Source organism: Bos mutus, chromosome 2 (genome assembly GCF_027580195.1).
Source record: "Bos mutus isolate GX-2022 chromosome 2, NWIPB_WYAK_1.1, whole genome shotgun sequence".
Taxonomy (NCBI): domain Eukaryota; kingdom Metazoa; phylum Chordata; class Mammalia; order Artiodactyla; family Bovidae; genus Bos; species Bos mutus.
Genome location: NC_091618.1, coordinates 77911673 through 77983761, shown reverse-complemented (window position 1 = coordinate 77983761; position 72089 = coordinate 77911673).

Below are 72089 nucleotides of genomic sequence, written 5' to 3'. Positions count from 1 at the left end.
CATAACCTTGGGCAGGTTATTAACTTCTTTGAAACTCAGTTGCTTTATTTATAAAGTGTTGGCAATAATGCTTCCTTCAGAAAAATTCCTGCAATGAATAAATGAATTCATTCCTATAGCTATTACAACACAGGGACTGCCCCCAGACAGCTCTTTTCATTTTATCATTAATAACAATTAAGAGCCATATGGTTGTAAATCAAGCAATTTTGCCAGTACTTATTACTGTCACTTCATCTTCTTGGAGAAAATAACCAAAATTCTGAAATATTATCAACTAGTGAAAATCCCTCAGTCATGTCCAACTCTTTGTGACCCCATGGACTATATAGTCCTTGGAATTCTCCAGGCCAGAATACTGGAGTGGATAATGATTCCCTTCTCCAGGGGATCTTCCCAGCCCAGGGATCAAACCCAGGTCTCCCACACTGCAGGCAGATTCTTTACCAGGTGAGCCACCAGGGAAGCTACTCTTAATTAATTACCTACTTACGTTTGGTTACTGACATAAATATGCATATGTATGAGAATGTTAGTCACTCAGTCATGTCTGACTCTTTGCGACCTCATGGACTGTACTCCATCAGGCTCCTCTGTCCATGGGATTTCCCAGACAAGAATACTGGAGTTTGTAGTCACTTCCTTCTCCTGTGGATGTTTCAGAGCCAGGGATTGAACCTGGGTTTCCCCCATTGTGGGCACTCTTTATCATCTGAGCCACCAGGGAAGTCCATGCATACGTATATGTGTGTATATATATTCATCTATCAATGGACATAACTATAAATTGATACAGAGTCTAAACACATCGTCTATCTTCTCTAAAACCTCTCGTCCTCTACCCTGATAAGCATATCGCAGTCATAAGTGACCCATGATGATTCTTTTTGCCATTGGTTACAGTCTAAGCTCAAGTTAGGGCCACTTTTCCCTTATACCTCAATCTTGTGGTAGGCCTCGCATCCTACCTTCCATTTACAAGGGGAAGAAAAGCAGAATTCCTTTTCTTAAGAGGTAGAGCAGAACTATCCTTATTTGGCCTTTTACTTAGGTACAGAGTCCTGCCAGGAAATAACTTTAGGTCTGAAAGTGAAGGGCTGGAAAAAGATTTTCCATGCAAATAGGGACCAAAAGAAAGCAGGAGTAGCAATACTCATATCAGATAAAATAGACTTTAAAACAAAGGCTGTGAAAAGAGACAAAGAAGGTCACTACATAATGATCAAAGGATCAATCCAAGAAGAAGATATAACAATTATAAATATATATGCACCCAACACGGGAGCACCGCAATATGTAAGACAAATGCTAACAAGTATGAAAGGAGAAATTAACAATAACACAATAATAGTGGGAGACTTTAATACCCCACTCACACCTATGGATAGATCAACTAAACAGAAAATTAACAAGGAAACACAAACTTTAAATGATACAATAGACCAGCTAGACCTAATTGATATCTATAGGACATTTCATCCCAAAACAATGAATTTCACCTTTTTCTCAAGCGCACATGGAACTTTCTCCAGGATAGATCACATCCTGGGCCATAAAGCTAGCCTTGGTAAATTCAAAAAAATAGAAATCATTCCAAGCATCTTTTCTGACCACAATGCAGTAAGATTAGATCTCAACTACAGGAGAAAAACGATTAAAAATTCCAACATATGGAGGCTGAACAACACACTGCTGAATAACCAACAAATCACAGAAGAAATCAAAAAAGAAATCAAAATTTGCATAGAAATGAATGAAAATGAAAACACAACAACCCAAAACCTGTGGGACACGGTAAAAGCAGTCCTAAGGGGAAAGTTCATAGCAATACAGGCACACCTCAAGAAACAAGAAAAAAGTCAAATAAATAACCTAACTCTACACCTAAAGCAACTAGAAAAGGAAGAAATGAAGAACCCCAGGGTTAGTAGAAGGAAAGAAATCTTAAAAATTAGAGCAGAAATAAATGCAAAAGAAACAAAAGAGACCATAGTAAAAATCAACAAAACCAAAAGCTGGTTCTTTGAAACGATAAATAAAATTGACAAACCATTAGCCAGACTCATCAAGAAACAAAGGGAGAAAAATCAAATCAATAAAATTAGAAATGAAAATGGAGAGATCACAACAGACAACACAGAAATACAAAGGATCATAAGAGACTACTATCAACAATTAAATGCCAATAAAATGGACAACGTGGAAGAAATGGACAAATTCTTAGAAAAGTACAACTTTCCAAAACTCGACCAGGAAGAAATAGAAAATCTTAACAGACCCATCACAAGCACGGAAATTGAAACTGTAATCAAAAATCTTCCAGCAAACAAAAGCCCAGGTCCAGACGGCTTCAAAGCTGAATTCTACCAAAAATTTAGAGAAGAGCTAACACCTATCCTGCTCAAACTCTTCCAGAAAATTGCAGAGGAAGGTAAACTTCCAAACTCATTCTATGAGGCCACCATCACCCTAATACCAAAACCTGACAAAGATCCCACAAAAAAAGAAAACTACAGGCCAATATCACTGATGAACATAGATGCAAAAATCCTTAACAAAATTCTAGCAATCAGAATCCAACAACACATTAAAAGATCATACACCATGACCAAGTGGGCTTTATCCCAGGGATGCAAGGATTTGTCAATATCGCAAATCAATCAATGTAATACACCACATTAACAAATTGAAAAATAAAACCATATGATTATCTCAATAGATGCAGAGAAAGCCTTTGACAAAATTCAACACCCATTTATGATAAAACTCTCCAGAAAGCAGGAATAGAAGGAACATACCTCAACATAATAAAAGCTATATATGACAAACCCACAGCAAACATTATCCTCAATGGTGAAAAATTAAAAGCATTTCCTCTAAAGTCAGGAACAAGACAAGGGTGCCCACTTTCACCATTACTATTCAACATAGTTTTGGAAGTTTTGGCCACAGCAATCAGAGCAGAAAAAGAAATAAAAGGAATCCAAATTGGAAAAGAAGAAGTAAAACTCTCACTATTTGCAGATGACATGATCCTCTACAGAAAACCCTAAAGACTCCACCAGAAAATTACTAGAACTAATCAATGACTATAGTAAAGTTGCAGGATATAAAATCAACACACAGAAATCCCTGGCATTCCTATACACTAATAATGAGAAAACAGAAAGAGAAATTAAGGAAACAATTCCATTCACCATTGCAACGGAAAGAATAAAATACTTAGGAATATATCTACCTAAAGAAACTAAAGACCTATATATAGAAAACTATAAAACACTGGTGAAAGAAATCAAAGAGGACACTAATAGATGGAGAAATATACTATGTTCATGGATTGGAAGAATCAATACAGTGAAAATTAGTATGCTACCCAAAGCAATTTATAGATTCAATGCAATCCCTATCAAGCTACCAACAGTATTCTTCACAGAGCTAGAACAAATAATTTCACAATTTGTATGGAAATACAAAAAACCTCGAATAGCCAAAGCGATCTTGAGAAAGAAGAATGGAACTGGAGGAATCAACCTACCTGACTTCAGGCTCTACTACAAAGCCACAGTTATCAAGACAGTATGGTACTGGCACAAAGACAGAAATATAGATCAATGGAACAAAATGGAAAGCCCAGAGATAAATCCACGCACATATGGACACCTTATCTTTGACAAAGGAAGCAAGAATATACAATGGATTAAAGACAATCTCTTTAACAAGTGGTGCTGGGAAATCTGGTCAACCACTTGTAAAAGAATGAAACTAGAACACTTTCTAACACCATACACAAAAATAAACTCAAAATGGATTAAAGATCTAAATGTAAGACCAGAAACTATAAAACTCCTAGAGGAGAACATAGGCAAAACACTCTCTGACATACATCACAGCAGGATCCTCTATGACCCACCTCCCAGAATATTGGAAGTAAAAGCAAAAATAAACAAATGGGACCTAATTAACCTTAAAAGCTTCTGCACAACAAAGGAAACTATTAGCAAGGTGAAAAGACAGCCTTCAGAATGGGAGAAAATAATAGCAAATGAAGCAACTGACAAACAACTAATCTCAAAAATATACAAGCAACTCCTACAGCTCAACTCCAGAAAAATAAATGACCCAATCAAAAAATGGGCCAAAGAACTAAATAGACATTTCTCCAAAGAAGACATACAGATGGCTAACAAACACATGAAAAGATGCTCAACATCACTCATTATCAGAGAAATGCAAATCAAAACCACTATGAGGTACCATTTCACACCAGTCAGAATGGCTGCGATCCAAAAGTCTACAAGCAATAAATGCTGGAGAGGGTGTGGAGAAAAGAGAACCCTCTTACACTGTTGGTGGGAATGCAAACTAGTACAGCCACTATGGAGAACAGTGTGGAGATTCCTTAAAAAACTGGAAATAGAACTGCCTTATGATCCAGCAATCCCACTGCTGGGCATACACACTGAGGAAACCAGAAGGGAAAGAGACACGGGTACCCCAATGTTCATCACAGCACTGTTTATAATAGCCAGGACATGGAAGCAACCTAGATGTCCATCAGCAGATGAATGGATAAGAAAGCTGTGGTACATATACACAATGGAATATTACTCAGCCATTAAAAAGAATACATTTGAATCAGTTCTAATGAGGTGGACAAACCTGGAGCCTATTATACAGAGTGAAGTAAGCCAGAAGGAAAAACACCAATACAGTATACTAACGCATATATATGGAATTTAGAAAGATGGTAACAATAACCCTGTGTACGAGACACCAAAAGAGACACTGATGTATAGAACAGTCTTATGGACTCTGTGGGAGAGGGAGAGGGTGGGAAGATTTGGGAGAATGGCATTGAAACATGTAAAATATCATGTATGAAATGAGATGCCAGTCCAGGTTCGATGCACGATACTGGAAGCTTGGGGCTAGTGCACTGGGACGACCCAGAGGGATGGTATGGGGAGGGAGGAGGGAGGAGGGTTCAGGATGGGGAACACATGTATACCTGTGGTGGATTCATTTTGATATTTGGCAAAACTAATACAATTATGTAAAGTTTAAAAATAAAATAAAATTTAAAAAAATAAAATAAAATAAAATACACTAAATTTAAAAAATAAATAAATAAAAGTGCAAAAAAATCATCTGTGAGAACTAATTAGAATGCATGCATATCAATGTAAAAACTCTATATTTCTGACCATATATAGATAATTTGTGTATTAGTCAGTGTTCTCCGGAGAAACAGAACCAATATGGTGTGTGTGTATGGGGGGCAGTCTATGGGAGAGAATTTATTTTTAGGAATTGGCTCACATGATTGTAGAGACTGGCAAGTCCAAAATCTGTAGATAAGCCACAGGCTAGAAACACAGGGAAGAGTTTCAGTTCAAGTCCAAAGGCAGTCTACTGACAGAACCGCCTCTTCTTTAGGGAACAGTCTTTTTCTGAAGGCCTTAGCTGATTGCATGAGGTTCACCTGTAATATGGGGACTAATCTGCTTTACACAAAGTTTACTGATGTGAATGTTAATCACATCCAAAAGTAAAAACAAAACAAAACAAAAATAGTTCAGAGAAACATCTAGAATAATATTTGACAAAATATCCAAAATATGCCATGGTCTAGCCAAGTTTACACATAAAACTAAGCATCACGGTTTGTTTAAGATATGCAGATCAAAAACCTAGTAATATCCCAAAGCAGATAAGTAAAGCAATAAAATGTAGAAAAAAGAAGCGCTTGACTATTATCTATTTCTAGCATACTACAGTAAATTATATATTCAGTTGACCAAAAGATTCATTTGGATTTTCCCATAAAATCAGTCCAAAAGAACCTTTTGGCCAACTCAATACAACAGGGGCCAATAAGCTATTTCCTCAGACAAGTGATCCTGAGAAGGTAATAAGAATAACTGGATTCCAAAACTCTTGAGTACACTCTCAAGGAAAAAAAAACTAAGTGTCTTGAAAGTGAAAATGTAGTCACTTAGTCTGCCTGATGCTTTGCGATGCTATGGACTGATCCCACCAGGCTCCTCCATCCATGGGATTTTCCAGCAAGAATACTGAAGTGGATTGCCATTTCCTTCTCCAGGGGATCTTCCAGACTCAGGGATCAAATTCAGGCCTCCTGCACTGAGGGCAGACTTTACCGTCTGAGCCATCAGGGAAGTGTCTTGGGATGACTCTAAAAACTGGTTTGTGGCATTAAGAGGACTAGCCTGGTCAACTCCACTAGACTCTGGAGATAATAAGAGCAGCACTAGTGAGCAGTATCAGACTTGATATATTTCACAGTGCATACAACTTATTAAACTCTACCTACCTGATTAATTATGAATCAATTTGTATAGTAATTAAATCACCATACTATTAATATGTGGTGTGAATGATTGCAGTCATCCTCACTGCAAATTTGAGATAGTGTTTATGTGCAGAATAAACCGCAGTGCAGCAGACCATGGCATTGATGTAAATGCATTGAAAGAACTGAGCTCTTGCATCGCCAAGCTAAAATTAAACAACAATTTAGAACAGTCAGTCTCCACTTAAGACACAACTTCATAGAGTAGGCGTACCCTTGAGCAGGTGCAGGAGTAATGTAGCTCAAATAAAATTAGACCTTAGCCTCCAGGATATGGTCTAAATTGCTCCTGACATTTTCTTAAGTATAACAAATCAGAGATTTTTCTTTCTCTTGTGTTCCAAGCTGTGATTTCATATTTCCATTATACTCCAAAAGGAAAGTCAAGTCCTTACTTTATTTCCATTGCCAGAGTACAGGTAATATATAGGATTCACCAGATAATAATGAATCTAATGAACCAATTAATTGAGGCTATATCTACATGATCTCTTTGGAGTTTAAAAAAATGAGGAAACTGGCAGAAGTGGGGCACATTTGTGAATCTCTTCCAGTCTCCAGATAAAGACAGACTAAGTAACGAGACACCAATTACATACATATATAGGATTTCTCAAAAGGCTCAGTGGGTAAATAATTCTTCTGCAATGCAGGAGACACAGAAGACACAGGGTTTGACCTCTGGGTTAGGAAGATCCCCTCAAGAAGGAAATGGCAACCCACTCCAGTATTCTTGCCTGGGAAATCCCATGGACGGAGGAGCCTGGTGGGCTACAGTCCAAAGGGTTGCAAAAAGCTGCACACAACTAAGTGACTAAGCACATATACATACATAAAATCTATGGACAGTAAGTACCACGAAAGGCATTCTCACAAACCACAATATTTAAGCAGGGGAGAGGACTCCACCAGCAGCCACAAGACTGGCATCTTATCAGTATCATGTGAGGATGAAAGAAGAGAGAAATAAAGGGTGAGTGATATACCCGAGAACAGAAGAACCTTAAATTAGGTAACAGGCAGTCGTTGGAAATCATGCTGGGTCAATTTAAAAACAACAGTTGAAATTAGATAAGGTTTTGCCCAATTCGTTCTCCAGTGAGTACAATGGTCCCAACATAAAACCTTAAAGAGAGAGAAGAAAGTCTAGATTTTACGACTTGTTGAAACTGACTAGCCAAGGTTTTCCTCCAGAACAAGGATCTACACTGAAAAGAAACTGGTGGTGTAACATTAAAATCAGGCAGAAAACGGGCAGATAGAGGAGAAGGAAAGAAAATGCAGATAAACATGCCTGGTTGGGGAGAGAAGAGAGAACCAAAAACCTGAGAAAGCAAGCCATCATCATTATTTTGAACACTACACACACACACAAAAACAGAAGGGCTCTGTGAAGTGATCAAAGCTATCTTGAGTCATATTTTCCTCTAAAATTTTGTCAAGATTTATTTCAAATAAAAATGAACAACATGAAAGTATTGAAGTCAATCTGAACAGTGTTGCCCTAAAAAGGAGAGAAAGAATAAGGAGCAGAATACAATCCTTACAGATCATGAACTGCATGCCAGAAAGTCATGTCTAAGGAACAGAACAAAACGAATCCTTTGTGGCTCAGGTGGTAAAGAATCTGCCTGTGATGCAGGAGACTCGGGTTCAAGCCCTTGGTTGGGAAGATCCCCTGGAGAAAGGAATGGGGGCAACCCACTCCAACCCAATGCCTGGAGAATCCCATGGACAGAGGAGTCGGATATGACTGAGCGACCAACACTTTCACTTTTAAATGAACAAGAGATAGTAATAAATGATACAATACATTAAAGAACAATATAAATCAAAAGTAGAAAAATTCATAAGCAATATAATATAAAGATGAGAATTTGAACTAAAGGAAAACATAAATTTAAATTAATAATAAATTAGAAGAACAGAATACGAAGAATTAACACAGAAAATGATGTCTTAAGAGAAATATAAAATGAAAGTTTTATATTTCAATAAAAAGAAATGAAAAATTATATAAGAGATCTGAAAAAAAAGTGAAAAATGTTAACAATATGCCAGATCTTACATATGGAAATAGTAATCCCTAAAGAATACTGAAGCAAAGGAACAGAACAAAAGCTAAAATCATGAAAGCATTCCTGAAAGTTTTTTTTTAATTGAAAGTTCATACTAAAAAATCACATCACATATCTGAGACTAATACAGAGACCTATTAAATTTTCTAAAAAATTTTTTAAGACAGAAGAATCCCTTTCTCTGGCAAAAATAGTGAGATACTTATACTGTGGTAGAAAAAAATAGATTATCATTAGGCTATTCAACAGCAATACTTTGTTAAAAAGAATTACAAAACTAAAATATTCAGAAAAAGAAAATCTGAACTAATGATTTCATATCCAGCAAAACTAATGTCAACATAGCAGACACAAACTATATGAACAGGCAAAAACTCACAGAGTATTGCTTCCAAAGTCTTTCTGGAGAATTCTTAGAGATCAGATTCCATATAACTCAAATGACAAGAGAATAGATGGTGATGTAGCTACTTACAGAAGTAAGACTAACTTTAATGTGTTAGTTGCTCAGTCATGTCTGACTCTTTGAGACCCCAACTACTGTAGCCCACCAGGCTCCTCTGTCCATAGGATTTCTCAGGCAAGAATATTGGAGTAGGTAGCCACTCCCTTCTCATCTGGTAAGACTAGACTTCTCGTCTAGTAAGACTGATGCTGCTGCTAAGTCGCTTCAGTCGTGTCCGACTCTGTGCGACCCCATAGACGGCAGCCCACCAGGCTCCCCTGTCCCCAGGATTCTCCAGGCAAGAACACTGGAGTGGGTTGCCATTTCCTTCTCCAATGCATGAAAGTGAAAAGTGAAAGGGAAGTCGCTCAGTCGTGTCCGACTCTCAGCAACCCCATGGACTGCAGCCTTCCAGGCTCCTCCATTCATGGGAGATGAAGTTTAATACGAATGCATAATATGAAATGGCTATATGCTCAGCCAGAGTGGCTATGGTAAAACTATAAAAATAAGGAAAGAGTGGAGAATGAATAAGTAAGAATGTAATATTGATGGTAATGATATTAGTATAGTTATTCTGAACCTAATGTATATAACATGGAAAAAAATAAAAGAATAATTATGGGATAGACTAATTCTACCACTCCCTGTGTCCTTAAAAAGCAGTTTTCTTAGTGTGGAAAAAAGGAGGAATAGAGATTCATTAAAATATATATATATATAGTTTTAAATTTGACTTAAAAGGACATAGTATAAACTCATATAAACTCATGAAAATGTTTATAATATATGCATGCATGCTATGCACGCATAGTCAGTAGTGTCTGACTATGTGTGACCCTATGGACTATGGTACTCCAGGCTCCTCTGTCCATGGGATCCTCCAGGCAAGTATACTGGAGTGGGTTGCCATTTCCTATTCCAGGGGATCTTCCTGACCCAGGAATCTAACTCATGTCTCCCACATTGCAGGCAGATTCCTGACTACTGAGCCATGGGGTAAGCCCATAATATATGCATATACATGCCCATAATATATGCACATATGCATATAAATGTATGTATGGGCTTCCCTGATAGCTCAGTTGGTAAAGAATCCACTGGCAGTTCAAGAGATCCCGGTTTGATTCCTAGGTTGGGAATATCCCCTGGAGAAGGGATCAGCTACCCACACTAGTATCCTTGGGCTTCCCTTGTGGCTCAGCTGATAAAGAATTCACCTGCAACATGAGAGACCTGGGTTTGATCCCTGGGTTGGGACGATCCCCTGGAGAAGGGAAAGACTACCCACTCCAGTATTCTGGCCTGGAGAATTCCATGGACTGTATAGACCATGGGGTCCCAAAGAGTTGGACAGGAGTGAGTGACTTTCACTTTCATATACTTGTATATATGTATGAATAGATTGATGATATTCATCATTGATGAATAGATTGGATATTCATTGGATTTGAATAGAATACTTTCTAGCTTTAGTCATCGAAAAAGCATAAAACAATGACCAAGCACAATACGAATAAGAATCCCTTTTGTTCAGATATCTTCAGCCTTAAAATATTGTTTTTTCAAGATTTTTCACAACGGTGTTTTCTTCTTTAGGAAATAATTAATTGCGTACTCAAAGCAAGGAAGTACAAGATGAGCTTGAAACTTCTCATAACTGCTAAAGAGAAACTGTCCAACACTGCTAGTGTTGTGTCAAAAGCACTCAAGAACAAAGCTGAAGAGGTTCTTAGAGGATCAATTTGAGCTTCAAAATAAAGTACAATTCATTGCAATTAATCAAATATGTTTAAATCATTAGACTAATAAGGATTTAAAAAGCAGATAATTAATGGGCACCCTTGAGAGATGACAGCAAACTAGTAAATGTAGTTAAAGAATCAAGTATTTATCTGACCTTCCCCATATGAACTTCACTACTGAGTTATCAAATTATAGATTGGGTAAGCATCTCTTTATAAACTAGTCTGAATAGTGTATGAAAAATAACAGAACTGAAATATCACCATTTTGCAATTTTATTGCAATTGTTCTCCCAAAGAATAAACATTAGATCATTAGCCGTAAGTAGCATCCTACCTATATAAAAAGAGGGAAAACCCTGATGAAAACACATGCACTACCTATAATCTTGCCTGTGGTATCAAACCTAAGTCTGATGAGACTTTTTGTTCCAGGTGTCAAACCTCAAGATATACAGGGCACTGAGAAACATAGCAAATTTTACCATGGAATGGGTAGCACCTGGACTAAAAATGTGAATGAGCGTGACTAAGCAACTGTGTTTAGAAACGCACATTTATAAGACAAATACAAAAAGTGATTGCTGAAAGTCAGGATAATGGTTACTTCTTGGTGAGAGGACAGGACATGACATGAGGGCACGCACATGGAAGGGCTTCTGGAGTCACTGATAATATTATATATTTATCTGGGTAATAAGTGTAAAGGTGCTTGCCTCATAACAACTCATAAGATGGTGCTAGAGGTAAAGAACTTGCCTGCCAATGCAGGAAACATGATAGACACGGGTTATATCCCTGTGTTGGGAAAATCCCCTGGCGAAGGGGATGGCAACCCACCTCAATATTCTTGCCAGGGACCAGGGAAAATTCCATGGGCAGAGGAACCTGGCAGGCTGCAGTCCAGTTCAGTTCAGTTGCTCAGTCGTGTCTGACTCTTTGCAACCCCAAGGACTGCAGCACACCACGCTTCCCTGTCCATCACCAAGTCCTGGAGTTCATTTAAATTTATGTCCAATGAGTTGGTGATGCCATCCAACCATCTCACCCTCTGTTGTCCCCTTCTCCTCCTGCCTTCAATTTTTTCCATCATCAGGGTCTTTTCAAATGAGTCAGTCCTTCACATCAGGTGGCCAAAGTATTGGAGTATCAGCTTTAGCATCAGTCCTTCCTATGAATATTCAGGACTGGTTTCCTTTAGGACTGACTGGTTGGATCTCCTTGCAGTCCAAGGAACTCTCGAGAGTCTTCTCCACATCACAGTTCAAAAGCATCAGTTCTTCATCCCTCAGCTTTTTTTATAGTCCAACTCTCACATCCATACATGACTACTGGAAAAAACCATAGCTTTGACTAGATGGACCTTTGTTGGCAAAGTAATGTCTCTGTTTTTTAATATGCTGTCTAGACAGCTCATAACTTTTCTTCCAAGGAGCAAGCATCTTTTAATTTCATGGCTGCAGTCACCATCTGCAGTGATTTTGGAGCCCAGAAAAATAAAGTCTGTCACTATTTCCATTGTTTCCCCATCTACTTGCCATGAAGTGATGGGACCAGATGCCAAGATCTTAATTTTATGAATGTTGAGTTTTAAGCCAACTGTTTCACTCTCCACTTTCACTTTCATCAAGAGATTCTTTAGTTCTTCTTCACTTTCGGCCATAAGGGTGGTGTCATCTGCATATCTGAGGTTATTGATATTTCTCCTGGCAATCTTGATTCCAACTTATGCTTCATCCAGCCCAGCATTTCTCATGATGTATTCTGCATATAAGTTAAATAAGCAGGGTGACAATATACAGCCTTGATGTACTCCTTTCCTATGGGCAGAGGAGCCCATGGGCAGAGGAGCCTGGAAGGCTACAGTCATGGGGCCACAAGAGTAGGACATGACTGAGCAAACACACACACACATATATTATGTGTGATTTTCTATATCTATATTTTATTTTACCACAAAAGGATTAAATTTTTAGGATAAAATTTGTGCTCTGCCTTCCATAAAGTTTTTAAAAAACCACAAAACCTAATTATTCTACTGAATGAATCCAGAGTTTCAGATTATGGCTATAAACCATCTTAATTCACTTGTAATAAGATTTTTAAATTAGGCTGGTTAAATATGTATGGAAAAATAGGAACCAATTATAAACACAATAAAGAAAATTAAAAACACTAGACTTTTTTCTGTGTGTATGATTTAATATCAATTTTTTAATAAGTGGGATTAAATAGTATATTCTGTTTTACAATCTGTTCTTATTACTTTAAATCATAAGTAGATCATCATTTTATTACACATAACTTACAGTATTATTAAATGACCATGTATCTATTGATTTTTAATAAGACAAACTTAACAAATCTCCTATAATTAAACATTTGCATAGATTTTTCCCCAATTTTATTACATATACCCTGGAATAAACATGCTAGTAGCTAATATTTGTGCATATTCTTATTTTCTGAAGATAAATTCATAGAAGTAGAATTACACATGATTTTTTTTTGGAATAATTGTAAAAAAGCAAAATGACTGTCTGAGGAGGCCTTACAAATAGCTATGAAAAGAAAGGAAGCAAAAAGCAAAGGAGAAAAGGAGGGATATACCCATTTGAATGTAGACTTCCAAAGAATAGCAAGGAGAGATAAGAAAGCCTTCCTCAGTGATCAATGCAAAGAAATAGAGGAAAACAATAGAATGGGAAAGACTAGAGATCTCTTCAAGAAAATTAGGGTTCTCAAGGCAAGAATACTGAAGTGGTTTGCCATGCCTTTCTCCAGTGGACCACATTCTGTCAGACCTCTCCACCATGACCCCACCCCCCAACCCCCATCTTGGGTGGTCCCACAGGGCATGGCTTAGTTTCATTGAGTGAGACAAGGCTGTGGTCCATGTGATCAGATTGGCTAGTTGTCTGTGATTGTGGTTTCAGTCTGTCTGCCCTCTGATTCCCTCTCTCAGTGCCTACTGTCTTACTTGGGTTTCTCTTACCTTCTCCTGTCTTACTTGGGTTTATCTTACCTTGGACGTGGGATATCTCTTCACGGCTGCTCCAGCGAAGCGCAGCAGCTGCTCCTTACCTTGGATGTGGGGTATCTCCTCTCAGCCACTGCCCCTGACCTTGTACATGGGGTAGCTCCTCTCAGCCACACTTCCACACTGTTACAGCCGCCCCGCTTCTGTGCCAAGCCAGGCTTCAGCAATATGTGAACCGTGAACTTCCTGATGTTCAAGCTGGTTTTAGAAAAGGCAGAGGAACCAGAGATCAAATTGCCAACATCTAATACATCATCAAAAAAGCAAGAGAGTTCCAGAAAAACATCTATTTCTGCTTTATTGACTATGCCAAAGCCTTTGACTGTGTGGATCACAATAAACTGTGGAAAATTCTGAAAAAGATGGAAATACCAGACCACCTGACCTGCCTCTTGAGAAACCTGTATGCAGGTCAGGAAGCAACAGCTAGAACTGGACATGGAACAACAGACTGGTTCCAAATAGGAAAAGGAGTACTTCGAGGCTGTATATTGTCACCCTGCTTAATTAACTTATATGCAGAGTACATCATGAGAAATGCTGGGCTGTAGGAAGCACAAGCTGGAATCAAGATTGCCAGGAGAAATACCAGTAACCTCAGATATGCAAATGACACCACCCTTATAGCAGAAAGCGAAGAACTAAAGAGCCTCTTGATGAAAGTGAAAGAGGAGAGTGAAAAAGTTGGCTTAAAGCTCAACATTCAGAAAACTAAGATCATGGCATCCGGTCCCATCACTTCATGGCAAGTAGATGGGGAAACAATGGAAATAGTGACAGACTTTATTTTTCTGGGCTCCAAAATCACTGTAGATGGTGATTGCAGCCATGAAATTAAAAGACACTTGCTCCTTGGAAGGAAAGTTATGACCAATCTAGACAGCTTATTGAAAAGCAGAGACATTACTTTGTCAACAAAGGTCTGTCTAGTCAAAGCTATTGTTTTTCCACTGGTCATGTATGGATGTGAGAGTTGGACTATACAGAAAACTGAGCACCGAATAATTGAGACTTTTGAACTTTGGTGTTGGAGAAGACTCTTGAGAGTCCCTTGGACTGCAAGGAGATCCAACCAGTCCATCCTAAAGGAGATCAGTCCTGGGTGTTCATTGGAAGGACTGATGTTGAAGCTGAAACTCCAATACTTTGGCCATCTGATGTGAAGACCTGACTCATTGGAAAAAACCCTGATGCTGGGAAAGATTGAGGGCAGGAGGAGAAGGGGACAACAGAGGATGAGATGGTTGGATGGCATCACCAACTCAATGGACATGGGTTTGGTTGAACTCTGGGAGCTGATGATGGACAGGGAGGCCTGGTGTGCTGCTGTTCATGGGGTCTCAAAGAGTTGGACACGACTGAGAAACTGAACTGAAGACTGGGCTATCTTATAGGAATTTTATAAAGTGCAATAAAGTTGATTTTTAATATCAGGGCCTTAGGCAAAAATCATATACAACCAAATCACTGTAGGAACTTTAATCTTTCATAATATATAGCATGCATTTAGTTTAGTTTAGTCGCTAAGTTATGTCTGATTCTTTTGTGACCCCATGGACTGTAGCCCACAAGGCTCCTCTGTCCATGAGATTTCCCATGGTTTTTTGTAAATAAATTGAAAATAGTACATAAACCAGTGCAGTTTTCTTGGAGAACACATCCAAGATGTTGTCCTCACAGTAGATTCAGAGGTGATTATGAATAGCATTCAGATTCTGATCTCCTATCTCTTGCTCTTTCCAAATTGTTACCAAATTGAACTTGGGTCTGTTCAACTGATATGCTGCAAAACCAATCTACAGACCCTGGGTTGTGGTGTAGGATATTACAGCATTTAAGGAGTACGGAGAACAGCTCATGATCAAAAGATCTGAATTCCCCAATGGCTTTTAGAAAAAAAAAGTTTAAAGGCAATATTAAGGGTATGGGTTCCAGGGTACCAGACTAGTCATGCACAAGTCTGTAATTGGTTAATGGTTAACAGGATGATAGTTCTGGAATCTTAATAGTCAACTTTCTGTTTCCAACTACTCTGAGGTCTACTACAGGCAGTTAGCCAGCATGCAGTTAAAACTACTTCCCTCTGGTGGGGATTTCAGTATCTGCAAAACAACTCAAGGATGAAGCTCAAGATATTATCTATAGCACTTAAGGAGGAACTAAAATCCTTGACTTTGTTTTATGGCTAAACTGTTATTATTTTGTCTTGCCTGACTGTTTTTCTTTGTTTCTACATTTTCTCACTTCTCTTATTAAATTTGCTCTTTGGAACTAGGGAAGGCTTAGGAGGCTAAAGCTTGTCTACAAACGAGAGATAGGTGGGAGAACACAGGGGCCTGTCCCCAAGATGATCCTGCAGGATCCTGTCTGGTTTCAAACTTTTAGGAAATAAGGTATTTCCAGACTCTGCCCTCATATTTTATTTTTTTTAGCCATATTTGCCCTCATTTTTACTTTGATGACTTTTAAAACTAATTATGAGTTTTCCCACTTGAATTAAGAGATCCTTGAAGTTCGGAATAATGTCTGATGAATTTCTTAATTACCTCAAGATATGGCATGAAGCAACTTGGAAAAATTTATGTTTTAAACAAATATTCATTGAGTGAATAGTTATTTTCCTGTAAATACTTTACTAATAATTTGAAAATTTATTTTTGGACTCAATCTTCTTCTTAAATTATTCTATTTAATACCTGGTGATAATTATGTCATTATTATGCCCATTTTATATATGGGGATTTGTCTTAGTAAGTACTACTACTAAGATTAATATATACACATAGCCTGTTCAACTCCAGAGTCACTTCTTAACCGATACTTACTTTACAGAGAACCTTAGATTTATTTCAGTGCCTTGAAAGACTAAAAGTGGATCTGTCTATAGCTTCTTTTCCATATAAATTAGTGAGATTTTACCCTATCTTTTCAAGATTTATTGAATGTAAAGCTGCCTAAAATCAAAGGAGGGAAACCAGTTAAATTCAGGAAAGTTATTTCTTTTAAAGTGACTTGAAATTAATTTGGACTAATTTTTTTTTCTGTATAATTACATATCATATTAAACACAATTGTGATTGAGATAGCCTTAATCATTATTCCTTCTACTGTCAGCTTGGATGTAGAGAGAGCAAATGTTAACAGAAGAACTAAAAATCTAAGGACATGTCAAGAATAAAGTGGTTATTATTCTAGTAGCTTCTCTGGGACTCTCTAGTTACAGCTGAATATTTAAGAAAATATGATTTAGAATTCTCAGCACATAAGAATCAATACTTCTTATTGGAAAAGAAACAACATAAGATAAAATACCTTTTATTTTACAAACAGTGTGAAATATTTCTGACACCTTTACATTTATGTTCCATAGAGTCATATCCTAAGTGGGAACTCAGGTCTAAAGTTGGTACAGAAGGGGAAAAAATTCAAAATTAACCATAACACCCTGTCTTGGGTCGAATTGTAGCTTTCCTCCACTCCAAAAAAATGTTTGTCCTAATCCCTGATATCTGGGAATGTGATTATATTTGGAACTATGGTCTTTGCAGATGTAATCAAGTTAAGATGAGATCATTAGGATAGGCTGTAGTCAAATATGGCTTGTGTCTTCATAAGAAGAGAAGACACACAGACACAGAGAGAACACCAACTGACCATGAAAGAAGTGATTGAAGACTGGAGTAATGTCAAAGACTGTTGAAGACTGCCAGCAACACCAGAAGCTAAGAGAAAGACATGGAACTGACTGGCCCTTCTAGAGCCATTAGAGGGAGCATGGCCCTGCTGATACCTTGACTTCAGACGTCTAGCCTCTGCCTATATGAGAATACATTTCTGTTGTTTAAAGCCACTCAGTTTGTGATTTAGAAGTTGGATTTAGAAAAGGAGAAGAACCAGAGATCAAATTGCCAATATTCATTGGATCATAGAAAAAGCAAGGAAATTCCAGAAAAACATATTTCTGCTTCATTGACTACTAGAAAGCCTACTTCAAAGACTGCTAAAGCCTTTAACTGTGTGGATCACAACAAACTGTGGAAAATTCTTAAAGATATGGGAATATCAGACCACTTTACCTGCCTCTTGAAAAACCTGTATACAGGTCAAGAAGCAACAGCTAAGAACCGGACATGGAACAATGGACTGGTTCAAAATTGGGAAAGGAATATGAAGGCTGTATATTGTCACTCTGCTTATTTAACTTCTATGCAGAGCACATCATGTGAAATGCCAGGCTGGATGAAGCACAAGCTGGAATCAAGATTGCCGGGAAAAATATCAATAACCTCAGATACGCAGATGATACCACCCTAATGATGGAAAGTGAAGAAGAACTAAAGAGCCTCTTAATGAGGGGGAAAAAGAAGAGTGAAAAAGCTGGCCTAAAACTCAATATACCAAAAACTAAGATCATGGCATCCAGTCCTATCACTTCCTGGCAAATAGATGGGGAAAATGGAAACAGTGACAGACTATCTTCTTGGGCACCAAAATCATGGTGGACTGTGACTGAAACCATGAAATTAAAAGATGCTTGCCCCTCGGAAGAAAAGCTATGAGCAACCTAGACAGCATATTAAAAAGCAGACATCACTTTGACAACTGAGTGACTGAACAACAAGTTTGTAAGGTTTTGTTACAACAGCCCAAGCAAATTAACACAGACAGATCCCTTCCAGAAACACTCCATTGAGGATTAAGTGCCATGCCACAATTAAAGGGTCCAACACAGCCATTTGTTTTTCCTCTAGATCTGGGATATGCTGCTAAGTCGGACTCTTTGTGACCCCATGGACTGTAGCCCACCAGGCTCCTTTGTTCATGGAATTCTCTAGGCAAGAATACTAGACTGCGTTGCCATTTCCTTCTCCAGGGGATCTTCCTGACCCAGGGATCGAACCAGTGTCTCTTATGTCTCCTACACTGGCAGGTGGGTTCTTTACCACTAGCACCACCTGGGAAATCCTGACCCTGTGGGCAGGCTTAAAGCAGGAGTTTGTAAGAGAGCAGTTTGAAGAGTATTAAAAGCCTTTTGAGTCTCTGGTGACAAAAGCAGCTTATCAGTCTTGGCCTGTTGAGTTTCAGTTATAAGTTTATATAAAGGCTGGGCAAGTTTCCCGTAACCTGGAATTTAAATGCAGCAATAGCCGATAATGTCTAAGAATGCCCTCAATTGTCTTAAAGTCATAGGTAGAGGATGATTTAGTATATGTTTAACTTTAGAAAGCATCCTTCAAATCCATGACTAAAAATATTTGGCTCAGGATAGATCTGGGATAGATAACTGCTTTTTCCTTGAGCACTGGATCTGGTAGTTGATTTTTGTTTAGAAGTCAAGATGAAGAAAAAATAGGTAGATATTTTGAAGCATTAAAATCACTCTTCGTACAGTGAGCCTTACACCTTCTGAGAGAAATCAGAGGGAGGAGGACATTGATTCATGTCTCTTCTCGCACTTGTTCCTGGTGATTAGAGAAAGGACAAACTTAAAGACTGTATTCAAAATGTGCTCTCTCTCTCTCTCAGTTACCCTCTCTAATTCTCTCTCTTCTTTCTCTAGCCTGTATATCTGAGTTGGCACAGGTGAGATCCACTATCCTTAAATGTGCACAATCCCTCGGAGAAGGAAATGGCAACCCACTTCAGTATTCTAGCCTGGGAAATCCCAGGGACAGAGGAGCTTGGCAGGCTATGGTCCATGGGATCACAAACAGTTGGATACCACTGAGCAACTAAACGGCAACAACAACATTTTATACTTTACACTTCCTTTATTTTGTTGTTTCTGAACAATGTGATTTACCATACTTGTTTCAGTTTCCTGAGAGGTTTCAAATTTACCCATTTTATTGCTCTTTAATATTGGCTCAGATGGTAAAGCGTCTGCCTGCAATGCGGGAGACCCGAGTTCGATTCCTGGGTCAGGAAGATCCCCTGGAGAAGGAAATGGCAATCCATTCCAGCACTCTTGCCTGGAAAATCCCATGGATGGAGGAGCCTGAGAGGCTACAATCCATGGGGTCGCAAAGAGTCAGACACAACTGAGCGATTTCACTCACTCACTCACTCATGCCAAAATTAAATTTTAAATTGATTTAAAGCATATTATATTCAGTATATAAATATATATAGCACATACATATTTTTGCTTGTAAAACTATGATGCTTGCTTTATTGAGTACAGACACATGGTACATTTGGGACAATAATACATACTAATTTAATTTACTCATAGCTATTTAAATTTAGTTATAAATGGAGCTATGAGTTGCTTATTTTTAGGAACTTTCATCATATTTTTATCTCATTTTTAAAAATGCCAAACTTGGAACAAAAATATCCTCAATATAAAAAGACACATTTTTTAAAATAGTTGTTGAACTGAATGACTCTACTATATCAAGGATTTATGGAAATTTGCTCATTTTACAAAAGGAAGGAAATGTCCTGGAAATATTTTTTAAAGAAACTATATTTTAACTGCTTAAATCACATGATTCTTCATTTCCTTATGAAACAGGACCCCACAGAAGCAAAAATGAATGCCCTTTAAAATACAGACCAGAGGTTCACCTGATCTTCTTTGTGTATCGCTTGTAATGTCCTGATATTGTTTTTACACAAAAACTGTGTACTTGTGCTCTTATAATTAAATTCTATTTAAAATGGAAGCAATAAAAGAGCATTGTTTAAATATTTTATTCATTTTCCCAAACACAAGTTTGAAATATAAACCCTGTTTTTCAGCCAAAAAAAAAAAATGTGGAATAATTATTTTGTTTATTTATTTCTTTATTTTTAGGCACTCTTACATATTGGGGTTTGCTGCCATCATGTTTAAACTTTCACAGAAACACTTGAATGATTATTTTACAACAATTTTACAATAATGCCTTTCCTGAATGCCTTTTTTCTTTCTCTGACAAGGTACATAGAAAAAGCTAAAGAAAAATGTGTGATTTTATTATTCAATTACATCTTCCACATTTTTACTTGCAAATTATGTCAGCCCAATTCAACTTTCCAACAAGGTGGAATTTAATTTACCACTTTGTTTATTCTGTTCTAAAGACTCTTCTCATGCAGTTCATAATTAACAGATTAATTTCAGATGTCCCCAAATTACCAGTCTCTGAATTACACTTAATTTAATTGTTTAATAATCTGTCCACTCATGCATGGAAGTTAATATTCAACTTCATTAGCAGAAAATGTATGTGTACTTTATAGTGCAACTTATGTTCAGAGGAAAGCTGTTCTCATCATCTAAACATTAAATGCTTTTATCAACTGACCATACTTGTTATCATGTGAATATTACCTATACTTTATCTTATTTTACCATAAGACTCCTGGATGCATATATACAAAGGGATTTACCAGGGAGTGGTCATAGAAGGTACATATATAACTGCTTCATCCTTTCAAGTTTTTATGAATTTCTGCAGAAATTAATTTTTAATGGACTGTTGCTGGGTGGAGTACTCTCCACTTTTCATAGCACAGCACCTCCTAGAAAGCCATAAAGCATAGAACAAGTTCTCTTCCTCCATCGTTATACTAAGAATTTTAATTAACAGGAAATACTACATAACATATATATCCAGTACTAAGTGTCCAGGTCTTTATTACCTCTTCTCTGAAAGCCTATAAAAACCCCCTAATGTTCCATCCACCTCTGGTGACTCTGATCTCCACACCCTGACACAGCAATTATATTCATTTTTCGATATACTATGCCTCCCCATTGTTGAAAGGATTAAATAAAATTCTAATTAACTGTTTGGATGATGAGAAATCTTGTGAAAATTTTGCTCCACAAAATCTATTCCTCTCACCACCTGGAGGTTTTTCTTCTACTATTTGCTGTTAGATTTTCATTTTTATCTTTTTTTAAAATTTGCCCTCCTATGGTAGAACTCCACTGAAGTAGACAACTTCATCTCTCTCCAAGGCCCAGCTGGATTCACCCTTGTTAGGAAAAGTTCTTTTACTCCTTACTTCATACACCAAGGTCATGGAGCCCTGGAGGGAAGCAGAGAACCTGACCCACCTCCCATCACCTGTCCTAAGGATGCAGTGGTCATCAGTTACAGTGGCTGCTGCCTCCAAGTGCCTTTGGGTCAGACCACCATGCAGACTCTCATTTATTTTCTACCCTTCACAATTAAGCTGGTGCACACAGGTCAATTTTACAAGTATGCTTGGGTAGACTTTTTCCTGGAGGTTACCTCATGTCTCTACTTTTCAATTCATGATCTTATGTTTTTCAAGGAGAAGTTTCCATCCCCCTTGGTTTATGTTTTACTTGCGGAGACTTAGCCATGCCTTGATTCTCTTTCTCTCTATCCTTGCACATGTGTGTGTGTGTATGTGTGTGAGTAGAGACAGATGTAGACAGCACATACACAAATGCATATAAAAGGGCTTCCCTGGTAGTCCAGTGGCTAAGACTCTGCCCTCCTAATGCAGGACACTTGGGTTCCATCCCTGGTCAGCAAACTAAATTCCTAGTGCCACAATTAAAACTGTGCATGATGCAACTAAAGATTCCATGTACCTCATCTGACTCAGCACAGCCAAGTATATAAATAAATTTCAAAAAATACATATAAATATACAGTACTAGGCAATGAGTCTGCTAATTCATTAGCAGAAACATAAAGTAGGCAAAGGGACTTCCCAGGTGGCACTAGTGGTAAAAGCCCGCCCACCAGTACAGGAGGCAAAAGAAACAATGGTTCAGTCCCTGAGGCAGGAATATCTCCTGAAGGAGGGCATGGCAAGTCACTCCAGGATTCTTGCCTGGAGAATCCCATTGACAGAGGAACCTCGTGGGCTACAGTCCATAAAATCACAACGAGTGGAAATGACTGAGGCAGCTTAGCATGCGCACAAGCAAAGTAGACAAAGACTGTTTTCACCGCATCTCTCATTTCCTTATGTCTCTATATACCAGGGGATCCTGGTTAAAATTTATAGCCATTCTCACTCCTAGGACTCACAATGAGGCCTCACATGTAGACGTGTTTCTTAATAGTAGTATCTCTTGTCACCCTTTACCTTAATTCAACTGAGCAATGCTTTACGGAGATTCTATCTTGAAAGACAGGTGTGTGTCCTTAAACAGAGAATAATAAGCACAGCAGTCCTGTGAGGGAGACCTTTCTTGTAGAAGGGAATCTGAAGTCCTAGCATGCCCAACAGAAGTTGAATTAGCAAATACTCAACACAACTTCATGTCAATACAACAAATGTGGGCTGGGCACAATATACAAATGATCAGAGAACAAAACAGGCAGTGTCTTCTTTATTTACAGGGAAAAAAAGATGGGAGAGGCTAAATTAGCGATCTAGGTGCTATTCAGAGGACTCAAATAATAGCTTCAATAAGTACTACTCAAACCACTGAAAAGAATTGATATCATAGTCTTAGATTGAAGCCCCAACTTTTCTACTCTTGGCAGATTATTTTTCAGCAAGTTGCTTAACTGAGATTTAATTCCTCTTTTATAAAAAGTTTATACATTTATAAAATTTGTTTAGACTGTATTTAAGAAAATGTTTATGGCATTGGTTTTCCAACTAGATTCCGCTGAACTCTTGGATTCAACAGGAATGCATTAGGGATCCTGCAAATATTAGATTCACTTTTTTTTATGTTTTGTACTAGAACAACAATAATGATGATGGTAATTATAAACAACGTATATATAAACTGCTGACATCAGAAGCAAAGTCATATGAATAATGAGATACTCCTTTCTCAGTGAATACAACAAAAAACTGTATCAGCTGAGCACAACTATTTATTAGAGATGGTATCAAAATGACATAGTTTTATTTCTTACTACTTTCATAAAACCAAGTTTGAGTTTGCTTTGAGATAGGAGGAAACAAAATCTCTTAGAGTCCTCTTTTTTTTCTCTTCTATTATTTCACAATGATTCAACCATCATTTATAAGCAGTCTGCCACATATTTCCAAGAGTGCCATCCCCAATACATTCTAAATAAGACATTTCATTCTCTGGTTATAGTTACTTACCTTCATCAAGAGATTTTCTAATACTTCAATCTTGCAGCTTCTTTATTTTCTCAATACTTTATCCTTTGTTTTTCCTTAAAGTCAGCTGCCTGCAATCCTGGCTTTATACTCTGAATCTTGCCATCTCTTAGCAATGACCCACTGCCAAAATCTTCCATTTTGAAATGATAATCATTGACTGCATTTCTGTTATTTATATGGATCCTTCTCTTTGAATGTCCTCAATGCATCCTATATTATCTCAGTACTTTAATGCCCTTAGAGTATTATATTTGAATTCTTAAATTATTTGCACCTTTACTCTGCATCTTTTCCATGTTTAACAATTTCATCTATGTTCTGGCACTTCACTGAATTTATTCCTTCACTGTGTGACTCTTCTGTATGATTACTTTGCCAATCTAAAACTCTAAGACCTCACCATTTTCATTGTTTACTTCTGCATGTGGTCAGACAAATACACTAGGAGAAAGTGACGAACTTAGTTAAGCTATTTATCTTAAAAATCATGATATAGATCAGGGGTTATAGATACAATTTCCTACATGGCTAAGATAATATAAATAATAAAGTATCTTTATTTAACATAATATTATGAAAGTGAAAGTGTAATCTGGTGATAAACAATTATCAGCTATCTGCCTAAGTGTGAGAGGACTTGAACTTTACTGTAAGGATGAAAATTATTCACTTCTTTTATTCCTATCTTTTCTACCTCAAAGGCCTGTATATCACCTTTGTCCTAGAAGGGTGAGAAAAAACACACCTACTACTCTCCAATTCTATAATTTTCATTGCTAACCCAATTCTAATTTTAGTATATCATGATATTAATTATGTGTACTGTGCTGTGCTAAGTTGCTTCATTCGTGTTCAACTTTTTATAACCCTATGGACCATAGCCTGTCAGGCTTCTCTGTCCGTGGGATTCTTCAGGCAAGAATACTGGAGTGGGTTGGCATTTTCTACTCCAAGGGGTCTTCCCAATCCCAGGATCGATCCTGCATCTCTTTTGTCTCCTGCATTGGTAGGTGGGTTCCTAACCACTAATACCACCTGGGAAGCCCATTATTGATTATACTTTCTCACTATTTTATAATCATTTGTTATTATCTGATATAGCCTTTCTCTTTGACTATTACTTTTTTCCTGAAAGAGTCATGTTATCTAACAACTCATCCCTTTTGTTGACTTGGCATTGAAAAATGGCAAAAGAATAATTCCCATTCCCATGATAAAGATACCATAGTTTGTACAGAGCATTGTATCTGATTAAGTCTCTGGTAGTTGATTGATACCATGATCTATCTCACTTTATCAAGAATATAAAGACTATTAAATGGGGATATGATGGGAATTGTTAATTTGAATCCTTTTATATTTGAGGATATCATTTATGTCTACTTTTTTACCCAGGACTGTGATGTTTCTGAATTACTCTTTTGAATAGAAGTGTGGGTTGTTTCAGAATGTTCCACTTTGCTTTTCCTAACATAATAGCTCTTATGCCACAGGTCAAGAAATCAATATGAGTGCTTTGCTAAATGCTAAATAGATCCATCTCTATAATGCATTTGAAACTCTGAGGAGAATTACTATGGAGGGGGGACTGTATAAGCCTTGAAATCAATATGAAATGTATTCACCCTGAACACTGTATATTTTCTACATCTCTTAAGACCTATGGGTTATGATAGAACTTTTTATCTTCTAGTTTCAGCCTCAGCTGAGACCCTATATTCAAGAGTACTTTAAAAATCTAAACATTCTCCTTTCTTCAGTTTATAGTGATTCTGATAAATGGCCCCAGGTCTATTTGAGAAAAGATTAAGTATATATCTTTGTATACACTAATGTGCAGCTTCCCAGGTGGCTTAGTGGGTAAAGAAAAAGCCTGCAATGCAGAAGGCATGAGTCCAATCCCTGGGTCAGCAAGATCCCCTGGAGGAGGACATGGCAACCCACTCCAGTATTCATGCCTGGAGAATCCCATGGACAGAGGAGTCTGGTGAGCTACAGTCCATAGAGTTGCAAAGAGCTGGACAGGATTGAAGTGGTTTTGCACACACACATGCATACGCTAATATAGAGCAGAGTCCCTTCTCCAGGGGATGTAGTCTCCCCTTCAGTTGATGAGCTTTAAGTCTGAGACTGGCAAAAACTAAGAAATTAGCCAGATAATCATGATTATTTAATCATAGACTGACAAGCTTCCAACTCAATACACCTAGATTTTTTCTTCTAGTTATACAAAGCAAAGTGAAAGTGAAGTCGCTCAGTCATGTCCGACTCTTTGCAACCCCATGGACTGTAGCCTACCAGGTTCCTCTGTCCATGGGATTTTCCAGGCAAGAATACTGGAGTGGGTTGCTATTTTCTTCCCCAGGAGGTCTTTCTGACCCAGGGATTGAACCCAGGTCTCCTGCATTTTAGGCAGATGCTTTACCATCTGAGCCAGCAGTATCCAAATTGACCGTCCATCTAACACATTTAGAAACACCATTGTCTATTGGTCTTTGTACAGATGCCTATCAATCAAGGTAGCCTATTTTTCCACTCAAGCTTAGGACTCATTATGGCAACCACACCAGTCTTGCCTCTGATTTTTAGCTGCTTTCACCTGCTTTGCTATTTTGGCCTCCTAGAAGTTTCAGTAGCTCTAGAGAGTACAGGTCTATAGCAGCATCTCCAAAGTTAACTCTGGCTAGTAGAGAATCCCTGGTGGTTCAGTGTCTAAGACTCCATGCTCCCAATGCGGGGGCCCTCAGTTGGATCTCTGGTTGGGGAACTATATCCCATATGCCACAACTAAGACCTGGCACAGCCATATAAGTAAACAAAAATTCAGCTTCCTAGGTAGTGCAGTGGTAAGGAATCTGCCTGCCAATGCAGGAATAGCAAGAAGTGCAGGCTGGACCCTTAGGTGGGAAAGATCTCCTTTAGGAGGAGATTGCAATCCACTCCAGTATTCCTGCCTGGAAAACAACAGAGGAGCCTATCAGGCTATAGTCTGTGGGATTGCAAAGAGTCAGACACGACCAAGTAACTGAGCATGGCACAGTAGTAGAGAACCACCACTACTATTATTTTCAATATTGTTGGTACTCCTTAACTAGTGCATAATATATTAATACAATGAAGGGAATTGGGGGTTTCCTGGTAAAAGAGTCAATGACAGATTCTTTGGTCTCCCATAATAAATTGATTTTAACCTGACCACTACTAGCTTTCTGACACCTTCCTCAATACCTGGCCAAGATAGTGATGGTGTATCTCCATATATCCAACACAATGTTGGCCATCACTGTGTCCAAGTTTCAAGAATCCATCCTTTGCTGTTCAGTTGCTAAGTCATGTCCAACTCTTTGCAACCCATGGACTGCAGTGCACCAGGCTCCCTTGTCCTTCACTATCCCCCTGAGTTTGCTCAAGTCCATTGAGTCAGTGATATTATCTAACCATCTTATCCTCTGCCACCCCCTTCTCCTTTTGTTTTCCATCTTTCCCAGCATCAAAGTCTTTTCCAGTAAGTTGGCTCTTTGCATGAGTGGGCTAATTATTGGAGCTACAGCGTCAGGAATATTCATTCCTTCCAATGAATGTTCAGGATTGATTTCCTTTAGGATTGACTGGTTTGATCTCCTTGCCCACCAAGCGACTCTCAAGAATCTTCTCCAGCACTATAACTTAAAAGCATCAATTATTTGGGTCTCAGCCTTGTTTATGGTCCAACTCTCACATCTTTACATGACTGCTAGAAAAATCATGTATGTGTTTAGTCACTCAGTCGTGTCCAACTCTTTGCAACTCCATGAACTCCAGCTTGCCAAACTCCTCTGTCCATAGGATTTTCCAGGCAATAATACTGGAGTGGGTTGTCATTTCCTTCTCCAGGGAGATCTTCCCAGCTCAGGAATCAAACCCATATCTCCTGCATCTCCTGCATTGACATGTAGATTCTTTACCACTGATCCATCTGGGAAGCCCCAGGTATACTCACCAAGATGTTAATTCTGCTTTGTGGGAGAACACCATGGATAAATTAGGTCCTCTCTAGCATTATATTTCACTGACTTAATATAGTACCACCTATAAAATGGTCCCCTGGTTTTGGAAGGTTTGTTTTAGTCAGAACATGTAATTCTTCCTGGACTACAGTGTTTTCTTCCATATAAGACAGAGCATTTTCCTAATTGGGTTGCACTGAGAACTGAATCAATGAAGGGGGAGTGATCCTAGTAATGATAAGCACTATTCTGGGAGGCATCCATTCAGATGAGGTCTTTTATTATCTTCAGGCCAAGGAAGGCCAATCTCATCTAGTGAGTGGGGAGGGAGATCTGGATCTTCAGGCCTGGAAAGTTCATCAGTATCTAAAAATTCACAGTTCTCAGGGGCAGTAATTCATATACCCCCAACCCAGGGCATAGGTGCCTACTTCTTCCTTACTAGGGACCTTAACTTTAACACAGAGGAGCTGTTAAGGGTAAGAGTTTGCATTTTTTTTTTTTCCTTTGCATTCTTATGATGAAATCCTAAGCTTTACTTTCAGCACAGTCTGCAATCTCCCTGTAGAGGATAGGGACAGTTCTAAATATTGCCATGAGACTTTCTGAGCATGCCCTGAGTAAATATTTGGCTGAACTAAATTTGTCACAGTATTCTTCAAGACCCTAGGGCAGTTAACAAAAGCAAGGCAACTACACAATTCTAATAATTATCTTTGCACCCTTAGACATCATGGGCTAAAAACTGGCCCAAGTCAATTATTTTCCTTCAGGTGAATGACTAAAGGAAATGTTACACACACATCTGCACACACAATAGAATATTATTCAGCCATAAAAAAGAAGGAAATATTGCCATTTGCAACAACATGAATGAAACTGGAGGAGATTTTGCAAAGCGAAATAAGCCAGACACAGAAAGACAACTATTGTATGGTCTCCTTTATTATGTGAAATCTAAAAATGTCAGACACACAGAACCAGATAGTAGAACTATGTTTGCTAAGCTTTTGGGGTGGGGAAAATGGGGAAATGTTGATAAAAAGGTATAAACTTTCAGTTATAAGATGAATACGTTTGGGATTCAATGTGCACTATTGTAGCTATAATGAATAATTCTGTATTTTATACTTAAAATTTACTAAGAGAGTAACTCATAATTTTTCCCCCTACACACATAAACAAAATGGTAACTGTGAAGTGATAGATGTGTTAACTTGAGGTGGTAATCATTTCACGATGTATACATGTATCAAATTATCACACTGTACACCTTAAATATATACAATTTTTGTCAATTACACTTCAATACAGCTAGAAAAACATTTTTAAAACAGGAGGCTTTAGGTTCCTGTTATCCTGTCCTGCTGTACCTTACATTTCCCTCACTCCTGCTAGATACATGTTTCATGTATAACGCCTCATAGCCTTGCTGTGTCTCTAACCTCTCTTCCTTGTTTATTCTCAAACTTCAGCTATCATCTATTAATCTATATTTTAACACTAGAGCCTCTAGGCCTTCATTTTTACCTCCTAGAATCTCCAGTGAAAAGTCCCCAAGGCAACACAAGTACAAAAAATCCAAAATGCATCCATCTCAGATCTACTTATTTTCCCAATTTCTTATTTCTGTCTGTGGCATCATCTCTCAGCCTTCAGACAAGAATCTCAACACTGACATCCATAACTCACTAATCATTTTCCAGATCCCAACAAGTTTCCAATGACTCTCTATTGTAAGGTTTATTTTTTAAATCTTCCGCAAATCTCATTTCTCATTAGTTCTATTCTTGTTCATACCCTCACTTCCTCCAATTAAGAGAACTGTAAAAGCTCCCTAATGTGTCTCTTTTTCTAATTCATCTTAAGGCTAGCACATAATTTTCTCCATGAGCACATCTCAGATTCAGATGCATTCTTCTAAAATGCTTTTGATGATTAACCAGTAGTAACCACTAACAGTAAAATACTTTCTACATACATACATAAGACTTCCAAGTACTTCCTTATAGTCATTGCATTATTAACTTATCTGATTTTCATAAGAATTATTATTTCCATTTTATATATGAGGAGGCAAGGCACACAAAGGGTAAGTAAATTGCCTAAAATTGTTGATCTAGGATCGTGACTCAGAAGGTGACAAATCTGCCTGCAATGTAGGAGAGCCAGGTTCAATCCCTGGGTCAGAAAGATCCCTTGGAGAAGGGATTGGCTACCCACTCCAGTATTCTTGCCTGGAGAATTCCATGGACAGAGGAACCTGGTGGACTATAGTCCATAGGGTCACAAAGAGTCATGACTCAGCAACACACACAAATCAGTATTTAAATACATAGGATAGTTAAAAAGTCTGTGCCCTCAACAATTAAACTGATTCATGGAGGCAACACAGACCCAGTGACTACAGAATGAAGCCATAAACATTTAAGATACTATATAATTTTGTTCCAAAATACTTTTCAGAACCAACACTCTGTTTGTTTTAGGATTTATTGTCCTAAATTAAATTTTTAAAAAACATTTTTTCATTTACTCCACCCAATGACCCCCCAGAAATTCTTATATTATTGCCCTAATTTTTCTCGGTTAGAGAAACTGAGGCTTAGTGAGGAGGTTTCCTTTTTTCTTTTTGGCAGATGATGTTTTAAAAGATTTTTTTTTAATGAGGATCATTTTTTAAGTTTTTATATAATTTGTTACAATATTGCTTTGTTTTATGTTTTGATTTATTTGGTCATGAAGCATGTGGCATCTTAGCTCCCTGACCAAGGATCAAACCCACATCCCCTGCATTATAAGGTGAATTCTTAAACATGGACTGCTGATATTATTTGTGTACAGTCCAATGACCACTAGATCACAAGGCTAAGAATGTAAATCATCACTACCAGCCTTCTAAATCTACATTTGGGCAACTTTACCATATTTCATTCATCCACCCTTTACTTTAGGGAAATGCTGAACTATTCACCATTCTTATAGGTGTCTCAACACTAATAGTTTCCATGCAATTGCTTATACATTTTTCAAAGAAAATTAATTTCTTTGTTCAGTTCAGTTCAGTCGCTCAGTCGTGTCCGACTCTTTATGACTCCATGAATTGCAGCATGCCAGGCCTCCCTGTCCATCACCAACTCCCAGAGTTCACTCAGACTCACTTCCATCGAGTCAGTTATGCCATTCAGCCATCTCATCCTCTGTCGTCCCCTTTTCCTCCTGCCCCCAATCCCTCCCAGCATCAGAGTCTTTTCCAGTGAGTCAACTCTTCGCATGAGGTGGCCAAAGTATTGGAGTTTCAGCTTCAGCATCATTCCTTCCAAAGAAATCCCAGGGCTGATCTCCTTCAGAATGGACTGGTTGGATCTCCTTGCAGTCCAAGGGACTCTCAAGAGTCTTCTCCAACACCACAGTTCAAAAGCATGAATTCTTCGGCGCTCAGCCTTCTTCACAGTCCAACTCTCACATCCATACATGACCACAACTCTCACATCCATACATGACCACAAGTCATAGCCTTGACTAGACGGACCTTTGTTGGCAAAGTAATGTCTCTGCTTTTGAATATGCTATTTAGGTTGGTCATACTTTCCTTCCAAGGAGTAAGCGTCTTTTAATTTCATGGCTGCAGTCACCATCAGCAGTCATCATCTGTTTTTTGGAGCCCCAAAAAATAAAGCCTGACACTGTTTCCACTGTTTCCCCATCTATTTCCCATGAAGTGATGGGACCAAATGCCATGATCTTCATCTTCTGAATGTTGAGCTTTAACCCAACTTTTTAACCTCCACTTTCACTTTCATCAAGAGGCTTTTTAGTTCCTCTTCACTTTTTGCCATAAGGGTGGTGTCATCTGCATATCTGAGGTTATTGAGATTTCTCCCAGCAATCTTGATTCCAGCTTGTGCTTCTTTCAGCCTTCTGCTGCTGCTTTTGCTAAGTCACTTCAGTCACGTCCGACTCTGTGCGACCCCAGAGACGGCAGCCCACCAGGCTCCCCCGTCCCTGGGATTCTCCAGCCAAGAACACTGGAGTGGGTTGCCATTTCCTTCTCCAATGCATGAAAGTGAAAAGTGAAAACTGAAAGTGAAGTTGCTCAGTCATGTCCGACTCCTAGCGACCCCTTGGACTGAAGCCTACCAGGCTCCTCCATCCATGGGATTTTCCAGGCAAGAGTACTGGAGTGGGATGCCATTGACTTCTCCTCTTCCAGCCTACACACCTGCAAAATTTCAAAACTTAATTTCAACACCTCCTCCTTCATGAAGTATTTCTTGATTTTTATCTTAGTTGGAGTTAGTTTCCATGGTCTGGATTTGATAAATTCTATACCTCTTTTATGACAATATCACTGTCTAAACAGCATCTGTATCATATCTTTCTTTCCCTATTTCTGTATTCTCCTTGAAAGAAATACATCTATTTAGATTACCTTTGTAGCCTTCATAGCATTTAGTATGGTTGCAACATTTTTTGAGAATTAATTCATTTTCATAGTAGCCATTAGGACGGCTTCCCTTGTGGCTCAGCTGGTAAAGAATTTGCCTGAAATGGGGGAGACCTGGGTTCAATCCCTGGGCTGGGAAGATCTCTTGGAGAAGGGAAAGGCTACCCACTCAAGTATACTGGCCTGGAGAATTCCATGGACTGTATAGTCCATGGGATCACAAAGAGTCGGACACGACTGAGTGACTTTCACTCACTTTTTTAGCCATTGCTGCTGCTGCTGCTAAGTCACTTCAGTCATGTCCAACTCTGTGCGACCCCATAGACAGCAGCCCACCAGGCTCCCCCGTCCCTGGGATTCTCCAGGCAAGAACACTGGAGTGGGTTGCCATTTCTTTCTCCAATGCATGGAAGTGGAAAGTGAAAGTAAAGTCGCTCTGTCGTGCCCGACTCTTAGCAACCCCATAGACTGCAGCCTTCCAGGCTCCTCTGTCCATGGGATTTTCCAGGCAAGAGTACTGGAGTGGGGTGCCATTGCCTTCTCCCTTTAGCCATTAGGAACGGAAAGGGTAAATTACTTTCATTAGCCTTCAAAATAAACATGTTTGCATGCAAAAATAAAATAATACTTGGGAATAAAGAAATACAGCACTGATCAATCTGCATCAATTAAATTCTTAATTGCCTAAACAAAATGTATTACCAAAACATGGCCATTAGGCAAGAAACTTAATAAAGATATTCAGGTACTTTTTTTTAGAGCTTATGAATACAGATGCTCTCCTCATTCACAATATTTATTGAATCTACATGTTAGGCACCATGCAAGATGCTGTAGACACAATACTGAGCACTACAAAGACCTCCTCCTGACCTTGGAACCATTCTAGTGGAAAAGGCAAACAGTAATAAAATACCACACAGAAGTATGAAACATTGCAATTGCAGTAAGTCCCACAAACAAAATTTTCAATGGGAGATCTGACAGGAGAGCAGAAATGAGGGATACTCATGTGAGTTCTGAAGAATTCACTGCAATTATCTGGAAGACAAGGGGAAGGAAGAGTATTCTATGCATAAAATATGCAAAGGGTCAATGGAGTGACTAGTACAAAGAATACAAAGTGTGGGTATTTCAATGGATCCAATTAGACTCCTGGATGACCCAATGGATACAATTTAAGAATCAGAGCTGGTTACCTAGGGTTAGAAATCTAAATGTGGTAAGAGGAAACTATGAGTTATAGCAAATTAAGCCATGAATAGTTATTAGATTACATAACCCCCAGTTTATTAATGTTCATGATAATGAAACAATATTTTATATTATTATTTTATTACTTGAATGTTCTCAGATGTTCTTCCGGGCAAATTAATTTAAATCCATTCATTAAACCCTTCAATGTGATAGCTGTCAAAAAAATCTTAAGGGTTTTCAATATTCAATTGATTTTAATTAGCAATGAGTTTCTTTAAATTAATTGCTTCCCTTAAAAACAGTTTTGTTTACCAGACAACCTTAAATTATTATTAATAAAAGACTACTTTGATCTTTTCTTAAGTTAAATCATTTCAGTGAAAAACTAGCAAATATTTTGTCATATTGCACTTTAGACTTTTATGGCATAATAGAAATATTTTCCTGACAGAAGAAAATTCAAGTTAAAAGAATTTTAATTTTAAAGTTTAAGTGAAAAATAAAACACCTTTTCATAGAAAAAAGTACTCAATAGGGAATATAAATCTTCATATTAGTCTAAATTTTTTTCTAATTATTCTTATATTTACAGAAGTTTTGGATATCAAAAGAGATGCTTCAAGATGCTTCTTTTCTTAGCCTGGCCTTTCCACTAGAAATATGCCAGCCACAGATACAAGCTACATTTGACATTTTCTAACAACCATATTAAAAAAGCAAAAATAGGTGAAGCTAATTTTAAAATGTTTGTTAGTTAATATAAAATACGAGTCTAAACATCAAAAATAAGAGATTATACTTTTTTTACCGGATCTTTGGATTTCCAGGTGTATTTTATAGTTATTAATAGCACATTTCAATTCTGATGAGCTTGAGTTCAAATGCTCAGTTCAGTTAAATTCAGTTGCTCGGTTGTGTCTGACTCTTTGCAGTACCATGGACTGTAGCATGCCAGGTTACCCTGTCCATCACCAACTTCTGGAGCTTGCTTAAACTCCTGTCCTTCGAGTCGGTGATGCCATCCAACCATTTCATCCTCTGTCGTCCCCTTCTCCTCCTGGCTTCAATCTTTCCCAGCATCAGGGTCTTTTCAAATGAGTCAGTTCTTTGCATCAGGAGGCTAAAGTATTAGTTTCAGCTTCAGCATCAGTCCCTCCAATGAATATTCAGGATTAATTTCCTTCAGGATGGACTGGTTTTATCTCCTTGCAGTCCAAGGGATTCTGAAGAGTCTTCTCCAACACCACAGTTCAAAAGCATCAATTCTTCGGCGCTCAGCTTTCTTTATAGTCCAACTCACATCCAAATGCTCAGTAGCCACAATCAGACAGCGATGACTGTACTAGATAATATCATCCTTAGACCAAACCATCCCCTGGAACAATTTTCTCAAATCATCTCCTACTAATTTATAATCTGAAGTTCCTTAATTGCTAATCAGGATACCAACCTACTTTTACCTGTAGTTTGGAGTGTGTGTGCATTTGTGACCTTCATTCATCAAACAAATATTTACTGAAGCCACATATATTAAGCTCTCATTAAATAAACGGTAAATAAAACATTCATGAACACTGCCTTCCAGGACCTTACAACCTATCTGAGGCTCTCTAAGTGTCCATGAGTGACTGTATGTGAATTCCCCTGCTATATATCTCACTAACTAACATAAACATAACTAACATAAAGATCCTCCATTTATATCCTCCATTTGCTGTTGATCATATATATCCAATTATGTCTATAGTATAGACCTCTGTTGACTGTCCAAGTGCAAATCTGTGGATTCATCTTTAACCCCTTTCTCATTTTCTCTCCACATTCATATAGGTCTTATATTTCATAATTTAAAAATTCACTCAAGTCTGTTTACTTCCATTAATCAAAATACTACTCTGATCCAAGGTTTCCTTTCTCTTTCCCAAATACCATTAGAAAATATTTCTGCCTTCACTTTTTCCCGCATGGTATGTAAATATATTTTTATGTAAATTACAAAATCATACACCTGTATTGTAAAAATGACAATGAAATAGCAAGGTAGAGCAGCAAAAAATTTCTGAATTTCCTTGAAATTCAATTTACCAGGAAAAGCTGCTAAAATTCTAAACATACATTATTGATAATTTGTGTCTGTTTCATAAACAACCAAAATTATGACATTAAATTATAGTAAAAAGATAATATGATTTCATAACTACTAGTATACTCTCAAGAACATCAAGGTTTAATAACTATTGTACTGATGTCACTGAAGCATGACATTTGAAAAAGTGAATAAATCATACTTGTAGTAAAACCTAATATAGAAATTGCCCATTAACAGCCAAGTCTATGGATTATTATAAGTTTTACTAATAAATAAATGTATGCTAATTAGACTAAGCATGGAAACATCTACATCATACTTACTAGTTTCATTAATGAAGCAAAAAAAAATACTGAATGCTCAGATCTTAGGTTAGTGTCTTTGGTAATATGTCATTAATAGCAAATCAGTGATAGGAAAATGCAGCTATTAAGAAAATATGCAATACCTCTGAATATAAAAATAAACACAGGTTGTGTAAGTCCACTTTCCTTTCAGAAAATGACATGGGAAATGATGAGAAACTACTAAAATTCAATCTCTGGAAATTTATAAAATGGAGAAAAGCCATTCAATAATCTATTTGTCACAATGAGTATCATATATAACTGAGCAATACAACTACTTCTTATGTGACTGACAAAGAAAAATAATAACAAATATAATAAAAATATAATAAACCTCCACAAATCCATTTCTTGAACCAAAAGTAAGAGAATATATTCTTATTAAAAATGTGATTATCTATGCATGCTACCAAAACATATTGATGGAAAACAGAATAAAATAAGTAAATGCTGTTTGCTGAATGATTATTTCTGATCCCTCAGACTAGCTTCTCCATCATAAGATGAAATTAGTTTAGTCTGGCATGACTTACACTTAATAGAGATCACTGATTTCATTTCTAACTGCACATAAATCACCCCTCTAATAATATTTGCTAAGATCTTTTCCAAAACTAATATCAAGAGTTGCAAACTCAAATGTCCAGAGACCAAGAAGATGACAGAAATAAAAGGGCAGGCGATCGCATGCCTTTCAAAGGTTAACAGCAGCAACTAAGCCCTGGCCAGCCATGGAGATGAAGTCTCCTGATTTCAGATGTCAGCAATACTTTTCATTTTTCATTGTTTTTGTTTTGTCTTATACAGTGGGAAAGCCTAATTGCTTTGAGTAGCCAGATTCTCTAACATATGGTTTAAACCAAGAATCTCTTTTCATCAAACACTTCCTCATAACCAACTCCTTGCATCCCTCCCTCCCCTACACACACATATACACGGGCTGCCAATAGACAAAACAGTCATGAAAATGATTACATACAGATGGCACCTGACATCCCTGAAGCAATCTGTGTTTGGAATTCCCTTTAAGGGTATAAACTATGAAGAGATAACCATTCAATTAGGAAATGAAAAATTACTTGCATTTTAAAAAGAGGACACCAAATAACTTTTGGAAAAAAAAAAATCCTTTTACTTGGAATCTATTTTTATAAGCTCAAAGTCACCAGTTATTCTTTGGATTTATTCAAAGAATTGATTTTTCTTCAACAAACGTACAATTATTTCATTCTTACTTTACATAATTCATTATGATAAATGTTCGTAAGTGAAAGATTAATCAAATAGACTATCTGACTGAGCTCATTTGCCAGTTGATTCATAATCCATTCACTGTAGCACAAATGAGCAATTTTGCTAATTTCATTGCCATAAGTATGTTTCTTCTGTGCCATTTCATGCTTTGGCCTACTTTGATTATTTAAAAACATTTGATTCTTTCACACTGTGAAATAGAAAAACTCTCATTTTCTTTTTGAGCCTTATTTTCCACACCATGTGCTTACCCTCCTGAACATGAGAGCTAATCTTATCAGTAATTTTTTGCTCATGACCTTAGGATGCTAACTGAAACATAAAGAGAGAATGGGGTTTATATAAGCCAATTTTGTTGTTTAACCATAAAACACAAAGTAAAGTTAGACAGTCAGGGTAGACGTGGGAGGCATCTTTATCTTTCCATCCTGCCTCGATCAATCTCCCTTGATTTCAACCTTTCAACAATGCCATCCTTTCCTCATATGGGATCAGATATACTAGGTGCACCTAAAGGTGACCGTGGACCATGACCTAAAATAAAAATGTTCTGACTGTTGAAATATTTCTTCTAACACAGTCTCAGTTCCATTCACTCTCTGAACTCACCCTCACCCTTCCCTGCCAACCACCCTTCACAGCACAGATATATATATTTTTTAAGGCTCAGTATTTTATGCTTAACTCCTGTTTTCACCCAAGGCTGTACTGCAAAAATTGCAACTCCAGTAACACTATCTTTTCAATCTCCTCATTCTTCTCCTCAATTACTAGTTTTAACCTTTTAAAAGTATTTGGAATAACTGTAAATCTCAGAACAATCTGCACTCTGACATAGTTTATTGGAGAGATCATAGGATCTTTTTGAGGCATTCAGAATGTGTTTCTTTGATCTCTTTCTACCAAAAGTCTGTGAGGATGGTAGCTAAGGTTAAAGGACTGGAGAGACCAGTGCTAGTCAATCCATAAAGACATTGCAATGATAACTTTGCATTGCAATGCCAACTTTTCCAAACAACTTCTCTCAACCAACCCACCTGTGGTAGCCAAAGCCACTTGTCTAAGAATACTCATCCAGGGAATCAGAGATGTGCTCTTGACTGCAAAGATGCTCACCAAATGTTTCTTGAATAAATAAATACTAATGTTTATGCATTTTTGGCCAATGAATGTTTTTACTCACATTAAATGGTAATAGTGAAACTGAAATCAAATTCATGTTTTTTCTTCTTTACTTCATGATTTACTAAATATTGTGATTAAAGAGAATTGGGAAACCAAAGCATAACATATTTAAGATTATAAACTGACTAATCTATTTTTCAAGCTACTTTTCTTTCTACAGCATATTTGTATTATGCAAAAATATGCACATACTATATCAGCATTTGTAACATAAAAGCAACCATGTTAGAAAGATGCTATTTGCAATAATTTTGGTGAGATTCAGTTGTGAGCGTGAACGGGGTGATGTTCATTTGGAAAATGCAAACATAAACCACTACCAGACCATTAAGATTCCTGTTGGAATACAAAGTAAAGTGGTCTCAATACATGCAGCATCAGAAAAAAATATAACCTTCATCATCTCTGTATTAGTTGATTTCCAAAACATGCATTATAATTTTATTACTACAGTGCTTTCTTCTACTTTAAACATCAGGTTAGCCATGACAGAAGTAAAAGATCAACTCAGATCAGCAAGTAAACAGTTTGAATATTTTAAAGTTTTACTTTTTTTTCCTAGGGAATGATCAAAACTTGATAGACTAGGAACTTTTAAAAATATTTCATAATCTTTTAATATTCCAGGTAGGAATCCCAAGGTATCACATTTCGACCATTGCAACAGGAGAAACAGAGGAAAATGTTAAAATAGAATGTGACCCTTTTTAAGAAACAGAGTTGATATTTAGGTTCAATGTTGATCTCTCCATTTGCGGTGACTCCCAGTAATCATGTCATATATTCTATATTTTGGTGCCAATAAAGTTCAATTTAGTGCTTTAGTGTTCACTCCTATGACTATTCTTTTTCTTTCTTTTTTGGTAAACTTGCTTTTCTCTGTGTATGATGACCCCATCAAACATTTAAAATTTCCTGAGGACAAAGAGTTTCACTTAATTCAATTATATTCCCCTGCAGAATCTAACACATCTCTGGTCAAGCAGCAGGAGTTTAATAAGCATTTGTTTAACTAATTTGTTGAAAAATTGAATAATTTATTAATTTATTACTGAATTAGCAGTGCAATTACTATATATACAGCACTATATTAAACATATTTTTTCCCTCTCCTTAAGAAAAAAAACTGCATTTTAACAAGTATCCTCACACTATTCCTTTGAAATAAGACATTTCTAGGAGAAATTTCAAGGAGATTTTCAACTGATGATTATTTATTTATAAATTCTTCAAAACAATGATTTATTGTTTCATGGATAACATTTTTATAGAAATAATACATTCACAGCCTAATGAAGATTTGTTTTAAGGTACTGTTACCCAATTATTTTCAATAATCAATCAATGTTAACTTAAAGGATAAAATGCATTTTACAAAAGGAGCTTTAAAACGTATGAATTTAATTGACTGACTTTCTCAATGATACTGTCTCTTTTGGGTTTCCCTGTTGTCTCAGCAGTAAAGAATCCACCTGAAACACAGGAGGCACAGGAGACATGGGTTCAGTCCCTGGGTCAGGAAGATTCCCCTGGAGAGAGAAATGGCAACCCACTCCAGTATTCTTGCCTGGAGAATACCATGGACTGAGGAGACTGGCGGGCTACAGTTCATAGGTAACAAAGAGTTGGACACAACTGAACACACACACACACTGTCTTTTTGCATCCCAAAGCCTAGTTGTCTTCCTAGGTTCAAAACTCTGTATTTTTTCCTAGATAAATTATTCCATGTTCCAAATATTTTCCCAATCTCTGAGTTTACAGGACACGTATCACTCACTTCTCTGCCTTATCCATTTATTATAAGTCATCAAGGTGCTGGTATGTTTTTATTTATTTATTTATGGCTGTGTTGGATCTTTATTGCTACACATGAGCTTTCAAGCTTTCTCTAGTTGTGATGAGCTGGGGCTACTCTCTAGCTGTGGTGCACAGGCTTTTCTCATTTTCATGGCTTCTGCTGTTCCAGAGCAGAGGCTCTAGGTGCAGGGCTTCAGCTGTGGCGCATGGGCTTAGCTGCCCTATGACATATAGAATCTTCTTGGACCAAGGATTGAACCTGTGTCCCCTGCACTGGCAGGTAGATTCTTAACCACTGGACCACCAGGTAAGTCCTAGGTGCTGGCATGTTAACAATGTATTTCTCACTAGGGTCAGCTTCCTCCAGTAAAGATTACTACACTGAACTCTTAGTGGATACCCAACTTTGGCTACAACTGGTTATTAGCTATTTTCTTACTGGGTAGCTGTTTCACAGAATACAATTATTTACAAGGGGTCTTCCCAGGTGACACAGTGGTAAAGAATCTACCTGCCAATGCAGGAGAGCCAAGAGATGTGGGTTTGATCCCTATGTCAAGAAGATCCCCTGGAGTAGGAAATGGCAACTCACTCCAGTATTCATGCTTAAAAAATCCCGGACAAAGGAGCCTAGTGGGCTAGAGTCCATGGAGTCACAAAGAGTCAGACATGACTGGGCATGCCTGCACACAGGTTTTAGTTTTAGATTTAGATCTTTAGTTTTAGATCTTTAGATCCCACATGTTGCAAGGAAAAACAGAACACTTGTGCCACAACTAAAGCCCACTGTAACCTAATAAACAAACAAATATTAAGAAAATTATATGAGACACTGAGGCACAAGTAATATATGCTAATCTCCACTTGGACAACTATTACCTTAAAAGATAAAACAGCATATTATAATATTTCTTCTAGTCTCTTTCTAAAATTAATCCTAGCCATCTAGATTTCTCAGAAATAGTTTAGAAAATCACTTAACATTGTCTCTAATTTTCTTCTAAAATTAAATTCAAATGCTAGTTGATTGTGAAAGTCATCATACAGCAATGCAAGATAACCATTTTCTTCTCTTAACAAATTTTATTAGACAAGTCAGATCCTCTTGTTGCTGTTCAGCCACCAAGTCATGTCTGACTCTTTGAGACCCAATGGACTGTAGCACACCAGGCTCCCCTGTCCTCCACTGTCTCGTGGAGTTTGCTCAAATTCATGTCCATAGAATCTGTGATGTTATCCAACCATTTCATCTTCTTTTATTCCCTATATATAACATCATTCATTCATTCAAAAAGTTTATGAGACATTTGAGGATTAGAGCGGGTTTAGCTTTGGACTTTTAGTGAGAAACCTAGTGGCCTGGTACCAAGCTCACCATGAGCTAAAACATCTTTTTATGGGACATTTGAGAAGGAAAATATCGAGAAAAGTCAGTAAGCAACAAATACCAAATTTTAATCCAAACTATATGTGAATATTAAATGCAGAGAAGAGAGTATATTTTGGTTCACAATTATACATAACTTCCATTTTTTTTAATATTGTAGTCAAAGTCTGTGTACTCACTGTCTGAGCTCATAGTTTCCTCTGAGTCACTCTTGGTCACATGTATCTATAGATAGTAACATGGTGACACTGATTGCTATAGCACAAGCTTATGGTTTTTGTCTCTTTTTTCATTCTTAAGGTGACAGTACAGATTTGAAGATTTTACTGTTTCGTTATAGTTTCCTTTTTGGAACTTCCCTGCTGATCCACTGGTTAAGAATCCACCTTGCCGTGAAGACGACACAGGTTCAATCCCTGGTTGGGGAACTAAGATCCCCAGAGCAATCAAGCCGTGTGCTGCCAAGCCTATGCACCACAACTAGAGAATCCATGTGCCACAAGGAAAGAACTGTGGGATGCACTAAATATAGTTTCATTTTCTTCCCTGAAACTCAAAACGCTTCTCTAGAAAGCTATTTAGAACACCCAAAAATATGTACCTAGTGACCATGTGTCAGGACTTCATGACACACAGATTGGTTGTTTTATCTTGACTTATTCTTGTGACTTGAAATCTCTCCCTATATACATTGTTACTGTTTGGCTTAAATTGAGTATCTTCTTAAAGCACAATAACTCTTTGACTTTTAATATTGTATTAAGGAATAATGTATTTCATGGCCTCTTAAGAAACAATTAGAATTCAAATTCAAGTTCAAATATAAACACCATGTCTTTATCAAAGCAACTAATATAACTTATTATTCAGTCACTAAGTCAGGTCCAACTCTTTGTGACCACATGGACGGTGACAATAAATGAACAGCTTTCCTCACTGTATGGCTAAGAGCACAGGTGGCCAGAATTTGTTCTCTATATTGTGTCATTTTGAATTTCCATAAGATTTCAATTCCATGAGATTCTTTTAAGATCTTACTCTCTGTGAATACCCCTCACCCTACTTCCTCAACTTGAGTGATCTTGGCATCCAAAAATTTTAACAAAATTTGGAAGTAAAATCGAGTCCTTCATACAATTTTCAATACCATGCTAAAAAACAGCATCACATAATTGTAAAACTGATATCATTCTGTATTTACCAGTATGTCAGCCACTAGCTATGTGCAACTAAATTGAATAAAAATTAAATTTAAAATTATTTTCCTTAGTTACATTAATCAGTCCCTAAGTATTCAATAACCACATGCCTAGTTGCTATAATTTTGAGCAGGGCATATATAAAATATTTGCTTCATCACAGAAACTTCTCTTGCTCAGTTCTAACTTAGATAACCACTTTATATAACCATAACCACTTTACAATTAGGGAAACCAAGACAATTTAAATGATTTGCTCAAGTAGTTCAGCTAGATTGACTGAGAACCAGACATAAATTCCATGTCTTTGAAGCCTGAATTAAAGTTATTTCTGGTGTACCCGAATCCAGGCCATTTTCTAAAGCAGCTTATGCACGTGCGCGCACACACAAAGACACACACACACATACACACCCCTGAAAACATTAGGTCTTCCTTTTCTTTTGTGCAACGTGAAGTTCACATCCAGTGTGCAAACTACAGATTCGAGAGGAATGTCAGACTGTTCTCATGATAGTGAATCAGGAATACAGTAAGTCCTGTACATACAAAGTCCTGTACAAGAGGCAATTTGTAAGTCCAATTTGTTCGTGAGTCCAACAACGTTAGCTGAGATACCCCGTTAATACAATAAACCCCTCTAGGTTGTCACAGAGCAGAGATACCCCGTTAATACAATAAACCCCTCTAGGTTGTCACAGAGCAACAGGCTGAGCTCCCTGTGTAACATACAGAAGCTTCCCATTAACTATCTATTTTACACGTGATAGTGTATATTCTTTTTCTTCCTCATTCTCTTCCTCTCTACGCCTCCTCTCTCTTTCTTTCTTCCTTCCCTTCATCCTTCTTTCTCCATGTATTTTTTCCCTTTGAAGATAAGTTGCATAAATCATACTCCTTCAGCTCTAAATACTTCAGTTTGTGACATTATCCTATTTAATCACAGTAAAACTATCAAAATCTGCAAATACGAATCTTGAAACATAATATTTACTATTCTAGCACTTATCCTTACACAATAAATTCTATAAATTCCCTGTGGGGCAAAATGAAGACACCCTTTGAAAGTCTTAATGCAATGCTACTTTTTCCATATAAGTCTTGATTATATAAAGTGAAGTGAAGTTGCTCAGTCGTGTCTGAATCTTTGTGACCTCATGGACTGTAGCCTACCAGGTTCCTCCGTCCATGGAATTCTCCAGGCAAGAGTACTACAGTGAGTTGCCATTTTCTTCTTCCCAACCCAGGGATGGAACCTGGGTATCCCCACATTGCAAGCAGAGCATTTACCAGTTTTCCTAAATCTCATAATTATACTTCTCTTATTTCAGGAGCAATCCTCAGGCTAAGCAAATGTTTAGCCATGCTTGTCATTAGCATATTCAATATTAAAAAATAATAATAATAATCGCCTCCAAGGTCACCATACATATAAGCCCTTTAATTCCACTAAAAGAAGACTATGGATATTTAGAAATTAAATTAACTGATTTCATCCTCTAATTAAAAGAACTGTAAATTTCTAAATCTCCTTTTTTCTTAGTCTTGCTGTGGTTTAAAACCTTGTTGCATTGATGTTGACAGTGGAAAACTAAAGATTGCAACAGGAAATGTAAAAATGAAATGTCCTACCACTTGGGAATTATCATGCAGTGTGTCTTCATTTCATATTCATATATATTTAACCAGACATTGGTTTTATTTCTCTAACATATATATTAAATATAATATTTAGATTGATTTAAGCTCTAATATTCTGCTTTCATGGACTTCCCTAGTGGCTCAAATGGTAAAGCGTCTGCCTGCAATGCAGGAGACCCAGGTTTGATCCCTGGATTGGGAAGATCCCCTGGAGAAGGAAATGGCAACCCACTCCAGTACTCTTACCTGGAAAATCCCATGGACAGAGGAGCCTGGGGGGCTACAGTCCATGGGGTCACAAACAGTCATACATGACTGAGCGACTTCACTTACTCTACTTTCATACTGTGGTACGTAAGTCAGCCACCCTTATTCACAACACAAAGCCTCCCGTTGCAGAAGCTGTGCTTATACTCTCCACCAGTAGGTTAGTGCATACACTCTTCTGCTAAGTGCATGTTCAGAGGAAATAAGTTAACTCAGACCTATGTGCTTAACTATAATTAGGTTGAAAATTGTGTCTGTACCCACAGTTTAGGGTATATTGTTAACTATACTCATACTGTTAAATACACTCATAAATTAAATGGAATTAAATATATGTCCTAGATATATCTATCTATGACATATGAGCAGTACTTTAAAAAAAATTGCCTAAGTTCTCACTGCCTATGCATCTTGCCTTTCGTAATTACCATCTGCATTTGAAATTTTGTGATCTTGACACCGCCAAAGTCTAAGCATGCATTTCAGTGTTGGACATTCTGTGATCCAGGAAGTCCATTCTGTACCTGGAAAGGAGTCAGTGAGCTCATATCTGGCAAAGGAGGGCTTCCCTTGGCAGAGAGAACAGCTACACATTCTCACAGTTCTAGTTTCTAAAGCACTCTGTCTCAAAAAAAGTTTTCTTAAGTTGCAGCAACAAAAACACACACATGTTTTAAGTAGTATATATAAATATAGCTTTTTTCCTCTTAACTAGTTTTTGGGGAAAAACGCTTCCTTGAACTTCAGATCTGACTTTATCTTCCCAGCAGTAAAGGTGTTGCATTCTGTGCAGTCCCCGTGGGGTACTGTGAAAACTTTGGGTAGAAATTTCTGGAGGGAAATAAAATAACTACTGCTAAGTAGTTTCATTTATGTCCATCTCTTTGTAACCCTGTGGAATGTAGCCCACCAGGCTCCTCTGTCCATGTAATTCTCCAGGCAAGAATACTGGAGTGAGGGGCTATGCCCTCCTCCAGGGGATCTCCCCAACCCAGGGCTTGAACCCATGTCTCTTATGTCTCCTGCAGTAGCAGGTGGTTCTTTACCACTAGTGCCTGGAACGCCTAGGCCCAATTTTGAGATTTCAGGGAAAGATTCACTCCCAACTCTAAACACTACTAGACTGCAAGAGGAGAACAGTGACAGAGCAATTCATAATGAAGACAGACCTAAAGGAATACTGGTCTGAGTCATCTTGTTGTTTCTGCCAGTGTTCCTCTCTCTGCATTTATTCCAGTTCTACCCCGCAGCTCATTTTCGACACTTTTAGACCTTGCTTTCTTGTATTAACTGCTGTGCTAAAGTAGCTTTGATTTGTCTATGAGAAAATATCCCAGTGCAAGTTGGATGTTTCTGTACATGGCAATGGTGACCATGCCTCTGGTCAGACTTTCTCTAAATTCCCCAAAGTCTGTCTGGATCACCAATAATGAATAGCACACATTGTGATTACCTTGGACACTGTTAGATTCTAGAAATGTAAAGCTTGGAGGGACTTAAGAGTTAATCTACTCTAATTCCTTCAACAGGATTTTAAGCCCTTATGGGGCTTCATGCCTTGTTTCTCATTTTAGTCTCAGTGCCTAGAGCAGTGCCCAGCCCCAGCAAGTACCTAACAAGCACTGACATTCAATGGTATAAACCATTACCTTTACAGCTTTTACTAAAGTATAAAAAGAAATCCAAGGAAGAAGAAGTAATTTTTCCTTCATTGACACACAGCCTGTTAACAAAAGAGCAAGGCGTCAGAAGGAAATGAGTCAGTATTAATTTTGCTGTACATCCATTCCACTGCACAGTAGTATTTTAAACACAAACAACTGCTACAATCACCCTCCAGCAACTCAGTAATTATTGCTAACTATCATCATTCTGTGTTAGTTTTTCACTTCAAAATATAGAAATATATGGCAGAAATAGCACTGGATTTGGAGTCAAAATACCAGTTTACAGATTTGTCCCTGATTAGCTATGTGAATCTCAGCTTCTCCAGCTACAGAATAAAGCTAAAAATTCTGGCAATAGTTAGGAACAGTCTAAAAACATTTTTTCACATGTGATCTTAGATGTTCAACTATGTGAACACTGAAGTGCTCAAAAGTACTCTACTAGTCAGAAATTAATATTTATTATATAATATCATGAGATAATATTACATACATGGTCCCCCACTAAGAGAATGATTAATATAATGTATAATGCTAATTATCATACATAACATATAAACATATTAGGTATAATGAAAATTAATAAGTTTTTAATTTGTTTTTCAGAGTCTGAATTTTTAAAAAAGGCCTGTTAGACTTATAAACATAAAGAGATCACTGCTAGAGTTTGAAGTATAGGTTCAATTCAGTTCACTGGCTCAGTCGTGTCCAACTCTTTGCGACCCCATGAACTTCAGCACGCCAGGCCTCCCTGTCCATCACCAACTCCTGGATTCCACCCAAACCCATGTCCATCGAGTCAGTGATGCCATCCAAACATCTCATCCTCTGTCATCCCCTTCTTCTCCTGCCCTCAATCTTTCCCAGTGTCAGGGTCTTTTCAAATGAGTCAGCTCTCTGCATCAGGTGGCCAAAGTATTGGAGTTTCAGCTTCAACATCAGTCCTTCCAATGAGCACCCAGGACTGATCTCTTTTAGGATGGACTGGTTGGGTCTCCTTGCAGTCCAAAGGACTCTCAAGAGTCTTCTCCAACACCACAGTTCAAAAGTATTAATTCTTTGGCACTCAGCTTTCTTTATAGTCCAACTCTCACATCTATATATGACCACCGGAAAAACCATAGCCTTGACTAGACAGACCTTTGTTGGTAAGGTAATGTCTCTGCTTTTATATATGCTGTCTAGGTTGGTCATACCTTTCCTTCCAAGGAGCAAGCATCTTTTAATTTCATGGCTGCAATCACCATCTGCAGTGATTTTGAGGTTAGGATATGGGTATATATTGGCGGGAATGAAGATTGCCAGGAGAAAAACATCAACAACCTCAGATATGCAGATGACACCACTCATGGCAGAAAGTGAAGAGGAATTAAAGAGCCTCTTGATGAGGGTGAAAGAAGAGAGTGGAAAACTGGCTTGAAACTCAACATTCAAAAAGTGAAGATAATGGCATCAAGTCTGATGATTTCACAACAAATAAATGAGGAATTAGTGGAAATTGTGGCAGATTTTATTTTCTTGGGCTCTAAAATCACTGCTGTTGGTGACTTCAGCCATGAAATTAAAAGACACTTGCTACTTGGGAAAAAAACTATGACAAACCTAGGTAGCATATTAGAAAGCAGAGACATCACTTTGCCAACAAAGATCCATATAGTCAAAGATATGGTTTTCCAATAGTCATGTATGGTGAGAGTTGGACAATAAAGAAGCCTGAGAGCTGAAGAATTGATACTTTTGAACTCTGATGCTGAAGAAGATTCTTGAGAGTCTGTTGTACAGCAAGGAGATCAAACCAGTCAATCCTAAAGGAAATCAACCCTGAATGTTCATTGGAAGGACTGATGCTTCAGCTGAAGTTCCAATACTTTGGTCATCTGATGCAAAGAGCCAACTCATTGGAAAAGACCCTGATTCTGGGAAAGATTGAGGGCAGAGGGAGAAGGGTATAACAGAGGATAAGATGGTTGGATGGCATCACTCACTCAATGGACATAAGTTTGAGCAAACTCCAGGAGATAGTGAAGGACAGTGGAGCCTTGTGTGCTACAGTACATGAGTTCAAAAAGAGTTAGACATGACTTTAGCAACTGAACATCAGCTACAATATGTTGGCTCACAGGAAATGTCAAGAGTAATGAACACTAAATAGAAACCTCCTCGTGATTTTCTTTTGGCTTCTCCTCTTCCATATCATGCCCTGAGCAGCCTGATTCACCAAGTTTTGCTACCTCCCCCACACCCAGTTCTTGTGAACCAGGAGAATATGTTATGATAAATTTTGAAATCAAAAGCTCCTGGTGTGAAACAAAAACACAACACCAAGATCTATTTAATAAATCACATCTTCTCTGCCTATACTGGGACCATGGTACCCACTAATGCTCAATGCTCACATCAATTAGATGAGCGACTCTGTCCCACAGGTCATTTCCTGCCTGCCCACTCAGGCCATGAACTTCCCTGTAGAACCAGAAAATGATCAGACCCAAAATAGGCAGAAAATTCTTGAAACAATTTCTTTAGGGAAGGAAAATAATACACTTAGAAACTCTGTAGCTGTTTCAGTGTGGCTGTTTCCAGCTGTTTTGTTTAAAGTGTGTGCACAGAAACAATGAGGTTCCTAGGATTTGCTTCTAGCCTTTTTAACATTTTTTTTTGTAGTATGAATAATAAGTAACTGCACAATAAGTTTTGCCTTCCAAGATTCATCTATTGCTTTCCCTCTTCTCTGCATTTGGTGACCTCTAAAGTCTTTTCTAACCCTTACATTATCTGATTGACCTAGTTGTTAAACTGCAAACTGGGGAAAAAATCTTATAACAAGACTTCTAAAGGAGGAAATTAAAATAAGCAAGCTAGAAAGAAGAAGGAAGAAGAAAAGATAAGAAGAGGAGGTTTGAAGCAGCTAAAAATATTCCTGGGGAGGTGTGCAGAAATAATAAACACATTTACTAACGTCTTGGGGTGTTTTATGACAGTATGGAGTGTTTTATAAGGGAAATCATGACAGGGTACTTTTTATAGATATAGCACTTTTCTTTATTATCTCAAAGAGTCGTGTTTCATTTATTATTCAGTTGATCCTTTCACAATTTTTATAATGAGAATCTGATATGATAAAAGATTTTCCCTAATTTTCCCCTCACTCCTGTGTAGAAGGGTGGGGAGGATGAATATGGATGGGAGAAAGAAAAGGCAATTGATCAACAGTTCAGTGCCCAGTAACTTCCTCTGGGGCAGAGGAGAATGTACTATAATTCCAGGCATATTGACATCTTGAAAAACTGAGAACAATGAGAGGTGCAATAAACAAGGGCTTCAACCAGTGAGGTTCCAATAAGAGTCCTAACTCCCAGGTTTCCAGAAGAAAGCCTCCCCTCTCATACAACATTCAGGAGTCCAGTGTCCTTGTAATGGTCACTTCCTTTGGCTTTCTTCTTCTCATTCCCTGCCCTACTCTCAAGCAATTCTTGGTCCTGGCACAAAAGAAAGGATGCATCTTAGAGGACATATGTGAAATAGACACACAAAAAAAAAAAAAAGAAAAACCCTCACAATCCCCCACAGCAAAGGAAAAGAAGACTTTTCAAGGCAAGTGTGTATCCTAAAAAGGCAGTTGGTCTGGCCTGATGATGGAAGGGGAGATGCGTAACTCCTGGAATTTTGCAATGCTTGTGTGGAGAAAACTGGACAGGGAAAAAAAGAGAGGCAGAGGGAGAAGGGGGAAGGAACTTAAAAGGCATTCCTCCTCTTTTGGAATTCTGGTGAACTACCTGGCCTCACAGACTTTGTTGCAGCCAACATTATGAAACACATCAACTCTGTTAATGTGCTTCCTTTCCAATGTCTTATTTGTGGCTAAGGTGACATTGGGCTCAATTATAAGTCTGATATTCAGATCAAGTTTTATTTTCCAGTTCTATGAAGACAGATTTATACCTTCAAGGAGTAGATTATTTCTTGGCCATTCTATACCCAACACTCATCTAAGTCATTCTATGTCAAGGGCGTACTCTTGAATATAGGAACCAAACAAAGGCAGAGAAAAATGGCAAATAACAAATCTTAACAATATTTTATGTAAATGACTTTGTATTATTTTCTGGTCCTAAATCTGAATCAATAATGTCTCTCAGATAACTGGGTGTGGAATTGAATATAAGAAGTCTACTGAACTCTAAGGGGGCATTTTAATTACTTTTGTGATTTATTGTTTACTAGGATAATTTCTGAGAGTCAGCAGAGTTGCTCATGAGAACTATGAGAAATTGCTGGTTATGAGTTACAAGTGAGCCACATTAATCATTGCTGGGGTTTTGTCAATGTGGGATTTCACCCCATGAAGTTTCTACCCCAAATAGTAAGCCATAATATGCTAACTCTGCATCACATCACTTCCTTCAGATCAGAAATGAAGATACCTTTATCCCTCCCATCCGAACTATATGTTACAAATCAAAACTACTTTCATATGAGACTAATCTGACTAAAAGGCAATGAAATGGGTCAGATAATGACTGTCCTAAGTTTGAATACACTTTATTAATTCATTTATTCAACAAGTAAGTTTTGTTTTGTTTTTAGTGCTTACTTGGGTTTTTTTCTTTCCTTGTTTTTTCTTAATGGACTCTTCTGGGTGTTGGAACAACAATAAAAAATAAGATCCAGTTACTTACTTACATGGACCTTACCTTCTGTGGTGGGGTGGAGGTAGCGGGTGGTGGGGGTGGGGAGGAGACAGAGATAAATAAATTCATAAAAATCCTTGATGATAATAATTGGACAGACAGAGAGTAAACGCAAAGTATGCTATTTTATATGGTGTGGTCAGGAAAGGCTTCTTGGTTAAGGGGATAATTGTACAGAGATCTACAGAAACTGAGGAAGAAGCAATGAGTAAGCCTTGGGGAGAGTTTGCTAGCCAGAGTGCTCAAAGGGCTTGAGGTGAGTGTGTTTAAGGGCAAAGAAGGAGAATGATGTGTCTGAAAGCCAGTGATCAAGGAAAGATGTGCTAAGAAAGGGGGTCAGAAAATGGGCTGGAAGCTGAAACATAGAGGGACAAGAATAGAGTGAATTGAAAGTTTGAGAGGAAAATGGTAAGGTCTCATGTGTATTGTGTTAGCATTACTTTAGCTGAGGAGAACAGAAGAGATAATAGGAAGATTTAGGGGTGGAATACGGAAACTATTTGAGAGGCTACTGCAAAGAACCATGTGAAACATAAAGATGAATGGAAGTCACATTTGTGTACAATTCAAAGGCATATTTAATGACAGATCAGCCTCAAGTGTGAGAGCGAGTAGCCATTTAATGATCACAAGGTTTTTAGCCTGATCAAATGGGTAGAATCCACTATCCACCTAGTGAGGTAGTCAATCAGAGAAAGAATAGCTTATGTATATTTTAAATTAAAACTTTATTTTTGAGCATATTAAATGGAAGAGACATTCTTTTTCTATCCTGTAATGATGCTGGTTGCTTTTGAATATGTTCTATTTTTATTTTTTTATTTTTCTATTTTTCTATTTTATTTTTCTTTCAAATGAATTATAATTCAGTGACTAGATGAATACAAAATATAGTTAAAATTTTGGTGCTTACAGTCTAGAATTTTTCAGTTATGGCTGTTATTTTCATGTATAAATCACACATTTTTCTATTTTTACTTCTAATTTATGCATTTGGTTTTATGTATACAAATAAAAAACAGTTGTACCACCCTGTGGTGTAAAGCAAATATCTGTACAATAAGTACCTGAATGATTGAATGAGTATATTTTCCATAGCCTATTCCCTAGACATGAAAGAACTCTTGGCCTATTCAGTTTTTTATGCAAGAAAAGGGCATCTAGGTAAAACAATTATTTGACCCCATTTTTTATCAGAAAATAAAATATCAAACTCTCTAATGCCAAACTGTGTTTGAAAATTAGTTATGTGGAACAATATTCACAGAATATTGCCAAAAATACATGGACTTTCATTTGTTCCACTAGATTTTATTATTTGTGTTATCAAATGTTTCCTATTAATTCCTTAGGACCCAACACATGCTCTTCAGAAATCCTTCTCTAATCTACCCTTAAATTTTAATCCACCATCCATCCAGTTTCCCCATTCACCAGGATCCATTATGCCCTTTATTTTCTTACATCATTGCACCTAAACCACGTTATTGTTGTAATCTGTTACCTTGTTTATCACTCAGACTGAACTTCGTGTTCTTTGAAATTAGCACCTAAACCAATATTATATTTGTAATCTTGGGCACTGTGTCTGGCATAGATTAAGTTCAGTTCAGTTCAGTCCAGTCGCTCAGTCGTGTCCGACCCTTTGCAACTCCATGAATCGCAGCACGCCAGGCCTCTCTGTCCATCACCAACTCCCTGAGTTCACTCAGACTCACGTCCATGGAGTCGGTGATGCCATCTAGCCATCTCATCCTTTGTCATCCCTTCTCCTCCTGTCCCCAATCCCTACCAGCATCAGAGTCTTTTCCAATGAGTCAACTCTTCACATGAGATAGCCAAAGTACTGGAGTTTCAGCTTTAGCATCATTCCCTCCAAAGAAATCCCAGGGCTGATCTCCTTCAGAATGGACTGGTTGGATCTCCTTGCAGTCCAAGGGACTCTCAAGAGTCTTCTCCATCACCACAGTTCAAAAGCATCAATTCTTCGGCACTCAGCCTTCTTCACAGTCCAACTCTCACATCCATACATGACCACAGGAAAAACCATAGCCTTGACTAGATGGACCTTTGTTGGCAAAGTAATGTCTCTGCTTTTGAATATGCTATCTAGGTTGGTCATAACTTTCCTTCCAAGGAGTAAGCGTCTTTTAATTTCATGGCTGCAGTCACCATTTGCTGTTATTTTGGAGCCCAGAAAAATAAAGTCTGACACTGTTTCCACTGTTTCCCCATCTATTTCCCATGAAGTGAAAGGACCGGATGCCATGATCTTCGTTTTTTGAATGTTGAGCTTTAAGCCCACTTTTTCACTCTCCACCTTCACTTTCATCAAGAGGCTTTTTAGTTCCTCTTCACTTTCTGCTATAAGGGTGGTGTCATCTGCATATCTGAGGTTATTGATATTTCTCCCAGCAATCTTGATTCCAGCTTGTGTTTCTTCCAGTCCAGCGTTTCTCATGATGTACTCTGCATATAAGTTAAATAAACAGGGTGACAATATACAGCCTTGACATACTCCTTTTAGTGTTTATCCTATGAGAATTCATGGTAGAAATTAAGTTCAATTCATATAATCAGAAAAAGTAAACAAAAAGATCAATGATAAATTCTCCCAGAAATTGGTTTGTTTTGTTCTTCTTGATAAACTCTTTGCATACTATTAATAATTATGTTTCAAGCTTTGATTTCATCATACAGAGTACAAAATTTTATGCTTTGCTTATCTCTAGCATCTCTTAAGAAAACCGTGGCATACATTGGCTTCATTTTCCTCTTCAGGTCAGGAAGATGCCAAAACTGTCTGAAAAAACACCAACAAAAACCCAGTCTGTGCATTGTATTATAGAGTTTGAATATGGAGCCAGATACTATCAATCAATGAGCAAAATGAGAATATAAAAGAAATGAAGTGCTTAGTTGATCATGGAACTGGGAAGAAAAGAAAGTGCAATGATTAATCATTAGTTTTTTTCAGTAACTCTTCTAAGGTGAGCTAGGAGAATTTCAGGTCTGCCTTTAAAGAGTGATTTTATTTATTTTCCAGCAGTTGTAGATGCACACATAGGCACAAGCCTTCACACACATACAAACACACTCTGCCATAGTTTGAAGAAGTGAGTTAGTATGCTACACAGCTGGAGTACAGTTAAAATTCCCCTTGATTGCAGCAGAATGACTTGAGCATATTTATTGCATGCACATGCTTCCCTGGTGGCTCAGCAGTAAAGAATCCGCCTGCAATTCAGGAGCCACAGGAGATGTGGGTTCAATTCCTAAGTCAGGAAGATCCTCTGGAGGAGGGCAAGGCAACTCACACCAGTATTGTTGCCTGGAGAATTCCATGGACAGAGGAGCCTGGTGGGCTACACAGTCCATGGAATCGCAGAGTCGGACACAGTCTTAGGTTTTTTTACTGTTTTCCCTTTGAGACAGCAGAGGGCTGCGTTTGTCCTAAAAGCTTGATTTGTGAATGTGAGCATATACATTTCAGAGGAAAGTCAAGTCATACAGCAGGCCATTTATGTCACAGTGCCTGCCTTTCCTAGATGGTGATTATGCACTGGAGTTTGCTGGTTTCTTGTTTTGTATGTGTGCACCCATTGCCAAGTAGCCTCCAGGTGCATGAACAATAACAACAAAGATGCAGTGAATAGCAATATTAAAAAAAAGAAAACTATTTATTGTAACATTATAGTAAGCATCATGTGTGAACACTGGCTTGCAACTGTCACAACACTGCCCCTTGGAGAGAAACTAATTTAAAATCATGATCTTAAACCACACCAGGAACTTCCATTGAGAGGAGCTATGTTGGATTCACAAACAAGTTTCACAGTTTTCCAAAGAAAATGTTCATTCCTTCATTTCACACTAGGTAATTCTAGGCCCCATTATCAGAAGGGTAAGAATTAATATTAACTGTAAAGTGGTACCACTGAGGGAGACATCATTACAAAATTGGATAGCAAGCTAACTTTGAGGGATTTACGAGAAGAAAGTAAATACTGGACCCTGGAATCAGACCCCAAAATGCTCCAATACAAGACTACAGGTAGCTGGTATTTTGAAAATTGTGGTTTATACAGTCAACATATTTTGTCAATAATATTTACTGAGATCCTGATGTATGTTGACTGTTATACAATATATAACAAAATGAAATAGGATCTATTGTGATAACTGTTTAGGAAACCCTGAGATCTGGTATTTGGAGTAGGAGACAAGTGAAGTTCATTACAGATCTATGACACAGATGTCACCCAGAAGTAGAAGAGAAAAGAGTCATTCTGATAATGCCCATGGTAAAAAGAGACAAAATTTTAAATTTAGTGCACACAGACTGCCCAGTACTAATTACTCATCATACAACTCAGCTGGCTATGCAAACTGTGGTTTTCAAAATGCCAAGTACAGAGTACTGTGTGTTTAACTTCGGTCTTTAAAAAAAATTTTTGAGATTTGTTGTTTGTCAGTTGCTTCATTTGCTATTATTTTCTCCCATTCTGAAGGCTGTCTTTTCACCTTACTTATAGTTTCCTTTGTTGTGCAGAAGCTTTTAATTTTAATTAAGTCCCATTTGTTTATTTTTGCTTTTATTTCCAATATTCTGGGAGGTGGGTCATTGAGGATCCTGCTCTGATTTATGTCGGAGAGTGTTTTGCCTATGTTCTCCTCTAGGAGATTTATAGTTTCTGGTCTTACATTTAGATCTTTAATCCATTTTGAGTTTATTTTTGTGTATGGTGTTAGAAAGTGTTCTAGTTTCATTCTTTTACAAGTGGTTGACCAGTTTTCCTAGCACCACTTGTTAAAGAGACTGTCTTTAATCCATTGCATACTCTTGCCTCCTTTGTCAAAGATAAGGTGTCCATATGTGCATGGATTTATCTCTGGGCTTTCTATTTTGTTCCATTGATCTATATTTCTGTCTTTGTGCCAGTACTATACTGTCTTGATGACTGTGGCTTTGTAATAGAGCCTGAAGTCAGGCAGGTTGATTCCTCCAGTTCCATTCTTCTTTCTCAAGATTGCTTTGGCTATGTGAGGTTTTTTGTATTTCCATAAAAATCATGAAATTATTTGTTCTAGCTCTATGAAAAATACCATTGGTGGCTTGATAGGGATTGCATTGAATCTATAGATTGCTTTGGGTAGTATACTCATTTTCACTATGTTGATTCTTCTGATCCATGAACATGGTATATTTCTCCATCTATTAGTGTCCTCTTTGATTACTTTCATCAGTGTTTTATAGTTTTCTATATATAGGTCTTTAATTTCTTTATGTAGATATATTCCTAAGTATTTTATTCTTTTCATTGCAATGGTGAATGGAATTGTTTGCTTAATTTCTCTTTCTATTTTCTCATTATTAGTGTATAGGAATGCAAGGGATTTCTGTGTGTTGATTTTATATCCTGCAGCTTTACTATATTCATTGATTAGCTCTAATAATTTGCTGGTAGAGTCTTTAGGATTTTCTATGTAGAGGATCATGTCATCTGCAAACAGTGAGAGTTTTACTTCTTCTTTTCCAATTTGGATTCCTTTTATTTCTTTTTCTGCTCTGATTGCTGTGGCAAAAACTTCCAAACAACTAATCTCAAAAATATACAAGCAACTCCTGCAACTCAAACAACCCAATCAAAAAGTGGGCCAAAGAACTAAACAGACATTTGTCCAAAGAAGACATACAGATGGCTAACAAACACATGAAAAGATGCTCAACATCACTCATTATCAGAGAAATGCAAATCAAAACCACAATAAGTTACCATTTCATGTCGGTCAAAATGGCTGTGATCCAAAAGTCTACAAGCAATAAATTCTGGAGAGGGTGTGGAGAAAAGGGAACACTCTTACACTGTTGGTGGGAATGCAAACTAGTGCAGCCACTATGGATAACAGTGTGGAGATTCCTTAAAAAACTGGAAATAGAACTGCCTTATGACCCAGTAATCCCACTTCTGGGCATACACATCGAGGAAACCAGAATTGAAAGAGACACATGTACCCCAGTGTTCATAGCAACACTGTTTATAATAGCCAGGACATGGAAGCAACCTAGATGTCCATCAGAGGATGAATGGATAAGAAAGCTGTGGTACATACACACAATGGAGTATTACTCAGTTATTAAAAAGAATACATTTGAATCAGTTCTATTGAGGTGGATGAAACTGGACCCTATTATACAGAGTGAAGTAAGCCAGAAAGAAAAACACCAATACAGTATACTAACGCATATATATGGAATTAAGAAAAATGGTAACGATAACCCTGTATGTGAGACAGCAAAAGAGACACAGATGTATAGAACAGTCTTTTGGACTCTGTGGGAGAGGGCGAGGGTGGGATGATTTGGGAGAATGGCATTGAAACATGTATAATATCATATATGAAATGAATCGCTGGATGCTTAGGGCTGGTGCGCTGAGATGACCCAGAGGGATGGTACAGGGAGAGAGGTGGGAGGGGGTTCAGGATGGGGAACACGTGTATACGCGGATTCCTGTTGATGTATGGCAAAACCAATACAATATTGTAAAGTAATTAGCCTCCAATTAAAATAAGTAAATTTATATTAAAAAAATTTATCATAAATATCCAAAATGTTCTTATTGCTGATTAAAGGAAAAAAAAGAATATCAAAGATATCATCTAAGATGTCTTGGATATTTATTTGTTATTAAACAAATCCTCTGAGCTTCTTCCCAGATATGTTATCCTAGAATGTTCTTGTTTCTTATTCTGATGCAAAGAAGTTCTAAAGTTCTGGTCCAGTGAAGAAGAATTAAGGCTGTGGGAAAGTCATTGTATTTAGAATTGTTTGCAAATAGCATTCAGTTAAATAAGACTGCCTTCTCATCTAACTGCATTACATACATTCTCCCAACCCTTTACAAATTTAATTGTAGAAGTAAAAAGAAAACAATTAGTTATGTCTCTCATTGTAGTCAAGGACACTTTTAAAAATGCTGTAACAGACATTAGGGGACAAGGGGGACATTTATTCCAATTGTCCTGCTTCTTGTGCTTTAGCTCTAGTTTACTTTCCAATGAAATTCATGTAGAATTGACAAGGAAAATATCAAAGAATAAACACTCAAAGAGCATACAGAGAACTGAGGGATATTTTGTACATCAAGTCAAAAAGTTGGAGATATCCACAGTTAATTAACAGATCTGTAAATGCACATCAACAATCAAAGTAGTCTTGATATTTCAGTATAAATTCAAGCTTCTTTTTTAACTATTTGGGTTAACTTTACATAAAATCAAAATACATCACACAATTTCTGTATCATAGAAAGTAGAGGAAGAAGATATGAAATCTACTGGCAAAGAGCATGTGTGTTCAAAATTGGTCAGTATTCTACCTGTGATATCTTCAGATCAGATCAGATCAGTCACTCAGTCGTGTCCGACTCTTTGCAACTCCATGAATCTCAGCGCGCCAGGCCTCCCTGTCCATCACCAGCTCCTGGAGTTCACTCAGACTCATGTCCATCGAGTTAGTGATGCCATCCAGCCAGCTCATCCTCTGTCGTCCCCTTCTCCTCTTGCCCCCAATCCCTCCCAGCATCAGAGTCTTTTCCAATGAGTCAACTCTTTGCATGAGGTGGCCAAAGGACTGGAGTTTCAGCTTTAGCATCATTCCTTCCGAAGAAATCCCAGGGCTGATCTCCATCAGAATGGACTGGCTGGATCTCCTTGCAGTCCAAGGGACTCTCCAGAGTCTTCTCTAACACCACAGTTCAAAAGCATCAATTCTTTGGTGCTCAGCCTTCTTCACAGTCCAACACTCACATCCATACATGACCACTGGAAAAACCATAGCCTTGACTAGACAAACCTTTGTTGGCAAAGTAATGTCTCTGCTTTTGAATATGCTATCTAGGTTGGTCATAACTTTCCTTCCAAGGAGTAAGCGTCTTTGAATTTCATGGCTGCAGTCACCATCTGCAATGATTTTGGAGCCCAGAAAAATAAAGTCTGACACTGTTTCCACTGTTTCTCCATCTTACCTTGGCAGATAAAGGAGCATGAGCATTGGGTAGTTTCTAGAACTGCAAGTTTCATAATCAGAAAGCAGCTGTAACTATCTTGTAATCTTTGCTGCCTACCAGAAAAAAAAAATGTGTTAGTTTCCCTAGCTGCTAAATTTAACTATCCTAAGAAAGACAGAAGAATCAGATCAATGTGAAATAAAACTTTGATTCAATGCAGCAGTTTTAGGGGAGATAAAGGAACAAGGAGCCACCCATGAAGAATGGATCTGAAGGAAAACTTCTCGGCAGGACTGAAACTTGATCACAGGCTGGGGCTGATGCTATATATGTCTTTGTTTTTTTCAGTGATGCTTGAGACCCTGTTTGACTTCTCAGCTTTCTCTTAAACAAGCAGCCAAGTTGGAAGGGATCTTAGCAATAGCCAGAGCAAGATTCAAAAGTTATATTTATCAATATATACTTTAGCAGCTAAATTCATTATTGTGAGAATATATTACCTTACATCCAATGGTCACAGAAATGGGAAAAATCATAAACTGGCACCAAAAGTAAGCATCTGTTGTGTTTTTCTCCCCAATTCCTTTCTTATACACTTTTTATACCTGTTCCTTTCCTATTATTTCTTGAAAAACAGAATTCTTAAGTTTACACAAATCCCCTGGCCAGATGGACAGGCACAGGACCTAAACCTACTAATCATGATACTTCTTAACCCTCTGCTAAAGTGATTGGTCCTAAAGTTAAATAGAACCCCAAGGGGAGATAATTAGGGTCCTTGGACATAATTTGATCATTGTTTCTGGAAAAGAAAATATTTTCCTCTCTTGGGGTTATCTGATGCTAAACTTGGTTTGGAAATACTTCATGGCTATTATTCTTAATCTGTGACACAAGCCTGATTGTGGCAGGGCTAAAATGAGATTAACAACAAAAAGAAATGGATATAAGCAAAGCTAACAAAGACAGAAACAGAAAAATTGGATAGACAGGATCCAAACATCTTTATTTCAGCCCTGAATTCTAATAGAGAATATGACCATCCCTTAGATTTTCTGAATATGTTGGCAAGTAAATATCATTCTTAATCTGAAGTCAGTTTGAGTTATGTTTCTAGGATTTCTAATCATAAAACTTCTCAATTTTACAGTGCCACTACTTTCTATTTTTGAATTTTAGCCCTAATAAGTAAACCCCTACTTCTAAGCCTCAATATTAAGAGATTTTAATTTCATCCATCTAAGCAGATGGCTTGAGAAGGACTGTGGTAAATGTACCATTCCTTCCTCAGTCTAAGTCAGTCCATTCCAATACAAATATGCTAGCTCCAAGTCCTCATTTCCATATGGAATGGAATGGCATTGAATAAGAACACGTATATCTTTTCTTCAATTTCTATTGAATGGTCAAAAGTTCGGACCACTCTTAGGGAGATATTGCTGTAAGATCTCTTCAGATCCTCATTATAGTATCTATTTTAGAATAGGTTGTGCTGGTTGGAGCAATAAAGTTTCCTTGACAGTTTCAGACTGATCTTTGTAAATCCTTTTCAAAGAGTCCCCAACTTGTTTACTGTGGTCATTTCGGTTGGCAATGGACGTGTGATTAGAAAGTCCAATTTGGATAAGGAATGGGAAGATATTAAAATAATTCCAACCCTACTTGGAATTGACTTCCTTCCACAAGGAACCTATAGTAAAAGACAAGTATAAATACTGACTTCCTGTTTAGGACCCAAATACTGAAAGTTCTTTAACAAGCCTGAGTTCTAGAAAGAACACAGTAAGGTTTACTTGATCTTTTTGTATATGCTAAATTGAAGCCCAAAATTATCAGGTAGTTGTTCTATTGGCTAGTGGTTCAAAGGTCAACAGGATGTATGCCATTCATTGAGCATCGCAGAATTTCCTCAGGTGAAACCTGAATTCTCAGCAATTACCTTTAGCAGAAAGATATACAGCTCTAAAGACTGGAAAAAATGTGTTCTTAGTGACAGGAAATCTAGTGTCCAAAAAAAAAAAATTAATAAAAGCTCCAGCACTTCTGTTGCCATGAATCCATACTATGTGTGTGGAGAACACTGCAGAATCCTGGAGCTCACTGTGACTGACACTGCAAATTATTCACAGATTTTGCCAAAAACTGATTATTAGGATGTGAATGTTTAAGTTTGGATGACAAATTCTGCTCTGTGACATAACGTCTGACCCACTCAATTCTCTCCTCCATTCACAACTTAAGTTTTCCTTTTGGAGTTACACTTTATATGACATCTGACTTAGTTCACTCATTTAGAGCTTTGGTTTTCAATTCTCAAATCTATTTGCCCTAATTCTTGAGAAAGCCATCTATTTTAATCACATTTTTTAAAATATTTTAATAAGAGAGCTTTATAATTATCACATTGTCTAGTGTAATTCAAGCATGTATTCAAGTACCCCTTTAGATCAACACACACACACACACACACACACACACACACATACCTACATATGGCAAATAATGATTCTGAGCAATTTTATTCTACCAATCCCAGGGAAACTGCATTCCACTTAAAAATCTGTGTGTGTGTGTGTGCGCGCGCTCATGCGTGTGTGTGTGTGTGTGTGTAGAGACAGAGTGCACCTAATGTCTGGCCTGGGTATGATTTTCTTTATTAAACTCAGAAGAAAGCACTGACATAGTCAGTGTACATCTCATGATCTGAATCTAACGTATTAATAGCAGCAAATCATGTTCCTAACATTAATCTCTGATTGGATACCATATAATTATCATGCTCCATTACCAGTCATAAACCATTCGATTGAACAAAATTAAAAATTTTCCTCTTTATTAGAAGATATCAAAGCCATTGGTGATTAAAATACACTTATGGCATAGATACTGCATTGACATGTATGCATAAATTGTCACCCACTATCAGTTGAAAACAACTCAAAATCACTGAAATACCTTTTCATCATTTCCCCCATTGCTATTAGTCTCTCTCTACCAATTACAGTCATCTTTACATGTTTCCATGCACTCACACTATGCACTCTTAACCCTTCACTTGGTTGTACACTCTTTAAGGGCAGAGGCTGTATTTGTGAGCAAAGCCTAACATAGTGACTTTAACTCAATAGGTCTTGATTCTTATTTCTTTAAACTGGGAGTCATTGACGAACAGCACAGCAAGATGAGGGTGCTTCAGTTTGGTATTATAGAGAACCATGTGTTATTATCAATTATATTGGTGAAGTGTTATGTTTAAAAGATATATTAGGTGCTTAAACTTCCGAACTTTCAGTGCCTTAATAAGATGAATATCTTATGAGGCTCACAGAGGTGGAGTGTAAGGGAGAGTATGGATTATAGCTTATAGTTTTTCTCTAATTTATTAGAGATATTTCTGCAGACTGCTTCTAAAGACCTAGTATTGCAGACTTCATTTTGGGAAATGCCAGTGCAATTGTCAAGAGTATGGACTTTCAAGTATGGGCTGTTTTAGACTTTCATCTCTGCCATTTACTGGCTGTGGAATCCTGCACACACATACACACACACACACATATGAATGGGTTTCCCAGGTGGCACTGGTGGCAAAGAACCCACATCCAAGATGCAGGTTCCTTCCCTCAGTAGGGAAGATCCCCTGTAGGAGGGCACAGCAACCCACTGCAGTATTCTTGCCTGGAGAATCCCATGTATAGAAGAGCCTGGTGGGCTACAATCCATAGTGTCACAAAGAGTCCAACATGACTGAAGCGACTTAGCACACATGTGTACACACACACACACACACACATATATGAATAAGTAGACATCACTGAACCAAGCTTTAATATAGCTCTAATCAGATTCCTAATTTGTAAAATGGAAAGAAAAATAACTACATGATTATATTTTAAGGGCCAGATATAATAACATATGTGAAATATTTGTCATAATGCCAAATATTTAAAGCATTACTAATTAAAATTGAATTGATTTGGGTTATAGATCATCTTAGTATTATTTATTGCTGGCTATTAACTTTCTTTTCTACTCAACCATTCTTCAATTTACCCTTCTATGGTAATCTATTTCTTTTCCCATAAGTCTAGCCCTGTTTTAAAGGGCCTCAGAAAGTATCTAAGTTACAAGAGTATATATGAATCAAGCTCAAGTCAAAGGGCTCTGTGAAAGTAAAAGTGTCAGTCACTCATTCATGAATGGCCCTTTGTGACGCCATGGGCTGTAGCCTGCCAGGCTCCTCAGTCCATGGAATGGAATTCTCCAGGCAAGAATACTGGAGTGGGTAGCCATTCCCTTCTCCAGGGGACCTTCCCAGCCCAGGGAGGATCGAACCTGGGGTCTCCTGCATTGCAGGTGGATTCTTTACTGTCTAAGCCACCAGGAAAGGCTCTACCAAGGTGAATTTTGAAATATCTTTGGGGAAAAGTGGCTCTGCAGAGCTTCTTATGCTATTTCAGTTTGTCATGTTACTAAGCCATCAAGCTCCTTTCCCTTATAGAATAGTGTTTTGTTTTCCTTATGGGATATTTTTCCCCATTGTTTGATCAAAGTTCACCTCATCAATTTATTGCTGGTCAAAGAACAAACCCATTGTCAATTATACATTCCAGTGACCCTGCAAGCTCTTTTAAGAGCCATGTTCTCCCTTGCAGAAGGTTTTGGAGGAAAATGTGCTTTTTCTCTAGCTATTTTCAAAGACTCTCCTTTTGTTTCATAGACAATTCTGTTTAATTTTGGCCTTTTGTGCATGTGCAATAGCAGGTTTAATCCAATCAAGGGACAGCTTTCCTTCAGGAGGTTATCAACTATAGCCAGAGTGAAGGGCTATTGTCTGGCCATGGACCTGACTTACACAATTTGCATGCTGCCTAATTCCAATTCTATTCTATTGTCTGGCTGTACCTTACCTTCTCAGCTAGAAGAAAAGTCAACCCAATCAGGCAGTGTCTCAGTCAATGCAGAGCCACAAAAACATGCCTATATCAAAGGTCATAATGTGAACTCCAAAGCTTTGAAAGTAATCAGCAGAGGAAAACGTAAACATCCACAGACAGTATTTTTCCTTCCTGTTGCCTCATTCTCTTTTACTCTGTCATTCTCACACAGTAACCCTATTCATGATCAAATAATACCTACTCATCAGCATGATGACTTTGCATTTGTGACAAACTGAAAATAAGCAACACCAATAAACAGAAGAATCACAGAAGAATATAACTTGGCAGGAGAATAGAAATCTTTTGCAAAATGAACAAGAGGTGCTGATATAAAGTAGAGAGAGAGAGATGCTGTATAAAGAAAAGAAGGTCTGTTTCTCATGCCCAGGATCATTTGACACTGAAATTTTTCTATTATCATCAACATGTAAAGCATACAAAATAGATAAACAGCAATACCCTGAGAAAGGAGTTTGTTTGCAAAGGAACAGGTTTTAACCCCAGCGGCAGCAACTGAGAGATCATTTAATGGGGGGCAATAGAGACATGGTCCAGTTAACTCTCAGCCTAGAAAATGACAACAATCAATTTTTCTTCTACAATTGCATCCATCATTTACAGGTGTTTATAGGCAGAGGGCCTTTTACACATTATTATCACTCTGAAGCAAAGTGAAATGGCCGATATGTTCTGTGCTGCCTAGAATCTGATATAGCGAAAAAGAAGTGAAAATACCCAGTTGGGGCATTAGAAGCAATTCAAGAATATGACTTGGGACCATAAAACTCCTGTATTTGAAATCCTGAATTTTGAATGCATCCATGCAGTAGTGGACAAAAAAAAAAAAAGTTTTATCATTAGTCTTCTAATGCAAAGAAATAAAATTTAAAATCTAATGTACAAAGGTAGATCAAGGTGAAATATTGATTTTTGGAATACATACTGAATGACTACTACCATACCAATTGCTAGAAAGTCAATGTATGTTCAGTAGGACTGGGATCAGTACTTGGAGAGTTGGGTAGATTTAGTAATCCATATCACTTGGCTACAAATTCTGGTCAATACTAATAGATACTGCAGATTACAGAATACAAACTGGAATGTGAATGAGAACAAAGACAGAGTTTACTAATACTACAGTGTGGCAGGTTTGGTCCTTAATGTCAGACATGGTGTAGTCACATCCACATTTTCTTACAGAGAGGGAAAGAGAGAGATAGAGACAGAGAAAGAATTATGCTTAAGCTAATTTCTCTATAAAAAGAAAATATTTTCTGGCATTAAAAAATCTATGATTATTATTAACATGGCAGATTAAAAATAATTCTTATTATTCATAACCTTGTGGTATCTTTTATCCAGAATGAAAGTGAAAGTGAAGTCGCTCAGTCATGTCTGACTCTTTGCAACCCCATGGACTGTAGCCTGCCAGGCTCCTCTGTCCATAGGATTTTCCAGGCAAGAGTACTGGAGTGGGTTGCCATTTCCTTCTCCAGGGGATCTTCCCAACCCAGGGATTGTACCCAGGTCTCTGCATTGCAGGCAGACACTTTTACTGTCTGAGCCACTAGGGAAGCTCTTTATCCAGAATGGCTCCTCCCAATTCCCTCCATCTCTGTCTAAGCATCACAGCCTCAACAAATCCTCTTAAATGAAACTGAACTATGGCATCATCATTAATGTCAAAATCTGAAGAATTAGAGTTTGGCTGTGATTTCTGTAGAATGCTACCACACACCGTGTTGATGCATACATCCCATTTCAAGAGGAGCATCATTTGGATTTAACCTGGTCCTTCTAATTCCAGTTGTTAATCATTTCATCTTCAGTTCAGTTCAGTTGCTCAGTCATGTCCAACTCTTTGCGACCTCATGAATTGCAGCACACCAGGCCTCCCTGTCCATCACCAACTCCAAACCCATGCCCATTGAGTCAGTGATGCCATCCAGCCATCTCATCCTCTGTCGTCCCCTTCTCCTCCTGCCCTCAATCTTTCCCAGTATCAGGGTCTTTTCAAATGAGTCAGCTCTTCACATGAGGTGGCCAAAGTATTGGAGTTTCAGCTTCAGCATCAGTCCTTCCAATGAACACCAGGACTGATCTCCTTTAGGATGGACTGGTTGGATCTCCTTGCAGTCCAAGGGACTCTCAATAGTCTTCTCCAACACCACACTTCAAAAGCATCAATTCTTCGGTGCTCAGCTTTCTTCACAGTCCAACTCTCATATCCATACATGACCACTGGAAAAACCATAGCCTTGGCTAGATGGACCTTTGTTGGCATAGTAATGTCTCTGCTTTTGAATATGCTGTCTAGGGTGGCCATAACTTTCCCACCAAGGAGTAAGTGTCTTTTAATTTCATGGCTGCAATCACCATCCGCAGTAATTTTGGAGCCCAGAAAAACAAAATCAGTCACTGTTTCCACTGTTTCCCCATCTATTTCCCATGAAGTGATGGGACCAGATGACATGATCTTAGTTTTCTGAATGTTGAGCTTTAAGCCCACTTTTTCACTCTCCTCTTTCACTTTCATCAAGAGGCTCTTTAGTTCTTCTTCACTTTCTGCCATAAAGGTGATGTTATCTGCATATCTAAGGTTATTGATATTTCTCCCAGCAATCTTGATTGCAGCTTGTGCTTCTTGCAGCCCAGCTTTTCTCATGATGTACTCTGCATATAAGTTAAATAAGCAGGGTGACAATATACAGCCTTGACGTACTCCTTTTCCTATTTGGAACCAGTCTGTTGTTCCATGTCCAGTTCTAACTGTTGCTTCCTGACCTGCATATAGGTTTCTCAAGAGGCAGGTCACTGACATAAAAATCTAGTGTAGAATAAAGGAATGTTTCTTTTTTCCTTCCATCTTACAGAATAGATGCCTGCTGTGGTCATTATATTCTTTTCAGGCCACTTAACTGGTTATATTTAGTAATTTCTGGGTTATGGTTTTATTGTATCTCTACTGTACAATAAAAATGCATACAACTCTTCAAGAAACCAATATGAATTCTGATCAAGTTGTATATACTTGTCAAGTTTCAGCCACATCAATACTTCATAGACAGTAATTAATTTGGCTCACAGTTTCATTTGCATTGGCAGCCCTATCTATATTCTGTCCTGCTGAAAATATTCTGTTCTTGTGAACCCATTAGTTTACAGTTTTACCAGTCAATACTTATGGCAGGAACATGAGACTTGGGCTTTTCTTCTCTGTACTAAGGTCACACTTAACCTATGTGTTGACATGCCTTCTCTTATTTGTTCTTTTTTAAATATACAAATCCAAAGCTATCCTCTGTAAATCCCATTTCCTTGTACCTTAGTGTAAATCCCTTCTTCAAAGTGGCTATCATTCAGCACAACAAACAGATGTCTTATCTATCCTCCTGTAAATGTAGCTAGTGTCTTTGTTCAGAAGCTAAATTTTCATTTAATCTTCAACAAAGCCCTGGTGGTGTGAAAGAGACTTGAGTGAGGGATTTGAGGTTCCTGGAAGACTAAAAATCCATTAGAGAACAAATAAATAAATGAACAAATACGTGCATGAATGAACACACATGAATAATCTTAGCCAGTTATATACTACATTAACTATTTCCCAAACACAGAAATAATCCACCTTAACTTTTAATTTTTGGCTTCCCAGGTAGCTCACTGGTAAAGAATCTGCCTGCCAGCGCAGGAGCCACAGGAGACATGGGTTCAATCCCTGGATTAGTGTTCTTGCCAGGGAAATCCTATGGACAGAGGAGCCTGGTGGGCTATAGTCCATGGGGTCGTAAAGATCTGGACATGACTTAGTGACTAAACACATACACATAACTTTTAATTTTGAATGAAAGAACATAGACAAAGACAAGCCAGCAAACAATAAAAACGATGCAAACCTTCCTGTTATCCTGGTTCTTTCTGTTTGCTGTGAATCGGTTTGTGTATCCCTGCCATTATTGTTACAATATATCTTGCATAGCTCTTTAGAGATCAAAATATGATTTCACTTATGGTATCTCATTTATGCTTGACAGCCAATTTCAGAAACAGAGAGGCATTATATTACCCTTCATGTTTTACAAATAAACTGAGAGAACTTTTTTTTTTTTCTAAACTCATCCTATTAACATGTAAAATATATACAAAAATCAATTCTTCTGATTCTTACTGCCTTTCACCTAATTTATACTATTGTCAAAGAGCTAAAGGACAAATTTGCTGGGCTTGGACAGCCCTGGATTGCCCTAGATCCCCTTCCATTTGAAAGAATGATATTGTTAACAGTAGATGTATACACACTGCTATATTTAGTATGGATAACTACAAAGACATACTGTATATCACTGGGACCTCTGCTCAATGGTATGTGCAGCCTGGATGGGAGGGGAGTTTGGGGGAGAATGAATACATGCATATGTATGGCTGAGTCCCTTCGCTATTCACCTGAACTATCACAATATTGTTAGTTGACTACACTCTAACATAAAATAAAATGTTTAAAAAATTATAAATAAATAAAAGCAGATGTGCTCAAGACCAAAAATTGAACCTAACATTAAGCCATGAAAATGGCCCAATATATCTAAGGAGTGAGATATGGCATCCAAGAAATCATTCATATTTGTTTGCATGAGAAAACTGGGCTGGCAATCAAGGAGTAAAGGTAGGATGGCATGAGAGTCCCAAAATCTAAAGTAGAACTGACCATTACAATAAAAAGACAATCAACACAAATTAATAAATCAACTGAGTCAATGTATGAGATTCATATATTAAAAGAGAATTGAACGAACCTAAAAATAGAAGTGGCTCTGATTTCTGGTCTTGGCAGTTCAGTCTAGCTTGCCTGACACTTTCTTTTGACCTTGGAGCATAGGTGCTATTGCCTGGGGCCACTTAACTGCTTTATCTATCGGGGGACTATGTTAGCAGGCATATCTCCCCACTCAGTACAGTCAGGATGAGCAAGCTGCAGGCACATGCCCAATTTTTATCTCTCCGTCAGCACTGCACTGTGAGGCATGCCACTCCCTTTTCCCCTGCCAGTCCCTGGAAGCACATGGTGACAGGTAATTATTAGTTAAATAGGCTAGGCATTGTCATTTTCAGAAACCGCTTGCAAAGCACATGAACTCCACTTGCTGAGCTCCCCCCACTTCAACATCCAAGGCAAATTAAAGGGATTTTTATTTAGAATTTCATGTTCCACAACCCTTTTTCCTCCCTACAGAGAACTTAGATTTGCTCCAAGTTTCTATTTAGTGTTCTGTTTGTTTGCTTTTAACCAAGCAATTTACTGTAGCTGACCAATAGTCCAGATTCTTATAGCCAATTAAAAGTAAAAGATGGAAAAGATTCAACCCCAGTGAGGTAAAAGATCATGGAAACATTTCCATTCATCCTGCTTCCAAAGTTTTCCCATGCAGGAATTTGTTTCTGCAAATTCAAATTTGTTAGATTTGAATAGCTTTTCCATTTCCTGAGGTCAGTTCATTTAGATAGCAAGCCAACATGGTTTTCTCTGCTCTAGTGTTGAGGGGTGGGGAATATTATTTTTGTAAAGTGTTTAGGAACATACGGTCCCATTTAAAAAAAGAGCAGAAATGCTCTGTCTTGGCTTGTCAATTTATTTCTATTAAGGGAAAACATGTTGGCTACTTATATGCCTTGGTCCTGTTAGGATGCTTTTCTTCTATTTGCTGGGTTTTAAAATTTTAACTTGAATTGTCATGAATGAACTGTTTCCTGATGCCCTCCAAATCTTCATCAACCTGTGAAATGTTCACCTCAGTTCTGTCAGTAAACACGGCTTTTTGCGTGTTTGCAAAGAGAGTCACATCCTTCTATACATAATCCTTTCCCTTTGTTCCATTTCAGTAGTTCCCATCTATTTACCTGCTGGATGATTTTATCATATAACTCAGTACTCCAAAGCAATAAATGCAAATACAGCAATGAAGCCATTGTCATGCTTATTTCGGCACAGTTGATGATCTTAAATCCTGAGGGTGTCTGCATGGCACTTACACTGTAGTTGAGTGTTGAACACTGTTTTTCGGGTTTTCTGGTAATCCAAGTCTGGGACATCCGGTGATAATGACGTATACTGATTTACATGAAAAGACACAAATTTGACTTGGTGTTCAAAGGTCAGTTCAATAGGAGAATCAGAGAAATAGGAAGGTTGTCAAAGTCAGACATATGCCTGAGAGGATTCTGGTATTTTAGTTTGCTGCCTGAGCATCTGATCCTTTATTTAGCCTCCCTGAGAGATTTGGTAATGTTTTTATTTGCTATTTTGCGATTGGAATTTTTCCACCGAGCATGTGGAGAGGGACAGAGAAGATCAGAACTAGTTAGTATCAACAAATGTTGAAGCCTCTCTTCAGGGTACTTAGAATAAATTGCATTCCAAAGCAGGAAAGGGAAAGGGGAAAGAGACACTGGATGCTTAGTGAGAAGATGGAGAGATAATGTCACATTCCTTTGAATTACAACATTGGCTTTCCATTGTGTACATGGTAACAAGTAGGGCAGAGTGAGTGAGACAATTAATATAATAGAGTTTCAGGGACTAAGGCCAAAGTCTAAACCTTTCAGAATTTAAATGGACTACATTATGTATCCTTTAGCAGACTAAAACAATGATTTATTGATGCCAGACCTACTAGGATAACGTTAATGGGGTCAGGTAGAAGAACTTTCCTTGAAAATGTGACCTACCCTGATGGAAGTCAGGAAACAGAGTTCAGAAGGGTGACTGCCTGCCTTCAAGGCTACCAGATAGAAATCCGAAATGAAATGCTTGATTAAAACAAAACCTCCAAATAGACACTGGGATGGGCCATTTTTTTCTGCCAAATGTTAGATTTCTTGGGACTTATCATACTGCAGGGCTCCACTGCAATGCAGATGGAGTCTTAGCAAGTCCACTCTCTACCTTATGAGCAGAGATGGCAGTTGCCTACATAGGGAGTTTGAAGGACTCAAAACATCATCTTCTTCTGTAAAACACTATGACACTATGATAGTGTCAGAACTTTCACACCATCATTTTATGCCCCCATCCAGATTTATTTTTCTTCATATGCTCTGAAACTATCGGCAACGTGACTCATCCAGATGTTGTTTTTATCACCTCTAAATTGATGGTCCACCTTTCCTACCCATGGCTCCAATGCATGTGCCAAGTGTCTCTGGTCACCTTTCTTGACAACCTCCATCTCAATGCACCTAAAACCCAAGGTATCACATGCTACACAAAATCAATCACCTTCTGACCTCCCATTTGCTGTTGACAGACTCAGGAAAATGTGCAATATCTTTCTCTTCTATAAATCATATCTATTAAGTTTTCAAAGTCTTCCAGTTTTACCATTAAAGAAAATTATTCCATTCTTATCTCCACTATTCTCCCATTGCCTGTGTGGTAAAGGGAAAATAATTTCGCCTACCCTTCTAGATTTTTGGCTGAGATGCTTCTGCAATAAACAGATCAATAGGAGAAGAATAGAAGTTTAATGATATGAATACCTCCTGCATACATGGGAGATACCCAGGAAAAGTAACTCCCTTAAATGGCCTGAGCCATCACCTTACATACTGTCATCAGCTAAAGACAAAAGAAAGATGTTAGGGGGTGACATGTGGTACAATGGGGAGCCACTTATGCAAGGTTACTAGGAAAGCACAGAAAACAAGGGTTTGGTTTGCAGATTTGTGGGTACCTTCTCCACTTATAAGAGTTTCTGGAGATTTGGTCATCCCCCTCTTCCTGGTATACCCTTAAAAAATGCAGATTTCTCTTATACATGTATGTCTCTTACAAAAGGGTTGTTGTTCCATCGCTAAGTCATGTCTGACTCTTTTCCACCCCATGGACTGCAGCTTCCCTGTCCTTCACGATCTCCTGGAGTTGGCTCAGACTCTTGTCCATTGAGTTAGTAATGCCATCCAACCATTCATTCTCGGTTGCTCCCTTCTCCTCTTGCACTAGGGTATTTCCCAGCATTAGGGTCTTCTCTAATGAGTTGGCTGTTTGCATCAGGTGGCCAAAGTACTGGAGTTTAAGCTTCGGAACCAGTCCTTCCAATGAATATTCAGAGTTGATTTCTTTTAGGATTGACTGGTTTGATCTCTGCTGTCATAGAAGAGTTACTTCTATTCAATTTTCAGAGCTTTTCCTGTGTCTGCTGTTTTTTAAAAATTATCAGCCTAAAATAATCCTTATGCCA